Source organism: Myotis yumanensis, unplaced genomic scaffold, assembly GCF_028538775.1.
Source record: "Myotis yumanensis isolate MYYU_CA2020_CCGP unplaced genomic scaffold, mMyoYum1.0.hap1 SCAF_23, whole genome shotgun sequence".
NCBI classification, from domain to species: Eukaryota; Metazoa; Chordata; class Mammalia; order Chiroptera; family Vespertilionidae; genus Myotis; species Myotis yumanensis.
This window is the reverse complement of record NW_027223774.1, coordinates 11,475,178-11,544,946: the sequence shown is the minus strand read 5'-3', so window position 1 is coordinate 11,544,946 and position 69,769 is coordinate 11,475,178. Positions and strand designations below refer to the sequence as shown.

The 69,769-nt window shown below is 53.3% G+C and overlaps 2 protein-coding genes and 1 pseudogene across 2 annotated transcripts; 2 read left to right on the top strand and 1 right to left on the bottom strand.

Annotated features, from left to right (window-relative positions):
- The first annotated feature begins 18,637 nt into the window (after positions 1-18,637).
- On the top strand, positions 18,638-22,868 carry LOC138999921 (sorting nexin-21 pseudogene; annotated as a pseudogene).
- Positions 22,869-48,578: 25,710 nt separating this feature from the next.
- Positions 48,579-57,935, top strand: CALM3 (calmodulin 3). The gene is made up of 6 exons (XM_070401568.1): positions 48,579-48,722; positions 53,423-53,453; positions 55,534-55,677; positions 55,763-55,869; positions 56,053-56,188; positions 56,293-57,935. Exons 1-6 carry the CDS (start codon positions 48,720-48,722, stop codon positions 56,319-56,321), a joined length of 450 nt encoding a protein of 149 aa, XP_070257669.1. The 5' UTR covers positions 48,579-48,719; the 3' UTR covers positions 56,322-57,935.
- Positions 57,936-65,604: 7,669 nt separating this feature from the next.
- PTGIR (prostaglandin I2 receptor) lies at positions 65,605-68,355 on the bottom strand. Its single transcript, XM_070401531.1, has 2 exons — positions 67,088-68,355; positions 65,605-66,139 (listed from the first exon to the last, which is right to left on the bottom strand). The coding sequence occupies exons 1-2, from the start codon at positions 67,865-67,867 to the stop codon at positions 65,753-65,755; spliced, it is 1,167 nt and encodes a 388-aa protein (XP_070257632.1). The 5' UTR covers positions 67,868-68,355; the 3' UTR covers positions 65,605-65,752.
- Between the last annotated feature and the right edge of the window lie 1,414 nt (positions 68,356-69,769).

Sequence of the window (69,769 nt, the reverse complement as noted above, 5' to 3'; positions counted from 1 at the left end):
GAATTCTGCAAGAAAGCATTTCCCTCACCGGGTCCGCGACTGGGGCAGGGGAATATCATAGCCGCTTTAAATACCTCCGCTTCCCCAGCCTTTGCCTCCATCACCACCACCCCAGGCGGGCGCTGTCCTCCAGCTGTGGGGTTTCTCTCTCTCCTGCATCTCTGGCTGCAACTCTGGAAGGTTCCAGAGTGTCTCAGTGTCCTCTGTGAAATGGCCGTAACCACTAATCCTACCTCATAGGGTTCTTACGGGAGTAAGGGGTGGGGGTGAATGTATGAAGGCACTTGGAAGAGAGGGTGGCGCACAGCTGTGCTCCATCGAAGGTGGCCATGGGATGATTGATTGGGATCTTACCATTATATAAGCGTTTGTTAGATAGATAACCCAAACACTTGGAGCTTTTTTTTTTTTTTTAATGTCAGAAGAGTTTATTGCAAGGTTACCATGGCAACTGGGCCTACAGGCAAACCAAAGGCTTTCTCACTCTCCTACCAACCCCACTGCAGCTCCTGTTTCCCTGCTTCTCTCTTCTCCATTCACCCTCCTGATTCCCAAATGGATGTTACCTTCTCTGTAGAGCAACGCCCAACAGAAATAGAACGCAGCCCCAAGCACAAGCCACAGGCAGGATGTTACGTTGGCTCTGGCCGCCTTCGGTCAATACACAGACACAGGTGAGATAAATTTTAAGAATAGATTTCATGTATCCCCAGATAGACAAAATAGTATTTGTGCTTGCCATCAATATAAAACAATTACTAATGAGATAGTGAACATTCTCTTTTGAATTTTTTATTTATTGATTTTAGAGAGAGAGAGGGAAGGAGAGAGAGGGAAGCATAGATTTATTGTTCCACCATTGATGCATTTATTGGTTCCTGTATGTGCCCAGATGGGGCCTGAAACCTTGGCGTATCAGGACACGATGCTCTAACCAACTGAGCTATCCTGCCAGGGCATAATAAGCATCCTCTTTAAAAATAATAATAGCCGAGGCCGGTTTGGCTCAGTGGATAGAGCATCGGCCTGGAGACTGAAGGGTCCCAGGTTCGATTCCGGTCAAGGGCACGTACCTGGGTTGCGGGCACATCCCCAGTAGGAGATGTGCAGGAGGCAGCTGGTCGATGTTTCCCTCTCATCGATGTTTCTGACTCTCTATCTCTCTCCCTTCCTCTCTGTGAAAAATCAATAAAATATATTTAAAAATAAAAATAATAATAATAAAAATAATAATTATATATATATATATATTATTGATTTCAGAGAGGAAGGGAGAGAGACAGAGAGAGAGAAGGAGAGAAACATCAATGATGAGAAAGAATCATTGATCAGCTGCCTCCTGGATGCCGCCCACTGGAGACTGAGCCCGCAACCAGGGCATGTGCCCTTGATCGAAATGGAACCCAGGACCCTTCAGTCTACAGGCTGATGCTCTATCCACTGAGCAAAACCGGCCACGGCATGAGCATCCTCTTTTATAACAAGTCCCTCTGGAGCAGCCACATTTGAGGGCTCGGCAGCCACTCACGGCCACTGGGAATTTATTAGAGGGGTGTGTGTGTGTGGGTGTGTGTGTGTGTGTGTGTGTGTACACGCAGGTTCAGCTCTATTGCATTCACCCCTGTGCTATTTATAACCCTGGGAAACACAACAACAACAACCAGAGCTGGCATTGTTCAGGTGTGGATGACCCCGGGCGAGGTGCTGTGAGAGTCACATACCATACAATTCACCATCGAAAGTGTGACTTTGGTATGTTCATAGAGTTGTGCAGCCAGCACCACACCCAATTTTAGAACATTTCCCTCTCCCCAAAGAAACCCCACCCCCTTAGCAACCACCCTCCGACTCTTCCCCCAGCCTCTGGCAGCCACTAATCTCCTTTCTGACTCTACGGATTTGCCTGTTCTGGAGATTTCATATAAATGGGGTCATACGATGCGTGCTTGGCTCTTGCCCGGCTGCTTTCACTCTGTCTGTTTTCAAGGTTCATCCATGCTGTGCATGTGTTGGTGCTTCCTTCCTTTTTAAAAAAAAAAATATTTTTTTATTGATTTCAGAGAGGAAGGGAGAGGGAGAGAGAGATAGAAACATCAATGATGAGAGAGAATCACCGATCGGCCGCCTCCTGCACGCCCCACACTGGGGACCGAGATCACAACCCCGGGCATATGCCCTTGACCAGAATTGAACCTGGGACCCTTCAGTCCGCAGGCTGACGCTCCATCCACTGAGCCAGACCAGCTAGGGAAGTGTGTTGGAAGCCACCCATTGTCTTCACTATCAGAAATGTGTAAACAAGAAGCCCAGAATGCTGGTGAACCTTGAACCCTCGCAAGGGCCAGAGCTATGCACTGATTGTTTAGTGGAGACAACAGTAGCTCAAGCAATTTCCTGACCAAATAGTCTCAGAGTAAATCTTTACTAATATTTACTGACCTTTAAGATAGTCTGTCTGTTACCGCAATTACCTGCCTAAGGGCAATATGTGTATCCAAAATTGAATAAAAGGTTGGCAAGGCCTGGGCACCAGTGAAGTCCTTCCCCTTGCGTTGGGCTTTCCGCCTGGCCCCCAATATTTCCAAATTATTATTTCTTGTCTCATCTCTGTCATTTGCGTGTGGCCCTTCTCCAGATCCCCAACTCTGAACCACGTGGAACATGGCTCACACAGTGGTGCTTCCTTCCTTTTTATGGCTGAACAGTATTTCATTGTGTGAACAGTACTTCATGGTGTGAATAGTATTTCATGGTGTGAATAGTATTTCATGGTGTGAATAGTATTTCATTGTGTGAACAGTATTTCATTGTGTGAATAGTATTTCATTGTGTGAACAGTATTTCATGGTGTGAACAGTATTTCATGGTGTGAATAGTATTTCATTGTGTGAACAGTATTTCATGGTGTGAATAGTATTTCATTGTGTGAACAGTATTTCATTGTGTGAGTAGTATTTCAATAGTATTTCATGCCAGCGCCACACTTTCTCTATCCTCTCATCAGGGGGTGGACCCTTGGGTGGTTTCCACATGTGGCTGCTGTGAGTGCTGCTATTGTCAACGTTCATGTTTCTGTGTGAACGTGTGTTTCATTTCTCGTGGGAAATCCCTGGAGTGGAATTGCTGGGTCACACGCTCACTCTGTAACCATTTGAGGAACTGAGAGGCATCGTTACAGCAGGTGGTTCGAGCAGAGCCCTTTCTCGGCTTCCCACGAAGGCGCTGCAATGCTGCCTGGCAGCCCTGTGTCTGACCAGCAGCCACTCACCAGGCAAGTCACGTGTCTCTTCTGCCTCAGTGTCCCCACTTTATTCCGAGATGCTGAGGATTCAGGAGGCGGCGTGTGTGGGTGTTGGACCAATGTCCTGCCCTGAGTCACTGGTATAAGGTCTCATGCTCACGGGAAAGGACAGGGCGACACACTGGGCTGCAGATTGTGGTGGGGACACCCCAGGAGAGCAACTGGCACCTACAGTACAGAGGCAAGTCCCTCCCCTAAAGTTTGGCCTCTTGGGGGCTGTTGGCACCACGGGCACCAGGGGGCACTCCAGGAGTGCCAGCATGTGGGAGGCCGGGATGGTCAGGATCTGTGGCTTGTTGCACATCTTCCACGCCCCCCCTCCCCCGAACCCCCTCTAGCCCTTCACGTCTGTGAAAAAAAAATCCGTTTACAGTGATCTGAGCTCAGAACCTACTCCGCTTTGCATGCAAACACAACGCTGCTTTTTATACGTGGCTATGTGTTCTATTTTTTATTGATTTTTAGAGAGAGGAGAAGGGAAAGGGAGAGATAGAAACATCTACATGAAAACAAAACATCCATCAGCTGCTTCCTGCACGTCCCACACTGGGGAATCAAACCGGGAACTTTTTAGTGCCCGGGACGATGCACAACCCACTGAGCCACACAGCCAGGGCTTATATGTGGATTTGATTGACATGGACTATGCCAGCTTTCATTCTAGGGCCCCGCCATGCTTCCGGTGTAATTCCATCCTCTTGCTTCTCTTAGATCCATGTTTATTCGTAAAGAGCAGGTGTGACAATCTGTCCATTTCTGGCTGCCCTGCTCCCCAGAGGGAGCCCCCATTCGTTTCTCTCCTAGTGGGTGGGCGTGGGGCAGAGTGGGTGCGGGCGTGGTCCCAGAAGCTGAGAAAAGAATTAGAGACTCAGAAACTTCTGGAAGAAGGAGGCATCCAGGAAGTTGAGGGTCCCGTGGCATTGCAGAAGCGCCAGGGCAGGGGTCCGGGTCCCCTAGGGATCCCCAGGGACAAGCCCACTTTCATCATGATGCTAAGGTACTATTTGCCTCTTTCGGGCTCATTCTCTCACGAGTGTCAGTGGAATTTTCCAGAGGCTGCATGGCCAGCGATACCACAACGGACTGACACAGAGGCAGGCACGGGGATCCAGCACCTTCTGCTGAGTCAGACATGAAAGAGATTTGCAAAAAAACATAAAGCAAGGCCACTCTTCTCAGTTTGTTTTGGTTTTGAAAATTATAGCAATTGAAATATATGTGTTACTTGTGTGACATGCTTGTTGTTGCTATTTTTAAAGAGTTCATAAAAAAGCACTTTTCATTTCTCAGTTGAAATTCCTAATACAGATTGAACCCTCCTACACACACGCCCTTTGGGGCCCTGGATCATCTATAATAATAGAAGGCCAGGCGTCATGACTAGAACAACCAATGGACCAGTTGCTATGAGGTGCATTGACCACCTCTCGGTCCCTCCCCCCAGCCCACAGGCTCCCATCGCTGGATGGCCAATGGGGAACCACGGGAACCGGGCTGAGTGGCAGCATCGCGGGACTGGGGACTGGACTCGTGAGGCGGCAGCAGCATCGCGGAGGGTCGCGGAGCATCGCAGGGCGGAGGACATGGCCCTGATCACAGGCCAGACCTAGGGACTCTACACGTGCACGATTTCATGTATTGGGCCCCTAGTCCTATATAATAAAAAAGCCTAACATGCTAAGTGTCTGGTTGACCAGTCGGCCATTCAACCAATCAAAGGGTAATATGCTAATGATATGCTAAGGCAACTCAACTGCTCGCTATGACATGCACTGACCACCAGGGGGCAGACCCTCTGATCGATAGGGTCTGGCAGGTGGGGACTGAGCGAGGAGGGCCAGATACACCTTGGAGCCCTCCCCATCCCTGCCTGGCTAGCCAACCTCCCATGTCCCTCCCGGGCCCCGATTGTGCACCGGTGGGGTCCCTCAGCCTGGCCTGTGCCCTCTCGAAATCCGGGACCCCTCAAGGGAGGTAGGAGAGCCTGTTTCAGCCTGATCCCGCAGGCCAGGCCGAAGGACCCCACCGGTGCACGAATTCGTGCACAGGGCCTCTAGTTGTTAATAATATAAGAAGTCCTGCAACCTATAGTTGGAGAACTGCCATAGTAAAGATTACACAATGTTCCCAGGCCACCACCCCAAAAAGATTATTGGGAGGCTGTCCTCCAGCAGGCAGTAATTGAAAGGTGGGAGGTAAGCAAGTACACGGTGGATTGTTGGGGAACTCAGATGCCCTGAGTTGAAGGGGTGCCACCAAGAACAGGAGCTTTGTGTGGGGACAACGGCTAGAGGCCTGGGCCAGGTCGGTGGGTGTCAGCCCCTAACAGACTACAGACTGGGGACACCCCCGAGGGTGGGAGGGGCACGCCTCTCCAACTAGGAACCCAATGGGGCCCTGGGCCTCCCTCCTCCTCCCTCTCCCTCCTGCCTCCCCCCAGCCTCCCCATCCATCTTCCTACCTGGGCTCAGCCCGCTCAGCCCTTCCCATTCATCCTCTGCAAGATGTCACAAGCCTGACCTGGCCTCTCCTCTATTGCAATCCTTTCTGTGGCTCCCGGGGACCCGGGAGGAAGCAGCGACTCCTCACCTTGGCCTACTAGGCCCGCACACTGAGGCACACCCTCCTCCCGGGTACCTTTCCCGCCTAAAAGGGCCAAGCGACTCCTCTACTCAGTTAAACTCTACCCAGGAGCGTGTCCGTGTACCCTACCCCCCACCCCATCCCCGCCTGGGCTGTGAGCCCCAGGAGGGCCGGGTGGATTGTCTTGGTCACCCCTGGTCTCTAGCCAGGTGGGAGCAAGGAAGACGGCTGGGAGGGAGGGAGGGAGGGAGGGAGGGAGGAACAGAGAGAGGGAGGACCTAAGAGAGTAGCCAGAGAACATATACAGGGAGTCCCCCCAAAAATGTATGCATACTTTAACAGCTGATGGCTCAATTGATGTTTCTTTCTTTTCCGATTTAACCCACCGGAATTATTATTCAACGTGTGTATACATTTTGTGGGGACACCCATAGACACAGAGCGGTGCAGGCCAGGGGAGGGGTGCGGGCCTGGGGTGGGGAGGGGAGAATGGTGTTAACAATAGAAAGAAAATCCTCGTTCCAACCCCCACGCCCTGGGCGGAGTCCCCCTATGCCCACCAGAGGGCGCACCGACCCAGCAAGTCCCTAACGCTGTGCCTCAGCCGGCTCCGCACACAGAAAGGAATTACAATGCGGATGACACATCAGTGGCCCCTGCTTAACGGCCTACTGAGCGGCCCGGCCAGGGTAGGAGGTGACTGGGGCCCTCGGTGGAGGGGAGGACATGTCCCCGGAGGAAGCTGCAGTCAGCCCTTGAGTCGCCCCCCAGCAGCCGGGCCTGGCGCTGGCAGGTCAGCACCTGCTGCCCCAGGTGCGTCGCTCCACGGGGTGACCTGTGCATCGGCCCCCCTGCCCATCTCAGTGTTTCCCTCAGCAGCGATCTCCACTGCCCGCCCCTCCAAGCCTCCTCCTGGGCTGTGTGTGTCTGTGTCCCAGTTCCCATGCCCAGGAGGTGCCCAGCCCTTCATGCCAGCAGGGTCCTCCCCGCCCGCCTGGAGGAAGGCATGGCGCCTGGGCGTGTCCTCACAGCCCCACTGGACTGTCCCAGCCCCAAACGTGACACAGATTCAGAGCAGCGTGCAGGTGGCCCCTTGGGCTGCGGGGACCTCCCTGGGACAGACAGGCTCACTTGGGATGGGGTCAGGGTGGGCACGGAGCGGGAGAGGCGGCCTGTCCTCCCTGGGGTCCCCTGGGCTCCGGGGCCAGGCCGGGTTGAGCAGCTTCCGGAGGTGCCTGGGTTGGGAGGCCCCGTGTAACTGACTCCTCCCTGTGGTTCAGGCCCCTCTCCTGTGCACTGTCACCTGGGATCCCAGTAAAGTGAACTGAGTGTGCTGCTGGTCTCTGTGCTCTGGGCAGTGAGGAGGGGAGTGTATGAGGTTGGGCAACAGAGGCCCCTGGGACCGCCCTGTCACTGACTTACACCCAGTGTCCCAGTGACTGTGCCCCCGCCCGGCCTGCAGACCCACCCCATGGATCATCTCCCACAGCCCAGCCCCAGAAGGCCCGGAGCAGGGGATTTTGCAATTTGGAGTCTAAGAAGCCCAGAGTCACGGCTGTAGTCCACTGGGTCCCTGGTCCCTGCCCTGGTGCCGATGTCAGCCAGCACTGCTCCGATGGCTGGGTCCTGGGTGTACTCCTTTAAATGTGCTTCATGTTCCCGCTCCGGCTGTCTCCTCCAGGAGAAGTGGAATTAGCAGAAGGGGCCAGTCCCCGCCCCAACAATTTCCTGGGCAGTGAGATCCAATCGCATACGGGTTCCCCATCTGCGGGGCATGCGCACTGACACGGGGACATAACTCATGCAGAGGTCTGAAATTGGGTGGGTGCAGGGGATGGGGAGACATGAATCAACTTATTTTATTTTATTTATTTTTCATCCTCACCCAAGGATACACTTATTGATTTGAGAGGGGAAAGGAAAGAGAGAGAAACATCAATCGGTTGCCACCTGTACATGCCCCCCGAATGGGGATAGAACCTGAAACCTAGGTACGTGCCCTGACCTGGAATCGAACCCCCAACCTTTTGGGATGATGTTCCAATCAGTTGAGCAGCACCCGCCAGGGCAATCATTTCAGTTTTACTCCAGTCACTGTGCCTACATGGACCACCTAGAATCTTCCTCTCCTCAGTGGCATCCAGGACTCAGCCCAACCACATATGGTGAGAAAACAGGAGTTCGTCTCTCCTGTTTAAAGCTCTGTCCCCCTTTCTTCCCCTCCCTCGGCTCTGGCCCTGGCACTTGCCATGGGCTGGGGCACAGCCTCATTTCTGCCTCACCCCCCTCTTTCAGGTCTTGCCCCTGATCCAATGGGGAGAAGAGAGGTGCAGGGAGACACATCTCTGGCTTGTCTGGCCAGTGTTATGGTCCTGGCTTGGTTTTGTGGCTTCTTTAGCCATCACGGACCAACTGGGCATCCAGTTGCCGATGGTCTCGTGAAGTGCAGCTGTGGATTCTTGGGGAATGATGAGAGGTGAGGGGAAAAATAATTAAGCTAACAGACTGAGAATGACAGATCACCTGTTCCCCTAGGACAGCGGTTCTTAACCTGTGGGTTGCGACCCCTTTGGCGGTTGAATGACCCTTTCACAGGGGTCGCCTAAGACCATCCTGCATATCAGATACTTACATTACGATTCATAACAGTAGCAACATTACAGATATGAAGTAGCAACGAAAATAATTTTATGGTTGGGTCACAACATGAGGAATTGTATTTAATTGCTTCTAATACAGGAAATCATCTGACAGCCAAATCTGAGTATCTATCAGCCTGGAGAACACTGTTTGCTCTGCTGTGGTGATTCCCTGAGACCCTGCCCTATCCAATTTTCATCCTCAACCCAGCTGTTTGCAGTAACTTTTCCATATGGATGGCCTGTCCTAGTTCAGGCCTCAGACTTTGCTAAAATCTCTTAAACAAGCTGCAGCTGGTGACAATGTGCCTCAGACCTATCAATAAAAGGTGCAAGACCTGGCTCAGGTGACTGGGGAGTCTAAGTTACTGGGCACTACAAGATACCCACTACACAAGGCCACTCTATCAATTCCAGGAGACATAGCAGCTCTACCTAATACATAGAAACAAACACAGGGAAGCAGCTAATATGCGGAGACAAAGAAACATGTCACAAATGAAAGAAATGGAACCAAGAAAACTACTGCATAATGAGTTCAAAACTATGGTTATAAGGTTACTCAAGGATCTTCATGAGATATTCAAGGATCTTAGTGAGAATGTCAAAGACATGAAAAGGACCAGTCAGAAATTAAGCATACATCAACTGATATAAAGAATAATTAACAGGGATTCAACAGTAGAGTAGAGGATTCTGAGAATCAAATCAACATTTTGGAATATGAGGAAGCAAAAAAACCAAAAAACAAACAAAAAAACCGACAAAACACCCAAGCAAAAGAACAAAAAGAAAAAAGAATCCAAAAATATGAAGATAGTGGTCTGAGTGGTGCAAAGCCCAAAAGGCAGAGACAGAGAATTCCCTATGATCATAAAATGGTGAAGAGTAAACTAAGTCCCCGAATGGTAAGAAAGCAAGCAAAGAACATTTGTATCAAGGTTGCATTACAGACAGACAAGAACTCTCACTAGCTAAGCATTTCCGGTGGCTGATGCCTTCAGAGGAGAGCAGGGAGGGTCCCCAAGATGAAGAAGTCTCGGCAGCTGCTGGGATGTGCTCCATCTTTATTTTTTTATTTTTTAAAATATACTTTCATTGATTTCAGAGAGGAAGGGAGAGGGAGGGAGAAGTGGAAACATCAATGATGAGAGAGAATCATTTATCGGCTGCCCCCTGCACATCCCCCACTGGGGATGGAGCCCACAACCCGGGCATGTGCCCCCAACCGGAATCAAACCCAGGACCCTTCAGCCCACAGGCCGACACTATCCACTGAGCAAAACCAGCCAGGGCTGTGCTCCATCTTTAAACAAATTAAACCAAACAACAGAGGGACACAAAACAATAATCAACAGAGATACTCTTCTTTTTTTTAAATTAAATTTATTGGGTTGACATTGAGCAACATGAACATATTGGTTTCAGGTGTGGGTTTCTATGTTACAAGATCTGTATATTGCACCATGTGCTCACCTCACCACTCAAAGTCAAAGCTTCTCCTGTCACCCTATATTAGGACCCCCTCCCTCCCACCCCTTTCCTTTTTGGCAACCACCACACTACTGTTTGTGTTCACAAGTTTCAGTTTTATATCCCACACTAGAGGCCTGGTGCACGAAATTCATGCAGGGGGAGGTGTCTCTCAACCCAGCCTGCACCCTCTCCAATCCAGGAGCTCACAGGGATTGGGCCTAAACCGGCAGTCAGACATCCCTCTCACAATCTGGGACTGCTGGCTCCTCACCACTCGCCTGCCTGCCTGCCTTATTGCCCCTAACCGCTTCTGCCTGCCAGCCTGATCACCCCTAACCACACCCCTGCCAGCCTGATTGACGTCTAACTGCTCCCCTGCCGGCCCAGTTACAGAGTCACAGAACGCTCAATTCAATTTAGGTTTTAGGTGAGATGACAGGGATTGCTGAGGCTGCGGCTGGGACTCAAAACAGGAAAATTCCTGGAAATGCTGTAAATAAAGGAGTCCAGGCCTCAGCCCCAGAAATTCCCAGCCCAGGCAGCAAGCAGATCTCTGGTACTCACCCCAGAGGAGTCCCCTGCTTGTCATCCCACCAGAGTTGCCAGAAAATGAAACCAGACAACCAATGGGTCCAGGCTGCCTGTCACTACCTGAGCCAATTAAGCTGAGACAGGATTGAATCATACATGAGCATTTATTCCAATAATGCTGGCAGTATGAGGAAGTAGCGAGTCATCCCCAAAAATCTGCCCTACCTCCCCTCCCCATAAACCAGCTGCTTATATTGGGTAGAACGACAAAGATTGCATGGGGAAGTAGGAATTATTGGAGAAGTAGGCGAGGTATAATTGTTAGAGGTTGCAGGCAATTTGGGCTGAAGGGGTTGCAAAGAGCAGGTGCCTCTGGGATCAGAATGTATCAGACAAGCAGTTCTCAGGAAAGGAGGATGGACTGCATTCCAGGTCAACTCCCATGCCCTGGGGCGTACAACTCTCAGCCAGGGAAGAATGTGCTCTCTCTAATCAGAACGGAATAATCACAGTCAACAGAACATGATTAATATGTCTTATAATTATAGCTAGTTGTTGTAAATGTTTCCCTCCACGTCCCGCGTGGTTCAAGGTTCAGCATCTGGAAGAGGAGCCACACACAAATGAAAGAGAAAACACAAGAGATAATTTGGGAATATTGGAGGGCCAGGCAGGTAAGTCCAACTCAAGAGGAAGGACTTCCACCTGTGCTCAGTCCGCACCAACCTTTTATAGTCAGAGGTAAACAAGGCAGTGGTTACCATAGTTACACAGTTCTTGTGAGTTTCACCTGTTTTGACCATAGTTACACTTCCTGCACTTCCCTCAGCCCATTAGCCTCCCAGATAAGATCCAGGGAGTGTTATAAGGTCAAGCCTAATTATGCTAAGAGGACTGAGCCCTCTAAGCTGGGACTTGTTTGTGACTTTGCCAGCAGGTCAGTCTGAGGCTCAACCCTATATCGGTTCCCCACATCTTCTCCTTTTTTTATTATTAAACTACTACAATGAAAATAAAACTTAAACATCAAGAACAAAAAGCTACCATAATAAAAGTAAAACTTAAGCATCAAGAACAAAAATGTTTTTTGTGTGTTTTTTTTAATATATTTTATTGATTTTTTACAGAGAGGAAGGGAGAGAGACAGAGAGTTAGAAACATTGATGAGAGAGAAACATCAATCAGCTGCCTCCTGTACATCTCCCACTGGGGATGTGCCCGCAACCCAGGTACATGCCCTTGACCGGAATCGAACCTGGGACCTTTCAGTCCGCAGGCCGACGCTCTATCCACTGAGCCAAACCGGTTTCGGCTAGAACAAAAATGTTTAAGTCCCAATTTCGATGTCCAACAGTTCTGAGTCCAAGTTTCAATGTCCGACAGTTCCTTAGGTGTACAGGTCAGCAATGATATTTCAGTTCTGGATGGTGGACAAATTGTGACAATGCAGGTCTGACCCTCTCTGGTTTGATCCTGGGCAACCTGCAGCGACGCACAGTTGCTGACTGCTAGTATGGCAAAGCGCCGTCAGCGTCTTCCATCTCTGGATTGTTTTTCCTCTTGTCTTCATGGTTAGAGTATTCCTGATAATTCCTCTCTGTTGCAGGAATTCATATGGTCTTGGAGTTGTTTTCTGAAAATATACAAACATATTCTCAACCAAAAGTTAATAAAGGAAATTTTACTTGGGATCCTTTTTATATTTGCCCAAATGATTTTCCTTTGGCTTATTTTGACACCATGTATATTTTTCATGGGTGTCTTGCTGTTATCATTACAAATGAAAAAATTTTTCTAGATGTAAATTAGTTACAGGATATTTTTCCTTACATGGTATTTTTCCACTATCCCCCCCTTTTTTATTTAATTATTAGGAGGCTTTTGAAAAATTTTTATAGTGCAGTCTAGATAACTTTAAATTTTAAATTTTTTTTGCACAAAAATATGACTGCTTTCGGTTCATTGCATGTTAAGCAATTTTACCATGAAATGAAAATTTTGGTTAATACTACTTATTTCTATTAAACTTGTTACTGTCAAACTTAATACTGTAACAACAATCTTAGTTTAAACTGTAAATATTAATAGAAAGGATTATTTTGCCTCCTTGGGAAGGCCCTGAGCATTCCTGGTGTTAGGCCGGATTTAGATATAAGTTAGCTGCTGTCAGCCAAGTCTCTGTTTTCTGGGTACCGATCTCAGCTGGGCCAAGTCTCTCTGTTATCTTGGTCCCGATCTGAGCTGGGCATGGGAAGCGAGAAGCAGCCATGGGGGCAGGAGACCTCCCTCAGAAGGGGCGAGTGTTCAAGCCCCTGCATAAATGGGGGGGTGAGGATCTGTGCCCCACCTCTGTTGACCCCCAAGTTCTCTCCTGATGGCCCCTCTGCGACTGTGCCTGTCTTAGGTTGTTCCTCCCTGAGGAATCTTACCCGTCTCTGGCTAACCAGCCATCCTCCGGGGCCAAGCAGGGTGATGTAAGGTTCAGTTCTGTCTCCTTGGTAGCCTATGCCCCTGTGGCCTCCACGCCCAGCAACTGCCTTGGGATCCCCTCGCATGCTGGCGGGGCCCCAGCATTACACATATCTTGGGGAACCCAGGTTTCTTCTCCAGGGAGGGCCCAGCTCATGCTATTGGGCAAGAGACAGATCCATGGCACCAGCCACCACGAGGCTCCAACCTCAGCATGAACAGAGCTCAGGCAACAGCTGTGAGCAATTGGATTGTAAGAAGAGGGTCCCTCTTGGCAAAAAGGGCAAGAGAGGTCAATACAGAATACTCAAGTGCCTTCCCAGGGGGCCTTCCACACAGTGAAGAGATTAAATCCTTTCATATCCTTATTAAATTGCTGCCAAACATTCAAAGAATTAGTTTGTAAGTTTGTTTGGGATAAATGCACAATATGCTGTTGTGAAATATCAAAAATTATTAATGACATTGTAGAATAATACCATGTAAGGATATTCTTTGCTCTAGGCCATGGCAATTCAAGTTTAAACTGGAAATTACATTAATTACGTTTCTTCAATTAGTCTTTCAGTAACTTTACACTAGCTATATTCAGGAAGGCAAAAACCCAAAATATTTACCTTTCTATATTCATTAAATTTGGTTGAATTAAAAAAATCCTTTAAAAAGAGAGAATAAACTTTTGAAAACATTTCAGGGCCTATAATATGTCCCAAAGTCATTCCTTGGTTATAGTTTTGAAATCCAACTTGAAAGACCATCAAATATATATATGTATATAAGATTTAAAGATTATATTCAATTATGTCCTCTAAATTTAGTACGAGGCACACTCAGATCAATATTTCAGCATTATTTCACTTCGAAATACCTAGGTATAAGTTTTTATCATTTGATTCCGTAAGCTCCAAGGTCCCAAGTTCCCAGCGACTCTGGAAAACCACGCTTGAGGCTGGCAAACAGGCCTGGCCCAGCCCTTGACTTTAAAACGACCATAATTTTTTCTGGGGGAAGTCAAGAAACAAACTTGTAGCTACATTGTTTCCTGCCGGTTGCTTGCCGGCGAGAAATTTCAAAATTGGCCACGAGATCGCAGTCGCGGGAAAACTGTTGTCCGCTGGCGAAACAAGTTTGGTCTAACCTGGTCCATTTAAATGTCAAAGAGCTAAGCTAGTTTCCCCCTGGGCTACTGGACCTTCATAATTATTTCAATAATTTTCACTATTATTTCAATAATTCTTGAGATTTAAATCCATTTATTATTTTAAGGCATTTACTTTGGCAAATTTTCTGTAACAGACAATTTTACTGAATTTCTTTGAGGCTTTAAGATTAACTGTGGAACAGGCTTCATTAACATTTCAAAAATGGCCGAAACCGGTTTGGTTCAGTGGATAGAGCGTCGGCCTGTGGACTGAGGGGTCCCGGGTTCGATTCCGGTCAAGGGCATGTACCTTGGTTGCAGGCACATCCCCAGTGGGAGATGTGCAGGAGGCGGCTGATCGATGTTTCTCTCTCATTGATGTTTCTAGCTCTCTATCTCTCTCCCTTCCTCTCTGTAAAAAATCAATAAAATATATTTTTAAAAAAACATTTCAAAAATGACTTTCTTACAGAAAAATACCAATCTTGTTGCTAGAACCAGCCTGCATTTTTTCCCTGGGTCAAATTCGTCATTTTTCTTAGGAAATAATCAGTCTTGGGTTTTATTTTGTACATTTGCAAAGAGATTCCAGCTCAAAACTCTATCTAAATGTCCAAAAACAGGACAGTTGAGCGCATTAGTTTTAAGCCAGCTTTTCTCTTTACACGTGCACAGAAATCCCAGACGCATTTTTAAATTTTGTAAAACCTTTCAATTATGAGAAGGACTTTAAATTAGAATACCTGGGGAGGGGGCGTCCGTAGTGGATCGCCATGTGCTCCCTTCTTCCCTTCCCCCACATCCTGCTTTGGGGGAAGTTTCAGCAAATGACTCAGATGGCACGTTTTGTTTTTTTTTCCAAAGTCATACTTAATAGAAAAAGACATTGTAAATTTGTTCCTATTTCGCTTTCTGAAGCAATGGCTAGCAGCCAAGGTTATCTTAGCCAAAGTCTGGCTATCATAAGATGTTCTCCAGTAATTTTTAAATGAAGCTAGTCTTTTTGCGGGTGAGCTGATAGCTCTGCCCCCTCCTGCCACCTTTGAATCTCTCCGCACCAGAGGCGGATTCGGCAGCGGGGTTTCATTTCTTATTACAGATTTTAGATTCCAAATACAAATCAAGATTTTAATTTGGATAAGAAACCACATTAAGATGACCATGGTACTCTTTTTTTTTTTTTTTCCAGCCTGATTTAAAAGAGTACCCTTCAATATTCCAATTTCTTTATAATTTGGCCTTTTTGCACAGGTGATTCTATTCACGGAGAATTAAACACTTCAGGATTAGGACGTGGAGGGGGCCATGAAGGCCATTCCTCCCATTTTTTCTTTTCTTTCTGCTCCTCTTTAGGAGCGGAGGGTGCAAGGGGAGGCGATTTATCCTCCTTGGCCTCTCTCAAAGGCTCTAGTAAATGAAATACTGTGTTTCACAAGGGAAAACAGTTTTTGGAGGCAAATTTTTCCTGCTGCTGAGCTTTTTTCAAGTCCTGACGAATTTTTTGGCAAGCATTCAAGATCTAATGTACCTTTTTCAAGAAACCAAGGGTTATGTTCCATAACATCAAGCAAAAATTATAAGAGATTACCTTCTGAAACTTTAACTCCTTAAGTATGCAAATCAAAAGTCTATAATAAAGTTTCTTACTTTTAAAGAGTTGAATCCTGGCCCATTAGCCTGGCTAAAGAAAATGTTCCCACCCTACTTACAGATCTCGACTTCTGCAGCTGATCGTGGGCTTTGTGTGTGGTAAAATATCTCCCCACCTTTACGGTGAATTCATTTTTCCCCACCTTTATGGTGAATTAATTTTTCCCCACCTTTAAGGTGAATTAATTTTTCCCCACCTTTACGGTGAATTAATTTTTCCCCACCTTTACGGTAAATTCTTTCTTCCCCACCTTGCCGGTGAAACTTTGTTTTTTCACTCTAGGTGAAGCCTTCACTTCCAGAGTTCCCGTCGGGCGCCAGATGTTGTAAATGTTTCCCTCCACGTCCCGCGTGGTTCAGGGTTCAGCATCTGGAAGAGGAGCCGCACACAAATGAAAGAGAAAAGACAAGAGATAATTTGGGAATATTGGAGGGCCAGGCAGGTAAGTCCAACTCAAGAGGAAGGACTTCCACCCGTGCTCAGTCCGCACCAACCTTTTATAGTCTGAGGTAAACAAGGCAGTGGTTACCATAGTTACACAGTTCTTGTGAGTTTCACCTGTTTTGACCATAGTTACACTTCCTGCACTTCCCTCAGCCCATTAGCCTCCCAGATAAGATCCAGGGAGTGTTATAAGGTCAAGCCTAATTATGCTAAGAGGACTGAGTCCTCTAAGCTGGGACTTGTTTGTGACTTTGCCAGCAGGTCAGTCTGAGGCTCAACCTGCCGGAGGCCGGTCCATCCTTGCTGCTTGACGCAGTCGCTGCAGGAAAGAGGCATCTGCACAGCATATGTTTCAATGGACCTGGCGTATATAGCATACTGTTTTTAATATGTTTGCTCCCTTTAGCGCCATGTGTTTTAACCAAGGTCACCTCTCGGAGAAAGGTTGTTTCCCCAGGTGGGGATCTTTCCCTGAGGTTAGGGAGGGGATACAACCCCTTAATTAAGTGCCAGGCGGGTAATTAAGTTACGTGGTCTTTACTCCCTGGAATGGAGATGAGAAACACCTTAACCCTTGTAATAGAAATTGACGGGATTGGAATCGGCTGGTATAAATACGGATGTAATAAGACAATAAACGTCAGATCCTCATCAGTTCCTGACCAGAACTCCGACCAGAACTTTGGCTGGAGATCCTGGCTATAGGTCCTGACTAGGCTGCTGACCAAACTGAAGGCTGTCTTCGTGTCATTCCTTCTTCGCCGACTCCGTCCACACCTTTGGGGACCCCTGGACCTGCTGGGATTGGACCCCAGCATCAACCCTATATCGGTTCCCCACAGCTAGTCCCCACTATTCTATTTCTACCCCTAACAGAAGCACAGGGCCTGCAAGGGAGATGTTGTGAGGCCCTTTAAGAGGATGGAGGGTGTACCTGGGCCTTAGGCAGCGTAGCTCCGGCAGTCCTCAGCCTCAGGCTTCTCTGGGTTCTTGTGGATGACAAAGAAGCCCGTCTGCGCAGAGCAGCACCGCTGAGTGGGTCTGTGGAAGACCAGCTGGGACCCACAGCAATTTAGATCAGAGTTGCTGGCGTCCAGGGCCACCGTTCCACAGACTCGCATCGTCTGGTATACGACGGTCAGCACCGAACCTGGAAATGGGAACCCTCAGCCAGTGAGACCCCAGGGGCAGGCACTGACTCTGGACCCTCATGAGTCTTTCCTCACTCCCACTTCTTCCCTCGCTCAAATCCACACTCGTTACTGTGATCTACAAGCCTGTATGTCTAGCGTCTGCATAGCAACCCCAACTGGTGACAGAAACTGCTTTCTGTTCATTGAAATTCATCCTCTCTCCCTTCCTTAGAAATAAGATGCTCACGGCCGCCCAGTTAGAAACATCTGCCAGCCATTCCCTGGCCGGGCAGCTCAGTTGGTCGGAGCATCATTCCACACACCAAAAGGTTGCAGCTTCCATCGCAGGTCAGGGTGTGTATGGGAGGTAACCAACTGGTGCTTCTCTCTCACATCAGTGTTTCTTTCTCTCTCTCTCTCCCTTCCTCTATCTAAAATCAATAAAAGCACATCCTCGGGTGAGCATTTTAAAAAACAGAAAGCCCTGGCCGGTGTGGCTCCATGGTTAGAGTATCGACCCTCGCACTGAAGGGTGGTGGGCTCAATTCCCAGTCAAGGGCATGTACCTGGGTTGCAGGTTCGATCCCTGGCCCTGGTTGGGGCACATGTGGGAGGCAACCAATCAATGTGTCTCTCACATTGATGTTTCTTTCTCCTTTCTCTCTCTCTCTCTCTTTCTTCCCCCCTCCCTCCCTCGCTTCCACTCTCTCTAAAAAGTGGGAAAAATATTCTTGGTGAGGATTAACGAGAGAGAGAGAGAGAGAGAGAGAGAGAGAGAGAGAGAAAGAAAGAAAGAAAGAAAGAAAGAAAGAAAGAAAGAAAGAAAGAAAGAAAGAAAGAAAGAAAGAAAGAAAGAAAGAAAGAAGAGAAAGAAAGAAGAGAAAGAAAGGAAGAAAAGAAAGAAAGAAATTCCTCAGGAAGCGGCGGCGCGGCGCCCGGAGCGGCTGAGCCCAGCGGAGCCCCGCCGGCTCAGGGAGGCGCCCCAGGCGGCCCCCGGACCCCGGGGAGCGGCGCGCCCCGGAGTGCACCGCGGGGCTCAGAAGGTAGAGACGCACCAGGGGCGAGAGAGACGCGGGAAGGTCCCGGGGCCCCCGGCGACGCGGGAGCGGGGAGGACGGCGGGAGCTGAGTCTTGGGGCTCCCAGGACCCGGGCGGGCTGGGGCGGGTGCTCCGCGGCGGCCTCCTCCCCGACCGGGGCCCCGCCCCTCCGCGGGGGCCGGGCCTGACTCCCGCCGCGCGGACCCGGGCCGGCGTCGCCCGCAGGGTGCCATGGCCTCGCGGCTCCCGCTCCGGCGGCGGCACGCCCTGGCCAGCGAGGGCCCCGCGGAGGCGGCCGCCGGCCCCGAGGCCGAGCAGTTCCCGGAGAGCTCGGAGCTGGAGGACGGCGACGCCGAGGGCCTGTCCTCCCGCCTCAGCGGCACCCTGAGCTTCACCAGCGCCGAGGAGGACGAGGACGGGGAGGACGACGAGGTGGCCGGCCCCGACCCGCTGCCCCTCGGGGACCGGGCGTCGGGAGAGGACGCAGAACCCCTCTCCTGACGGGCAGCGGAGCAGTCAGCTCCTGGCACGGCAGTGGCAGGATTTTTGGAAGAAGTCCCGGAACACCCTGGTGCCCCAGCGGCTGCTCTTCGAGGTGACCAGTGCCAACGTGGTCAAGGACCCCCCTTCCAAGTACGTGACGAGCCTCAGCTCTACACCCTCGCCGTGATGGGGCCAGGGCCACCGGATCACCAGCCAGCCCACATCTCTCGCCGTTTCTCAGACTTTGAGCGGTTGCACCGAAACCTGCAGCGGCGGTTCCGGGGCCCCATGGCTGCCATCTCCTTCCCCCGGAAGCGCCTGCGCCGGAATTTCACTGCAGAGACCATTGCCCGCCGCAGCCGGGCCTTTGAGCAGTTTTTGAGCCACCTGCAGGCAGTCCCCGAGCTGCGCCATGCCCCAGACCTACAGGACTTCTTCGTGCTGCCGGAGCTGCGGAGGGCACAGAGCCTCACCTGCACTGGCCTCTACCGTGAGGCTCTGGCGCTCTGGGCCAATGCCTGGCAGCTTCAGGCCCAGCTGGGCGCCCTCTCCAGCCCAGATCGCCCTCTGCTGACCCTGGCTGGGCTGGCTGTGTGCCACCAGGAGATGGAGGACCCTGGGGAGGCCCGGGCATGCTGTGAGAGGGCCCTTCAGCTGCTGGGGGACAAGAGCCCCCATCCTTTGTTAGCACCCTTTCTGGAGGCCCATGTCCGGCTCTCTTGGCGCCTGGGCCTGGATAAACGCCAATCAGAGACGCGGCTCCAGGTCCTGCAGGAGGCAGGCCTGACCCCCACGCCACCCCCCAGTCTCAAAGAATTGCTCATCAAGGAGGTTCTGGACTAATCTTGCCTAGACTTAAGGTTACCCTGGGGAGAGGCACTGCCCCAGGATGGCAGCGGTGGGGGACCGATGAGGGATGAGGACCTGAACAGCAGCTGGGAGGCTGTAGGGGGTGCTGAGAAAGAAAGAAATTCCTGCCTCCCTTCCAGAGCCATGAGGTGTGGTTGTGTGCCTAAGTCAGGCCCTCATCAACTCAAGTGATGTGTACAACTTCTTTTAAATGAAGATGCTGGTCCTTGATTTCTTCCTTCTTCCTTTCTCCTGGCTGATGAACAATGACAACAGGAGCATACCTGAAGATAGAAGCCATGCCCGGGTGTCCTGACTCAGTGGTTGAGCATCAACCTAAGAACCAGGAGGTCATGGTTCGATTCCTGGTCAGGGCCCATGCCCAGGTTGCTGGCTTATTCTCCAGTGTGGGTCGTGCAGGAGGCAGCTGATCAATGACTCTCTTTCATCACTGCTGTTTCTATCTCTCTATCCCTCTTCCTTCCTCTCTGAAATCAATTTTTTTTAAAAAAAGAAGCCATTTGTTGAAGTTATCAACAAGGAGTGACAATTACAAAGAAGCCACAAGAATGAAGAATTGCAGCTTGATCTTTAACCATGATTTCACATAATTTCCTTTGTCTTAAACTCTAGTAAGCTGCGCTCGCCAGCCGTGAGCCCGGCTTCTGGCTGAGTGGCGCTCCCCCTGTGGGAGCGCACTGACCACCAGGGGGCAGCTCCTGCGTTAAGCATCTGCCTCCTGGTGGTCAGTGCATGTCATAGTGACTGGTTGTTCTGCTGTTCAGTCAATTTGCATATTAGGGTTTTATTATATAGAATATCTGGGAGTAAATCCCTCTCATTGATGTGTCAGCATCAAGGTTCAACTACAACAAGAGGATGTACACAGCTACGGGGGGTGGGAGGGGAGGGCACACCTGGAGTGCACAGCTTGGGTAATCTAAGAGGCTGTGCCACTGGGCCCTACAGAGGGATCCAAAGAGGCCCACACCAAGACACATCATACTCAAAATGCAAAATGTTAAAGACAAAGAGAGAGCTCTAGCCGGCTTGGCTCAGTGGATAGAGCATCGGCCTGCGGACTGAAGAGTCCCAGGTTCAATTCCAGCCAAGGGCACATGCCTGGGTTGCAGGCTCGATCCCCAGTAGGGGGTGTGCAGGAGGCAGCCAATCAATGATTCTCTCTCATCATTGATGTTTCTATCTCTCTCTCCTTCTCCCTCCCTCTCTGAAATCAATGAAGAAATATATTTTTTAAAAAAAAGACAAAGAGAGAATCTTAAAAGCAGCAAGAGAAAATCAGTTAATTACCTACATGGGAGCTCCCATATGACTGTCAGATGATTTCTCAACAGAAACTTTGCTAGCCCAAAGGCGTTGGTTGGCAAGAAATATTCAAAGTGATAAAAAGCAAGGACCTACAACCAAGATTACTCTACCTGGCAAAGCTATCATTTAGAATGAAAGGACTGCCGAAACCGGTTTGGCTCAGTGGATAGAGCGTCGGCTTGCGGATGGAAAGGTCCCAGGTTCGATTCCGGTCAAGGGCATGTACCTGGGTTGCGGGCACATCTCCAGTGGGAGATGTGCAGAAGGCAGCTGATCGATGTTTCTCTCTCATCGATGTTTCTAACTCTCTCTCTCTCTCCCTTCCTCTCTGTAAAAAATCAATAAAATATATTTAAAAAAAAAAAAAAAGAATGAAAGGACAGATAAAGAGCTTCTCGGAGAAGAAAAAGTTCATGGAGTTCATCACCACCAAATGAATATTATATGAAATTTTAAGAAGAAGAAGCAGGGGGGAAAATAAAAATATGAACAATACAATGGCAATAAATACATTATCAGCAACTGAATCTAAAAAACAAAATCAGGGGACAAGCAGAACAGAAACAGACTCATAGATACAGAGAACATCTTGACAGTTGCCAGATGAGAGGGATTTTGGGGGGACGGGTGAAAAAGGTAGAGATTAAGAGGTACAAATTGGCCCTAGCCAGTTTGGCCCAGTGGATAGAGTGTCAGTCTGCGGACTGAAGGGTCCCAGGCTCGATCCTGCCCAAGGGCATTGATTCCAGTCAAGGGCAGGTACCTTGGTTGCAGATTTGATCCCTGGCCCTGGTTGGGTCTTGTGTGGGAGGCAACCAATTGATGTTCCTCTCCCTGTGTGTCTCTCCCTCTCCCTTCCACTCTCTAAACGTCAATGGAAAAATATCCTCATGTGAGGATTAACAAAAACAGAAGAGGTAAAAATTAGTTGTTACTGAAGAGTCATGGGGATGTAAAGTACAGCTTAGAGAATATAGCCAAACATATTCTGATAATTATGTATGGTGGATACAAGGTATTTCGGGATGATCATTTGTAAGTGATATAATGTCTAATCACTGGGGTATACACCTGAAAATAATATATTGTATGTCACTGTAATTGAAAAGTAAAAAATGATTTTAAAAATTAAAAAATATATATCCTAAAGGCAGAAAAAAATTACCTAGAAAAAAATACAGTTCTGTATCCTACTTACCCATCTTATTTCACCATCATTTCCCATTGACTGTATAAATCTTAGTCTCTCATATCCCCTTTGCATCAGCTTATCATCATTCTCAATCCTTCATGAATAAGTTCAATGAAATGTTAAATGGACTCATGATTCATTTGCATAATAAATATGCTCCCCCTCCCCCCCCCCCCCCACACACACACTTTTTAAAATTGATTTTAGAGAGAGAGGGAGAGAAACACTGGTTTTGTTGCCCCACTCATGGACGCATTCATTGGTTGTTTCTTGTATGTGCCCTCACCAGGGAACCCACAAACTTGGCATATCCGGACGATGCTCTAACCAGCTGAGCTCCCCAGTCAGGACCTTAGAACTATGCTTTTTAACAATTTGAAGATTATGCTTGGAAAGCCATGGAGGTGGATGAGTTTGCATAGGGAAGAGGGTAGATAATACCAGAGACTCAAGGACCGCGCTCAGAAACCACCCACATCAGGTGAGGCAAGTGGGGTGTGGGAGCTCAAGAACGTGAGAAAACAGGATTATTTTTTTAAAAATCCAACAGACTGAACGGGGACAGATCCAAAGACAGAGAAACAGCGATCAGACTATTAATCGCCAGAAGGAAAGTAGGGGAGGGTGGGGGTAAGGGGGAGAGATCAACCAAAGGACTTGTATGTATGCATATAAGCCAAACCAATGGACATGGACAACAGGGGGATGAGAGCATGAGTGGGGGGGGGGGGGGTGGGAATGGGGGTTAATGGGGGGGAATGAGGACACATTTGTAATTCCTTAACTAATAAAGAATTTAAAGATTTAAAAAAAATCCAACAGACATCAAGTGCCTAGAAACTAGAAAAATCATGAGAAAAGAGCAAAATCCCTATCCTCATAGAGTTACATCCCAGTGGATTATGAAAATCTCTCACTCAACTTTCACAGCCCCCGGATCTTCACTCAACTCTTTGCCACCCATCATCCATCACCGCAGAAAACCACCAGTACCTTACCTGTCTCCTTCTGGCTCTGGGAGTAGACGTGAATTCGCCCAGAGAGTGGGGAAAACAGGAGGCAGAAGCCAACTGGAGGAGAGAAAGATGAAGACCTGAAGTCTGAGGCTGGGGTGAGGACAGGACAAAAGAAGAGCAAGTTAAGGACACGTCAGGGTCTGAGAATCGGGTTAGTGATGGGGATGAGCTGGGGATGGAGAAGGAGAAAGAGAGGGATGGGATGCTAAGTTGCGGATGGGGTTGGAGATACAGTTGGGTTGGCAATGGGGCTGGGTTTGGGGTTTGCGTTAGGGATGGGGTTGGAAGAATAGATGAGCTGGGTCGGCGGAGATGGAGTAGAATGGGAGTTGTAAATGGGTTTAGGTTTAGGGTTTAGTGGTAGGTGCTGGGCCCGGGATGGGGAAGATTGGAACACGGACTACTTACCAAGAAGGGGCAGAACTTGGGCCATGAGCTGTGAGCTGGGATTGTGCAGAGCCTGGGTTTCTTGAGAGTCTGGCTGTGGTAAGCACAGATCAGTATCCTTTAATACTATTCAGAAATGACTCACCATGAAACAATTAATCAATGAGTCACTACATAATCACAACCAGATGGTCGAAGTTCTCTTTGTGTGAAAATAAAGAGAGCCCTAACCGATTTGGCACAGTGGATAGCGTGTGGACGAAAATGTTCGAGGTTCAATTCTGGTCAAGGGCATGTAGCGGGTGTGCAGGAGGCAGCCGATCGATGTTTCTAACTGTCTATCCCTCTCCCTCCTTTCTGTAAAAAATCAATAAAATTTATTTTTTTGAAAATAAAGAGAAAATAATTTTATGTAAACAAGGCTGGCCCTCCCTCCACAGGAAAGAATACGTTTAGCATTCTTCATTCTTGGCCAGAGTGTCCCCAACCTGGGTATAATGGGCTGAATAGTGTTCCCCCAAAATGCATGCCTACCTGGAATCCAATAATGTGATCTGGTTTGGAAACAAGGTGTTTAAAGATATAACTGGGTCCTGGTCAGGTAGCTCAGTTGTTTAGAGCATCATCCTGATACCCCAAGGTTGCGGGGTTGATCCCCAGTCAGGGCTTATACAAGAATCAACCAATGGATGCATAAATACGTGGAACAACAAATCAATGTGTGTCTCTCTCTCTCAAATTAATTTATATTTTTTAAAATAAAGATGTAACTAGTTAAAACTCTCAAGATGAAGTATTTCTAGACTTAGGGTAGACCCAAACCCAATGGAGATTTGAAAGTACATATGATCAAGACCCTTTTTTACTCAAAAAAATTATTGCATAGCCAAAGCCGGTTTGGCTCAGTGGATAGAGCGTCGGCCTGCGGACTGAAGGGTCCCAGGTTCGATTCCGGTCAAGGGCATGTACCTGGGTTGCGGGCACAACCCCAGTGGGAGATGTGCAGGAGGCAGCTGATCGATGTTTCTCTCTCATCGATGTTTCTAACTCTCTATCTCTCTCCCTTCCTCTCTGTAAAAAATCAATAAAATATATTTTTTTTTAAAATTATTGCGTAACCCCTAAAACCTTTGCTTATGTGCATTATACTTATGTTCTTCTTTACATTTACCTATATACAAATATTTTATTTACATATTTGTTTGTCATATGTTTACCATAATAGAAATTAAAACTGAGAAATTAGAAAAATATGATAATTCTCTTAAATGACAATGATAAATCCACTATATATTTAACACAGATTAGCGATTTTCTTTTTCTTTTTCTTTTTCAGGCTTATGAATGCTTGTTTCACAACTAAATGATACGGATTATAATAATGGTCATGATGAAGGTGATGTGGGGGCAACAGTGTAAGGATGGCAAGAAATTAACTGTTGTTTGGAAGAAACTGCCTCTGGAATCTCTTCTTCCTTCAACTCAGGCACCTTTACTCTTTCCAAATTCCATTCCAAGGTTAGATTCCAGAAGTCCAATCCTGCATTTCTGGTTTTGGCAGGTTTTTCAGATATAGTATGATTCTTAGTGCCACTGCTTGAGGGCCCAGACTGTTCCTCTGGAGGCTTCTTATTCTCTTTCTAACTTTTCCTCCTCCTGATAGGATTTAGACTCAGGCTCAGACTCCCCTACAGGCTCGTTCTGTATCTATCTTCTTCATCCACACTTCCTCTATATTATGTGTCTTCCTTCTCTTCAACTCCTTTATTTTGAAGGTGCTCTTGCACCTTTTTAAAGGTTTACAACAATTTATCAAAACCTTTTTTAAAAGCCAATTTCAATCCAGGAAAGGATCCATATCAATTGCAGTATCAATGAAGACTTAGGCAGAGTGTAAGACAGTATTCAATTTCCTTAGGTTCATCTTTACCTCTAATTCCGGAGACTTGTCTTCTTCCTTATCTATACTCTTATCACCAAAACTTGAAACTAGAGTGACTTACTAATTTCATTTTCATCGGTATTGATGAATTTAAAGCCCATCCATTTTTGCGGACTCTGATTTTTCGCCCCCAATGTCTTCTAGGGAAACATGCATAATCATTCACAACATCATCCCAAAGCTGCCACCGGATTTTCGTAAGAGCAGCTGGTTTTATATCATCCATTGCCTCTTTCATCACCACCAAAGTATCAGCAATGTTGTACTTGTTGCCATGTTTCTTTCAAATCAAGGTGTGTGTTTTTTTTCAATACAGTCAACAAAGTGGTCAAACATATGCTTGGTGTAATAATTCCTGAATGCTTCAATTATTCCCTGATCCAAGGCCTGATGATAGCCAGTGCCTCCCAGAGGGAGAAACATGCAGTATCATACTAGGATAAGCAAAAAATAATAAGTCTGGGTTATTGGGACCTCTGCCCAAAATTTGCAACACTCTGAATTCAAGAATTCTGGGCTTAATGGGTAAAAATTATGAAACTAATTCAAAAAGAGGCAGCAGTTACTCATAGTCCGGTGACTGCCAGGAAACAGGAAGAGTTTCTGTTGTTTTTTCATCTTTTTCCAAAAGACAAGTGGGCCCTCTCTGTTCTCAAAACTGCCTGGTACTGACACAAGAACAGACGTATAGATCAATGGAATAGAATAGAGAGCCCAGAAATCGTCCCGAACCAATATGCTCAATTAATATTTGACAAAGGAGGCAAGAACATACAATGGAGTCAAGATAGTCTCTTCAATAAATGGTGTTGGGAAAATTGGACAGATACATGCAAGAAAATGAAACCAGACCACCAACTTACACCACACACAAAAATAAACTCAAAATGGTTAAAGGACTTAAATGTATGACGGGAAACCATAAAAAATTCTAGAAGAATCCAAACGCAACAAAATCTCAGACATAGGCCGAAGCAATTTCTTCACTGATACAGCTCCTAGGGCAATGGAAACTAAAGAGAAAATAAACAAATGGGACTACATCAAAATAAAAAGCTTCTGCACAGCAAAAGAAGCCATCAACAAAACAACAAGAAAACCCACTGCATGGGAGAACATATTGGCCAATGTTATCCCCAATAAGGGTTTAATCTCCAACATTTATAGGGAACTCATACAACTTAACAAAAGGAAGATAAACAATTCAATCAAAAAATGGGCAAAGGACCTAAATAGACACTTTTCAAAAGAGGACACTCAGAAAGCCAAGAGACATATGAAAACATGCTCAAAGTCACTAATCACCTGAGAAATGCAAATCAAAACAACAATGAGGTACCATCTCACACCTGTCAGAATGGCTATCATCAACAAACGACAAGTGCTGGAGAGAATGTGGAGAAAAAGGAACACTCGTGCACTGCTGGTGGGAATGCAGACTGGTGCAGCCACTATGGAAGACAGTATGGAGTTTCCTCAAAAAACTAAAATGGAACTCCCATTTGACCCTGTGATCCCACTTCTAGGAATATATCCCAAGAAAACAGATACACCAATCAGAAAGGATATGTGCACCCATATGTTCATAGCAGCACAATTCACCATAGCTAAGATCTGGAAACAGCCCAAGTGCCCATCAGCAGATGAATGGATTAGAAAACCGTGGTACAGCTACACGATGGAATACTATGGTGCTGTAAAAAAGAAGGAATTCTTACCATTTGCAACAGCATGGATGGAACTGGAGAGCATTATGCTAAGTGAAATAAGCCAGTCAATGAAGGAAAAATACCACATGATCTCACTCATTCATGGATAATAAAGACCATTATAAACAAAAATAGATACAGAGACAGAGCAGCCTCGAACAGACTGTCAAACTACAGCAGGAAGGCCAGGGAGGGTTGAGGGGCGGAAGGGGGATGGTAAGAGATCAACCAAAGGACTTGTATGCATGCATATAAGCATAATCAATGGACATAAGACACTGGGGGTAGGGGAGGCCAGAGGATTGTTAAGGGCGGGGGGAAAAGGAGACATATGTAATATTCTTTGTAATACTTTAAGCAATAAAACAATTTAAAAAATAAAAAAAATTTTAAAAAGACAAGTTGGCCCTAACCGGTTTGACTCAGTGGATAGAGCCTCAGCCTGAGAACTGAAGGGTCCCAGGTTCGATTCCGGTTAAGGGCATGTTCCCTGGTTGCCGGCACATCCCCAGTAGGGGGTGTGCAGGAGGCAGCTGGTTGATGTTTCTCTCTATCCTTCTCCCTTCTTCTCCATAAAAAATCAATAAAATATATATTTTTAAAAAAGACAAGTGGGATTACCGTCTTTATAAAGCAGCAGTTATTTTATCTTTTTGGTCACTTGCAGCATTGGCACAAAATGAGGAAAATCCTGTTCTTAACTTCCTCTAAGACTTCTAGATTGCATTTCCCCCCTAAAAGTACACTAGGGGTGCACTTCCAAAATGAGCTCCTGCCCTTGGCACGGAAGAGCCGGTGAGGCACACAGGTTCTGGCTCTAATCAATTTCTGGAGTTGCCTGCAGTACTTAGGTGCCCATTGGGCATTTAATTTCGCAAACGGTACAGATGTCCCAAGCCATCCCTTTTCCCCATGAAATTTATCTGGGTTTCCCTTCCGAGTGGTTTCCACTAGGTGTTTGTAATGCATTTGGGATGGTGACAGATGGCCTTCAGCTTCGGAACTGTCTCTCTCCTTCCCCTCTCCCTCTCCCCCATCCCGTTCCCACCCTCTACCATCTGATCCCGTCCTTGACCTACAAGGTTAACTCGGTCTCTATCTTCTTGATGTTTACACCCTGGGGAGTGCAGTAGAGAAGAGGGGCGAAACACTCCGTGATGGCCTTCTTGTTTTTCTCAATAGTGAGTGAGCATCGTTGACTCATTGACGCCCAAAAAGCGCCCCACGTCGGCGTTACGCCTTCTTTCACCCAGTCCCGATTGGCCAGACCCCAGCTTCAAGCTAACCTACTGGTTGGAGCATCTGCCCCCTGGTGGTCAGTGCTCATCATAGCGACTGGTGGAACAGTCGAATGAATGGTTGAATGAATGGTCACTTTATTATATAGGACTAGAGGCCCAGTGCACAAAAATTTGTGCACTCGGGTGGGGGGCGGGGTCCCTCTGCCCGGCCTGTGCCCTCTCACAGTCTGGGACCCCTCGGGGGATGACCACCTGCTGGCTTAGGCCTGCTCCCCGGGGGGATTGGGCCTATGCTGGCAGTCAGACATCACTCTGGCAGCCTGGGAGCCCTCGGGGGATGTCCACTTGCCAACAGGGAGCAGGCCTAAGCTGCAGTCGGACATCCTTAGTGCTGCTGAGGAGGTGGGAGAGGCTCCCATCACCGCCCCTGTGCTGGCAGCTGGCAGCCTGGCTTGTGGCTGAGCAGAGCTCCCCCTGTGGGAGCACACTGACCACCAGGGGGCAGCTCCTGCATTGAGCATCTGCCCCCTGGTGGTCAGAGTGTGTCATAGTGACCAGTCATTCCCAGTCGTTCTGCTGTTAGGGTCAGTTTACATATTACCCTTTTATTATATAGGATAGAGGCCTGGTGCATGGGTGGGGGCCAGCTGGTTTGCCCTGAAGGGTGTCCCAGATCAGGATGGGGGTCCCGCTGGGGTGCTTGGCCAGCCTGGGTGAGGGGCTGATGGCTGTTTGCAGGCTGGTCACACCCCCTTCAGGGTGGGGGTCCCCACTGGGGTGCCTGGCCAGCCTGGTTGAGGGGCTGATGGCTGTTTGCAGGCTGGTCACACCCCCTTCAGGGTGGGGGTCCCCACTGGGGTGCCTGGCCAGCCTGGGTGAGGGGTTAATGGCTGTTTGCAGGCTGGTCAAGCCCCCCCCCCCCCGTGGGGACCCTCACCCCATGGAGGTTTGGCCAGCCTGGGTGAGGGGCTGATGGTGTTTTCAGGCTTGCAACACCCCCTTTAGGGTGAGGGGTCCCCACTGGGGTGCCTGGCCAGTCTGGATGAGGGGCTGAGGGCCATTTTCAGGCTGGCCAAGCCTCCCCGGCGACGAAAGCTCCCAGCCTCTCCTTTTTTTCTTTTTTTTTAATTCTGGGATTTATTTACCTTCTATAATTGAAACTTCGTTGCTTTGAGTGGAGCTCATAGCCAACCGCAGCAGGCGGGAGGGAAGCCTCCTGCTCGCTCCAGCTCCATGGCCATGGCCGGCTGAAAGCAGGTATCTGGGGTTTATTTACCTTCTATAATTAAAACTTTGTTGCTTTGAGTGGAGCTCAGAGCTGGCCGCTTCAGGCAGGAAGTTGGCTTCCTCCATCATTGGGGCAACCAAGCCTCCTGCTTGCTCCAGCTCCGTGGCTGCCAGCCACCATCTTGGTTGGGTTAATTTGCATATAGTTGCTCTGATTGGCTGGTGGGAGTGGCTTAAGGTGTAGCAAAGGTACGGTCAATTTGAATATTTGTGTTTTATTAGTGTAGATGGTTTTGAGATATGAATTTAAAAGTCCTTCTCATTTCAAAGGCAAAAATATTTTCTCATATTTCTTCTATTTCTTTCAGTGTATTGCCTGTTACATTGGTCTTTAATGTATTAAGAGTTACCTCTGAAGATGTCAGGGAGGGAGCCACCTCTCTCATCTCTTACTAGAGGCCAGTGTTTCACTTTAGGATTGTGGTGCATTTCCTTGCTGTATAAAATCCCCGCGTAGCCGAGACCGGTTTGACTCAGTGGATAGAGCGTCGGTCTGTGGACCGAAGGGTCCCGGGTTCGATTCCGGTCAAGGGCATGTACCTTGGTTACAGGCAACATCCCCAGTGGGGGGTGTGCAGGAGGCAGCTGATCAATGTTTCTCTCTCATTGATGTTTCTGACTCTCTATCTCTCTCCCTTCCTCTCTGTAAAAAATCAATAAAATATATTTTTTTAAAAATCCCCGTGTACACACAGATCTGTCCCTGAGAGCATTTTCCCAACAATTGCAATAGCAACATGATTTTTCCTCTTTACTAATGTGAGGAATTATACTGCCAGGTGTTCTGATGTGAGGCCATTCTGGCATTTTCTATCATAACCCAGCTGGATCCTAATACGGCTCTTCTGGTTGATAAACCTTTAGGCTCCATCGCCTAACGCTTTCCTTTGGACACTTGCATCGCTGGTGTGATGGCTCATGTTATGTGCCACGTCGGCTAAGTTACGGTGCCCAGTTGTCTGGTCAAACCCCAGGCTAGTATGTGTGACTCCATGCTAGTGGGGCTGGGAAGCATCACGCAGGGGATGGGGGGGCAGAAGCCACAGCTTTCAGCTCCGCGGTGCTGCTGGGGGCTGGTCCCGCCTCCTTCCCTGAGGGGCAGCTGCAGGCCCACAGCTTCTCCAACTCCTGAGCCAGGAGCACAGTTAACCTCAACGCCAAGGCCCGGCGCTTCCCCTGCAGGACGCTCTCTCTTCTGAGAAGGAGTCCACTCTCTTCCAAGAAGGAGTCCCGGAGGCCAGCAGCTGCCGAGCAGGGCCCAGGCTTCCTTCCCGGGGCAGCCGGTCCTCACGGATCTCAGTCCGTCCTGCCTCAGGTCCTTCTTCCCTCCCGACAGCCTGCCTCACTGATTCGGGCTCTACCAGCAGGTTCAGGGGAGCCTCACCGGGACTGTCCGCTGGCTCTTGCAACCGGGAGGGTCAGACCCCCACAACATGGACTGTTCCCCCAGCTCCTGCAACCTGGGGGCCAGGCCCCCACAATGAACCCTTAGGAAAGTGGTAGTATGCTTATGTGTCAATTGGCTAGATGCTAGTCCCAAGTTCAACCTCCCACTGCTCTAGGCATCTCTGTGAAGTGGTTTTGTTGCTGTTGCTTTTTAATCCTCACTGAGCATATTTTTTCCATTGATTTGTAGGTAGAGTGGCAGAGAGAGGGAAAGACAGAGAGAAACATCGATGTGAGAAAAGCACATCGGTTGGTTGCCTCCTGCACGTGCCCTGGGCCAGGGAGGAGCCTGCAACCCAGGTACGTGCCCTTGACCAGAATCGAACCCAGGACCCTTTGGTCTGCAGGCTGATGCTCTATCCACTGAGCCAAACCGGCCAGGGCTCTTTGAGGTGGTCTGAGACATGATTAACATCTGCAATCCGCTGACTCTAAGTAAAGAAGGTTTTCCTAAAGAAAACCGTGCCTTTGCTACGCCAGGGAGAACTGACCCCATCATCTGAGAGGCCTCAAGAGCAGCAGAACTGAGGTGTCCCCGAGAAAGAAGAAACTGGGCCCTTGAACCACAGCCTCAGCTCCTGCCTGGGAGTTTCCAGTTGGCTCTGTGGGCTTGGGACGTGCCGGCCAGCCCCCGCATGGCAGCAGCCAACGCTTTGTGATAAATAAATACACACACATACACGCATACGTATGTACATGCATGTTTGTGTGTGTGTGTGTGCGTGTGCGTGTGTGCGTGTGTCCTACGGGCTCTGCTCCCTGGTGTGTCCCTGGCTGAGCAGATCTCTCGCTCCTGGCTGCCTGGTGGCCCTGACTGAGGTGGACGGGCCTCCGGGAAACTGAAATGCAACAAAGCCAGTGGCCTCCCCAGAAAGCCAGGGCGATGAGCACAGCTTTTCCAGGAGGAGCGGACGCTGTCTGTGCGCAGAACTGAAACCAAACCAGATGCGGCTCCTGTCACAGTGAAAACCCCGCTTGTGAGGCAGATGCTGGCATCGGGGGAAGACGGGGGCCTGTCCCAGTCCTCCATCCCCACCCCCGTTTCAGTGCAGGCAGAGGTCTGCGTGAGGAGGGAGGGGAAGCAGAACGGAACGGAGAGATGGGGGAGGGGGGCTGTGGACATGCAGTGTCCTTGCTGAGCCGGGTATGGATTTTCATGGTCAGTGTCCTTGAGTGGGCCATCTGGTTTTCTGTATATTTGTTTTTTATCTTTTTTTTTTTCAGAGAGGAAAGGAGAGAGAGAGAGAGAGAGAGAGAGAGAGAGAGAGAGAGAGAAACCTCAATGATGAGATAGAACCATTGATTATAGCGATCAAGCCCCCAACCTGGGCTTGTGCCCTGACCAGGAATCGAACCGTGACCTCTTGACTCATAGGTCGACGCTCAACCACTGAGCCTCGCTGGCCGGGCCATCTGTGCGGGGTTTTTTAATCAGCAAATTCCTGTGTCTGGGTGGTTGGCATTAGCCAGGGCCTAGAGGTCAGGCTGTGCCTTGGGTTCCCACAGAGCCTGAAAGTGCTGGTCTGTGAAGTGTACTTAAGTACTTTCCCTGGCCCGTGTGGCTCAGATGGTAGAACATCGTCCCAGGCACCTAAAGGTCGCCGGTTCGATTCCTGATCAGGGCACACACCCAGGTAGCAAGTTGGATACCTGGTTGGGGTGCATACAGGAGGCAGCTGATCCATGTTTCTCTCTCATGTCAACGTTTCTCTCCCTCTCCCTTCCTCTCTCTCTAAAATCAATAAAAACATATTTTTTAAAAACCTTTAACACGTAAGCTCTAGTTTTCAGAGAAAAATCAGGTTAGAGTAACGAGCTGAGTTTAACATTTGCTAAGATTAATGTGAGGAGCTTCGTGTAGAGCATATTCATTCCCCGTTACAGAACCAGGGGACTTTATTTGCCAATAAATTATTTCCCACGTGCTCATGAGTGTCTAGCACAGCGGTTCTCAACCTGTGGGTCATGACCCCTTTGGGGGTCGAACGACCCTTTCACAGGGGTCGCCTAAGACCATCGAAAAAACATATATAATTACATATTGTTTTTGTGATAAATCACTATGCTTTAATTATGTTCAATTTGTAACAGTGAAATTGGGGGTCACCACAACATGAGGAGCTGCATTAAAGGGTCGCGGCATTAGGAAGGTTGAGAACCACTGGATACGAGAATTAACGAGTGCCGTCCTTCACCCCTTCGTTGTTCCACACGCTCCTGAGCGCCCCGCCCCGCGGGCCCTTGCTGGGCTGTGTCTGAGGACACGGAGGTGACACGACTGAGCTGTCCCTGCCCTCACAGCCGTCCTAGGCCAGTGTGGGGGGAGGAGACGTTAAACACGTGTATTGGTTACCTACTGCCACGTAACAAATGACCCCAAAGCCTAGCAGCAGCACAGAACAACCAACACGGATTATTCTCCATCGCCAGCGTCAGCAGTCGCACGTCCCAGCTGGGGGCCCTGGCTCTGCGTCCCCCGGGGGCTGCCGTCAGGGGGGCGCTGGCTGGGCTGCGGTCTTCTCAAGGCGGCAGATCCGCTTCCAAACCCACTCTGCTCGCTGTGGACAGGCGGCTGGCTGTGGGCGGGACACCAGTCCTTGGTTGTGGCCTCTCCGTCCAGCAGCTCACAACACAGAGCGAGGAGGGAGCGAGGGCGGGCAGGGGAGACACAGAGCCTTTTGTAACCTCATCCTAGAAGCAAGCCCTCAACCCTTTGGCTGTCCTTTATTTGTTCTAAGCCCGTCACTATGTCCCAGGTCCCCAAAGGCTGTGACTACCAGGAGGGGTCCCTGGAGGCCTGGCTGGAGGAGGCCTATAGGAGCCCACGAGAGGAAGTGATGATGAATGTGACCACGGCTCCCTCTGGTGGCAAACAATGGAGAGTGTGACACGGTGGGAGTTTGCCTTGTAATCGTGTTTTTTAATATATTTTTACTGATTTCAGAGAGGAAGGGAGGGAGAGAGAGAGAAAAAACACATAATGATGAGAGAGAATCATTGATTGGCTGCCTCCTGCAAGCCCCACTCTGGGGATCGAGCCCCAAACCCCTTGACAGAGATGCCACTCCGCTGGCTCTGCAGATGAAGGGGAGCGCACAGCCCCGGAAGGCAGGCGGCCCCTGGGAGCTGGAAAAGGTTGGGAAACGCATTAGCCCCATGGGACCAGGCAGACTCCTTGCTCCAGAACTGGGAGATCATACACACCTGTTATTTTTTAAAATATGTTTTTATTGATTTCAGAGAGGAAGGGAGAGAGAGAGAGAGAGAGAGAAACATCAATGATGAGAGAGAATCATTGATCAACCACCTCCTGCACGCCCCACCCTGGGGATGGAGCCCGCAACCAGGGCCTGTGCCCTGACCAGAAACCAAACCATGACCTCCTGGTTCATAAGTCGATGCTCAACCACTGAGCCACGCCGGCTGAGCCACACGTGTTAATTTAAGCCACTGAACCTGTGGCGATTTGTTCCAGCAGCAACCGGAAATGAACACATTGGGCTGAGGACAAAAGTGCAGACAAGGAGGGGAAGGAATCAGAGACAGAAGCGTGGAAGGAATGCGATGCGGGCGGAAGGGTGATGATGTCATCAGGGCCGGGGCCCAGGGCAGCTGCGCGCCATGCGCAGACCGTGAGAGAGGAGGTCCTAGGGGAGGCTGGGAAGAAGCAATCAGAGAGATGACAGGAGCTGACAGCTGTCACTCATGCAGGCAGTGTGGCGCCCCCACTTCCCAGGGAAGGTCCCAGTGTCACCTCTGTGCTGATGGCTCCCCCTGCCCCGTGTGGCTGTCCTGCCCTGACTCCAGAGTCCCATTTGGCCTTGATTGCAATTCTGTGAGGATCATAGGCTGCAACTTGCAAAGGTATAAATGCGGAGCTTGCTGGGAGACCGGGGACAGTGTCTCCCAGGGAGGTGTGCAGGGTGGGCTGGCTCAGTTGTAAAAACGGAGGCGAATACCTCCCTTTCCTGCAGCTACACACAGCGATACTGTTTTGCACACTCAAGCCCATCTAAACAACCGACCCATCACAGACAGAACGTGGTCAAGAACCCCATCGTGTTTTCCTGGGCGGCTCGAGACCCTGTCACCAACCTGCTCTGTCCGTGTCCGACGGCGCTTGGCAGGATAATTTGAACAGAAGAGCCCTGTGAGAGCGCCCCCCCGCCCCGAAACTGTCGCCATAACTTGAGAAAAATAACCTTCCGGAGAAGCCTGCCATTCTGATTGGTTGTCTTTCTGGATCCATGTGTTGCCATGGTGATAACAGCATCTCTCTCCTATTAAAAGGAATGAATGCTTGTCGGTTTTCTCGCCCTCTCTTAATCGGAAGAGGATCGTTGGCAATCTTCTCCCACAAACATAATCGAAATAAAAGCCTGTGGCTGCTAGGTTTCTTATTTTAACAAGGACACGCAAAGTCCTGTCTCATTTAAATGAACCAAAACGCTCAGCTGGGCGGACGGGATGGTCACTGTAATGACGGTGATGTGCCATCTTAACTCCACCGGGGCGCCCTCTGGTGGGAAAGGGGAGAACAGCAGGCCTGTAGCACCACCACCACCCGCCCGGCTAGGCTTGCGGCGGAGCCAGGACGGAGATCCCCAGAGATTCTGCAGAGGGTGGGGGAGTACACCCTCCCTCTCTCAGCACACGCTGTGGACACCTACTGTGTGCCGGGCACTGGGTGCTATGCCCTCTACACTGTCCACCCTCACTGCAGCCTCTTACAGAGGGACTTATGCCTTCTCCCACTTCCTGCAGATTAAGACTCCAAAACAGAGAGGTTAAGGCTCTTTCCCCAGGCCACACAGCCAGAAACTGGAGGAGCCGTGAATTATTTTTTTAATATAATTTTATTGATTTCAGAGAGGAAGAGAGAGGGAGAGAGATAGAAACATCAATGATGAGAGAGAATCGTTGATCCGTTGCCTCCTGCTCGCCCCTCACTGGGGCTCAAGCCCACAACTGGGCATGTGCCCTGACCGGGAATTGAACTGTGACTTCCTGGTTCATACGTCGATGCTCAATCACTGAGCCACGCCGGCCTGGCAAGCCATGAATTATTTAAACCCAGACCTCTCTGACTCCAGGCAGAGAACCACTTCAGCTTAGAAGTGTGTCAGGACCCCAAAGGCTCCCAACCTACCCTCAAGAGAGACTATCCAGCCCTGGCCGGTGTGGCTCAGGGCCTGTGGTTGGAGCTTGGGCCTGTGCACCCAAGGGTCCAGGTTCAATTCCCTGTCAAGGGTGTGGGAGGCAACCAATCAATGTTTCTCTCTCCCCCCTCCCTCCCTCCCACTCTCTCTAAAAAAATCAATGGAAAAAATATCCTCACATGAGGATTAACAACAACAAAATCCTATATAATAAAAGGCTAATATGCAAATCGACTGAACGACGGGTCACTATGACACACACTGACCACCAGGGGGCAGACGCTCAACACAGGAGCTGCCCCCTGGTGGTCAGTGTGCTCCCACAGGGGGAGCGCCACTCAGCCAGAAGCTGGGCTCATGGCTGGCGAGCTCAGCGGCAGTGGTGGGAGCCTCTCCTGCCTCCACAGCAGCGCTAAGGGTGTCCGACTGCGGACTGCGAGAGGGTGCAGGCTGGGCTGCGGGACCCCCAAGTGCATGACTTTCATGCACCAGGCCTCTAGTAATAATAATAATAAATAAGTGTAGCCGGCAAAGCTCAGTGATTGAGCATCGACCTATGAACCAGGAGGTCACAGTTCAATTCCGGGTTGCGGGCTTGATCCCCAGTAGGGGGCGTGCAGGAGGCAGCTGATCAATGATTCTCTCTCATCATTGATGTTTCTCTCTCTCACTCTCTCCCTCTCCCTTCCTCTCTGAAATCAATAAAAACATATTTAAAAATAAATAAATCAGAGACTATCCAGTACCAGTTGGGTTTGTCAGCCAGGGGCTCACCAAAGTCCTGGTGAATCTGAGCTCTCGTTATGTGTTATGTTCTTGGGTAAGCACTTCGGACGTATAAGTTCACTAGGTTTTCCTGGAGAACACTTATTCTTTTGCCTCTTTCACAGAGGAAGAGACTGTGGCTCGGAGAGCCCGTTAAATTCCCCAAGGCCACACAGCTGGCAAGTCCTGGGACCAGGCTTATACACTCACACCTGCCTGGCTCCAAGCTTCACTCTTCTCCAGCACACTGCTCAGGACAAAAGACAGGCTTTGGATGCGAGTGTGGGCCTGATTCTGTACAGAATGAGCTTTCTGGGCCCAGATAACAGCCAATCGGCAGCTGATGGATGTTTCTCTCTCATCGATGTTTCTAACTCTCTATCCCTCTCCCTTCCTCTCTGTAAAAATATCAACAAAATATATTTTTTAAAAATTCTTTCTCTTGCTCACAAATCCACACCATGGAGAAGGCTCCGCGTCGTGCCCGCTGGACGGCATCCGATTCCGCTTGCAGGACGGCCACCCCGCAGGCTGCCTTCCCCCGAGCTCAGCTGGCGCTGCGGGCCTGAGGCCTCACGTCCTCTCCACGCCGGCCTTTCCTCCGGCTGCTTGACCTTCCTCACGGCTGGCGGCTGGCTTCTCAGAGCCAGCGTCCCGGGAGAGCAGCACAGAAGTGGGTGGCATTTTTCACGTCCGCTCCGTCCACCGAGGCTGTCACCAGGGCCCACTCCGGTTCCGGAGAAGGGGACACAGACCCCACCCGGGATGCAGGAGCGGCGAGGCTCTGGAAGGCCATGTGGGGTGCGAGACAGTGTGTGGCCTGTGGGGAAGTGAAACCTGCGGTCCTCCTACAGGCAGAGGAGGGTGGAGTGGGATGTCGCTCTGGGCCCGTCTCTCCCGGCCCGCTCTCTGGGAGGAGGGGGTGTCCCTGGGGGACGACGGGAGGCGGAAGACCCTGCATAGCCTTGGCCTGGCAGCTGTAAGAAGCCAAGGATCTAAGAATTGTTTTGGAGACAAAAAGTGTCATTTGGGCAAAGCGTCTCTCTTTGGGGGGACGTTTAAGGACTCAGGGGGTGTGGATCTGCGTTTTGTTGAATGATTTAACCAAATCCCCCCCCCCACCCATAACTCAGTGGGTGATTCTGCAGGCAAATAGCGGCAAGGTCAAGACCCCCGCCTGTGGGGCCAGCAGGGAGGTGCCGAGTGCCAGCTCACCCACTCTGTGCACCCCTGTCCATTGCAACCTCAGTTTCCTCATTTGTTTTGTTTTGTTTGTTTGTTAACATATTTGTATTGATTTCAGAGAGAAAGGGAGAGGGAGAGAGAGATAGAAACATCAGTGATGCAGAGAATCATGGATCGGGTGCCTCCTGCACGCCCTCTCCTGGGGATGGAGCCCACAACCTGGGCATGTGCCCTTGACCAGAATCGAACCGTGACCTCCTGGTTCATAGGTCGACGCTCAACCACTGAGCCACCACAGCTGTTTCCTCATTTGTAAAACGGGAATCAGTGGGGATCAGGTGAGGCCTGAGGCGCCAGGTGTTGCCAGAGCAGGATCCGGAGCAAGAACCAGCACCAGTGTTGCTGGCGGGCGCCTCGGACCGCTGTGGCTGGCGCCCATTTCCCTCCGCGAGGAGCTCCCACCTGCCCCTGTGGGGACACGAGCCGCTAATGGCTCAGACTGGCTCACAGTCCCTGTCCCCATCAGCGCCATCCACAAGCAGGGATGTCACCAGGCGAGTGGAATAACCCACATCAGCGCACCCCAGCACGGCACCCGCAAGGAGCCCACTGAGCACAAAGCCACCCCCTCTGGGGGGCTGGCTCCGGGACCCCCTTTCCAGAAGCAGCAGCAGAAACCTGTGCAGAGCCCCATGCACCGCGGCCTCATGGCCACCGACGCGAATGGAGACCCACGGAAGCGTCTTCGCTAAATGTGGTCCCTGCCCTTGCTGTGGGGGGACAGGGCCAGTGACAGGATTGAGATTAGGCTGTCCTCCATTTCCGGGGGAAAGATAAGATGAGGGTTATGATTTGTATAAAGACAGAAAGGCACTGGGACAGCCCCCTCCTCTGAAGAGTCTGTGCCCCTGCCCGGCCGGCGTGGCTCGGTGGGTGAGCATCAGCCTGTGATGCAGGAGGTCACGGTTCGGTTCCGGTCAGGGCACAGGCCCGGGTTGCGGGCTCGATCCCCATGAGGGGGCGTGCAGGAGACGGCAGAGCAATGCTTCTCTCTCATCATTGCTGTTTCTATCTCTCTCCCCCTCTCCCTTCCTCTCTGAAATCAATAAATATATATATATTTTAAAAACACAAATCTGCTCATTTAAAAAAAAGAGAGAGAGAGTTCCGTGCCTCTGACGACACCGGAGGGTTCTGGCGGCAATCTGTGCGAAAATGAAGTCACCCGAAGCAAGTGGGCAAAGGTCTGGTGAGAACTGACCTGGTGCTGGAGTGTCTTCCCACCGATGACTTATTGTCACAAAATGAAAAAGAGTCATTTCACAGCGCGAAGCCCACCATCGCCAGGAATGGGACAAACGGCATGTCTGCCTTCTGAGGAGACGCAGGAAGACACAGGATTCTTGCTGTGGCATCACCTTTTTTTTTTTTAATATATATTTTATTGATTTTTTACAGAGAGGAAGGGAGAGGAATAGAGAGGTAGAAACATCGACGAGAGAGGAACATCGATCAGCTGCCTCCTGCACATCTCCCATTGGGGATGTGCCCGCAACCCAGGTACATGCCCTTGACCGGAATCGAACCTGGGACCTTTCAGTCCACAGGCCGACGCTCTATCCACTGAGCCAAACGGGTTTCGGCCAGCCTTTTTAAAGTTAAAAAGGTATCACCCGAACCTAGTCACGAGAAAACGTCAGACAAACCCAACTTGACAGACATTGTACAAATAACCGACGTGAAATTTCCCAAAATGTCCATGTGGCCGACAGAAGAAAGGCGGAACTAACGCAATAGGACCACGAAAATGTGAGCCCGGCTGGGTGGCCAAACAAACATAAAACTCTTTTTTAAAAAAATATATTTTATTAATTTTTTACAGAGAGGAAGGGAGAGGGATAGAGAGCTAGAAACATCGATGAGAGAGAAGCATCGATCAGCTGCCTCCTGCACACCCTCCACTGGGGATGTGCCCGCAACCAAGGTACATGCCCTTGACCGGAATTGAACCTGGGACCCTTCAGTCCCCAGGCCGATGCTCTATCCAGTGAGCCAAACCTTCCAGGGCAAACATAAAACTCTTTTGCTGTTGTTCGCCGTAAAGGACATGATTGGGACAATGGGCAAACTTTGATGACGTCCATAGATTAAATAATTGTATCAGCACTGAATGTCCTGATGGTGATCATTGTCCTGTGGTTTCCTAGGTGAGCACCTTTGTTCTAGAAAATTCACATTGAAGTCTAGAGGTGAAGTGGCATGTGGTCTGCGGCTGATTCTCAAGAGGTTCAGAAAAGAATTATATATAAACACTAGAGGCCTGGTGCACGAAATTTGTACACTCAGGGGGGTCCCTCAGCCCGGCCTGCACTCTCTTGCAGTCCAGGAGCCTCCGGGGGATGTCCAACTGCTGGCTTAGGCCCGCTCCCCACGGAGCCCAGCTTCTGGCTGAGCATCTGCGTTGAGCATCTGCCCCCTTGTGGTCAGTGCGTGTCATAGCAACCGGTCATTCTGCTGTTCAGTCGATTTGCATATTAGCCTTTTATTATATCGGATATGGGAGGTAATGCATAGTCAGTCTGTTCTCAGCTCCTCCTTGCAGCGTGTCTGAACGCAGACTTCCTCTTCGACCACTGCTGGGCAACCCGGACGTGCCATTGGCTGGCCAAGTACTTCAAGATGTGCGCAGCGGGTGACGACGGCTCGGAAGAAAATCCTGGAGACAGAAACAGAGCACCTTTAAGAAATGCTGCATCGTGACAGCACGAAGAATGATATCTTGAAAAGCAACAACTCAGCCTGGCCACGTGGCTCAGCTGGTTGGCTCATCGTCCTATACACCAAGGTGGCGGGTTCAATCTCCGGTTGGAGGCAACGAGTCAATGTTTCTCTCTCACATCATTGCTTCTCTCTCTCTCGCTCTCTCTCTCTCTCCCCCTCCCTCTCTCTAAATAGCAATTTTAAATGTTTTAATAAAATAAAGGTACATAGAACAATTACTAAAATACTAGTATAATGCAAAGTAGAGTTAAAAAATCAGTTATCAATAGCAATGAGCACACTCGGAGCCCAGGGCTTCATTTCTTAAAAAAAAAAAAAAATACTTTTATTGATTTCACAGAGGAAGGGAGAGGGAGAGAGAGATAGAAACATCCATGATGAGAGAGGGTCATTTGATCGACTGCCTCCTGCACGCCCCCTCCTGGGGATCAAGCCCGCAACCCGGGCATGTGCCCTTGACCAGAATCAAACCTGGGACCCTTCAGTCCGCAGGCCGACGGTCTATCCACTGAGCCAAACCAGCTGGGCCCAGTGCTTCGTTTCTAACATCCTTCCCCAATGAATGGAGCCAGGGCTCCTTGGAGAAATGACTGATTCTAGGAACGGAGCAGGAAATACACAAGATGTGTCTGGAACGTCTTATAGTGCTGGAAAAATAAGAAAGCGCTAAACCACACACACACACACACACACACACACACACAGGATGAGGGTGTGTCCAATGATACAGGAGCCAACCGAAAGAGTATCCCACGGTCAAAGCCGGAACAATTTGAGCAACAAAATAAACACTGTGCCCTGGATTATAACCCATAGCGTAAAATAAACATCCACAAGCCCACACTGATTTAAAAAAAAATTGGAGTGATTGAATAAGTAAACAAATGGGGGAGAACAGACAGATTTCCTGTGCCGAGGATTTCCAAATAATTGATACAGACAGCACTCTCTCAAGGAGAGGAAGCCCAATGCTCCACTTTAAAGCGTGGACTGTGCGGAGTAGTACAGTGGGGGGGAGTGGTACAGTGGGGGGAGTGGTACAGTGGGGGGAGTGGTACAGTGGGGGGAAGAGTGCAGTGAGGGAGTGGTACAGTGGGGGGAGTGGTACAGTGGGGGGGAGTGGTACAGTGGGGGGAGTGGTACAGTGGGGGGGGAGTGGTACAGTGGGGGGAGTGGTACAGTGGGGGGAAGAGTGCAGTGAGGGAGTGGTACAGTGGGGGGAGTGGTACAGTGGGGGGAGTGGTACAGTGGGGGGGAGTGGTACAGTGGGGGGAGTGGTACAGTGGGGGGAAGAGTGCAGTGAGGGAGTGGTACAGTGGGGGAGTGGTACAGTGGGGGGAGTGGTACAGTGGGGGAGTGGTACAGTGGGGGGAGTGGTACAGTGGGGGAGTGGTACAGTGGGAGGAGTGGTACAGTGGGGGGAGTGGTACAGTGGGGGGAAGAGTGCAGTGGGGGAGTGGTACAGTGGGGGGGGTGGAACAGTGGGGGAGTGGTACAGTGGGGGAGTGGTACAGTGGGAGAGTGGTACAGTGGGGGAGTAGTACAGTGGGAGAGTGGTACAGTGAGAAGAGTAGTACAGTGGGGGGAGTAGTACTGTGGGGGGAGTGGTACAGTGGGGGAGTGGTACAGTGGGGGGAGTGGTACAGTGGGGGAGTGGTACAGTGGGGGAGTAGTACAGTGGGAGAGTGGTACAGTGAGAAGAGTAGTACAGTGGGGGGAGTAGTACTGTGGGGGGAGTGGTACAGTGGGGGGAATAGCACAGTGGGGGGAGTAGTACTGTGGGGGGAGTGGTACAGTGGGGGAGTGGTACAGTGGGGGGAGTGGTACAGTGGGGGAGTGGTACAGTGGGGCGAGTGGTACAGTGAGAAGAGTAGTACAGTGGGGGGAGTGGTACAGTGAGAAGAGTAGTACAGTGGGGGGAGTGGTACAGTGGGGGAGTGGTACAGTGGGGGGAGTGGTACAGTGGGGGAGTGGTACAGTGGGGGGAGTGGTACAGTGGGAGAGTGGTACAGTGGGGAAGTAGTACAGTGGGAGAGTGGTACAGTGGGGGAGTGGTACAGTGGGGGGAGTAGTACTGTGGGGGGAGTAGCACAGTGGGGGGAGTGCTACAGTGGGGGGAGTAGCACTGTGGGGGGAGTGCTACAGTGGGGGGAGTAGTACTGTGGGGGGAGTGGTACAGTGGGGGGAGTGGTACAGTGGGGGGAGTGGTACAGTGGGGGGAGTAGTACAGTGGGAGAGTGGTACAGTGGGGGAGTGGTACAGTGGGGGGAGTGGTACTGTGGGGGGAGTGGTACAGTGGGGGGAGTGGTACAGTGGGGGGAGTAGTACTGTGGGGGGAGTGGTACAGTGGGGGGAGTGGTACAGTGGGGGGAGTGGTACAGTGGGGGGAGTAGTACTGTGGGGGGAGTAGTACAGTGGGAGAGTGGTACAGTGGGAGAGTGGTACAGTGGGGGAGTAGTATAGTGGGGGGAGTGGTACAGTGGGGGGAGTGGTACAGTGGGAGAGTGGTACAGTGGGGGAGTGGTACAGTGGGGGGAGTGGTACAGTGGGGGGAGTGGTACAGTGGGAGGAGTGGTACAGTGGGAGAGTGGTACAGTGGGGGAGTGGTACAGTGGGGGGAGTGGTACAGTGGGGGGAGTGGTACAGTGGGGGGAGTAGTACAGTGGGGGAGTGGTACAGTGGGGGAGTGGTACAGTGGGGGAGTAGTACAGTGGGGGGAGTGGTACAGTGGGGGGAGTGGTACAGTGGGAGAGTGGTACAGTGGGGGAGTGGTACAGTGGGGGGAGTGGTACAGTGGGGGGAGTGGTACAGTGGGGGGAGTAGTACAGTGGGAGAGTGGTACAGTGGGGGAGTGGTACAGTGGGGGAGTAGTATAGTGGGGGGAGTGGTACAGTGGGGGGAGTGGTACAGTGGGAGAGTGGTACAGTGGGGGAGTGGTACAGTGGGGGAGTAGTATAGTGGGGGGAGTGGTACAGTGGGGGGAGTGGTACAGTGGGGGGAGTAGTACAGTGGGAGAGTGGTACAGTGGGGGAGTGGTACAGTGGGGGAGTAGTGTAGTGGGGGGAGTGGTACAGTGGGGGGAGTGGTACAGTGAGAAGAGTAGTACAGTGGGGGGAGTAGTACTGTGAGGGGAGTGGTACAGTGGGGGGAGTAGTACAGTGGGGGGAGTAGTACTGTGGGTGGAGTAGTACAGTGGTGGGAGTAGCACAGTGGGGGGAGTAGTACAGTGGGGGGAGTGGTACAGTGGGGGGAGTAGTACTGTGGGTGGAGTAGTACAGTGGTGGGAGTAGCACAGTGGGCGGAGTAGTACAGTGGGGGGAGTGGTACAGTGGGGGGAGTAGTACTGTGGGTGGAGTAGTACAGTGGTGGGAGTAGCACAGTGGGGGGAGTAGTACAGTGGTGGGAGTAGTACAGTGGGTGGAGTAGTACAGTGGTGGGAGTAGCACAGTGGGGGGAGTAGCACAGTGGAGGGAGTGGTACAGTGGGGGGAGTTGTACTGTGGGTGGAGTAGTACAGTGGTGGGAGTAGCACAGTGGGGGGAGTAGTACAGTGGTGGGAGTAGCACAGTGGGGGGAGTAGTACAGTGGGGGGAGTGGTACAGTGGGGGGAGTAGTACAGTGAAAGAGTGGTACAGTGGGGGGAGTAGTACAGTGGGGGGAGTGGTACAGTGGGGGAGTGGTACAGTGGGGGGAGTGGTACAGTGTGGGGAAGAGTGCAGTGGGGGAGTGGTACAGTGGGGGGAGTGGTACAGTGGGGGGAGTAGCACAGTGGGGGGAGTAGTACAGTGGGGGGAGTAGTACAGTGGGGGGAGTAGTACTGTGGGGGGAGTAGTTCAGTGAGGGGCGGAGTAACCTTACACTGAAGAAGTCTGATAAATACAATGATCAAGGTGAACACTACGGGGATAAGTCACGTTGATGGGATGTACCCTTCATATCCCAATGAGAACGACACTTTATCTCTGTCTTCCCCTGAAAACCATAATCCCAGTCTAATCAGTAGAAAAACATCAGACAGACACCACATGGGAGACATTCTACAACACGTGTGTCAAACTCAAAGGCTAACACGGGCCAAATGAACCAGGTGTAAGTGTATGTGGGGCCGCAAAAAAACAGAAGCTTCAATCTTCATGGAAACATAGGTTTATTTCGATAGAGACGTGCTGAAGACAAAGGGCTGAAACAAATGAGTCATCGTTAACATAAAATGTTGTAATAAAAATTAATATTTTTTCTTGAACATGAACTTACCAGACACTGAATCACTGCACAAATTAATAGGTGTCATGCAAATAAACCTATTTCTCTTGTTCTCCGAAAGCGAAATATTTCCTGCTGCGCACACCGAACAGGTCAGCCCAAGACGAACAACATGGCCATCCGCTGCTAGAATATTCGCTGCTGGTATTAGTGAGAGAAATGGTGCGCCTGCGCATAAGGCGCATAAGGGAAATGAATGCAACGCGATTGGAGTCATCAGTCATTAGCAAACGTCGTTCGCTATTAATAATTATGTATAACAGGATATTGTAAAAATGAAGTTACGAAATTTTTATGAAAACGTTTCTTACCGTTTTGTTGGCTGGGCCGCAAAAATATTCGTTGTGGGCGGAGAGTTTGACACGCTGGCTCCACAAAGCACTTGACCAGCTCTCCTCAGAACCACCAAGGTCAGAAGCCTGAGAGACGGTCAGAGTCCACGGGCCACCAAGGTGACCTGGTAACGAAGTGTCAGGTGACATCCCGGATGTAACCCTGGAACAGAAAAAGGACGTTGGACAAAAACTAAAAAACGGGTGTCGGTTAACAATAATGCCTCAATCACTGGTGGTAACAAATGTACCGTATTCATGTAAAACATCAAGAACAGAGGAAGCCGGGTGTGGGGTATGTGGAAATGCTCTGTTCTATGTTTGCGACTGTTCTGAAACCTAAAGCTATTCTCAAATACGAAGCTTATTTTTAAATCCAGAGGAAAATGGAATACTAAGAACAACACTCACAGGCAATTCAAAAGAAGACGCCGTTTGAACAAAGGCTTGAGGCGAAGGAGGGAAAGGCCAGGTGGCTGTTATGGAGAGAGGATCCAAGAAGAGGAGGTAAGACAAAGGCCCGAGGCCCTAGCCGGCTTGGCTCAGTGGATAGAGCGTCGGCCTGCGGACTGAAGGTTCGCGGGTTTGATTCCTGTCAAGGGCATATGCCTGGGTTGCGGGCTCGATCCCCAGTAGGGGGCGTGCAGGACGCAGCTGATCAATGATTCTCTCTCATCATTGATGTTTCTCTCTCTCTCTCTCTCTCTCTCTCTCTCTCTCTCTCTCCCTTCCTCTCTGAAATCAATAAAAATATATTTTAAAAAAAAAAGACAAAGGCCCGAGGCAGGAACCAGCCACAGGGGCCAAGGAGCAGCAAAGAGGCGGGTGTGGCCGGAACAGAGAGAGCAGGGGGGGGGGGAAAGCGTTAGGAGGTCAGGTTAGAGGAGTAGCGCCCTCGCCAGACGGTGGGGTCTCAACAGGTCGGAGTGTTGGCAATGGTGTCGGTCCAGCTGATAGATAAGAAATGGTATGTTGTCGTTTTAACTGGAACTTCCCTGATGACCACGGGGTTGAGCATGCGTTTACGGGTCATTCCTAAAGCTCAGAAGACCTGAAGTCACTACCAAGACTTTTGCTGGGCTGCAGCCTGGGACAACCCGAGGCCCAGGGAGTCCCCTGTAAGGTCACTGAGATCATCTTCCCACTCGGAAAAGAAGGGTCTTTGGGACGAGCGTCACCGGATTGAGCAGATTGAAATACAGGACTTCAGTTAAATTTGAAATTCAGATGAACAGCAAAAATACGTCTTTCAGGATCAGTGTGTCTTATGCAACTTTTTAAAAAATATTTTTTATTGATTTTTTTACAGAGAGGAAGGGAGAGGGATTGAGAGTTAGAAACATCAATGAGAGAGAAACATCGATCAGCCGCCTCCTGCACACCTCCCACTGGGGATGTGCCCGCAACCAAGGTACATGCCCTTGACCGGAATCGAACCTGGGACCTTTCAGTCCGCAGGCCGACGCTCTATCCACTGAGCCAAACCGGCCAGGGCACGCCATTCCTTCTTTGCTTCTCCCCGGGTCCGCTTCATGCCCCCCTCCGGGGTGAGACCATGGCCACAGAGAGCTCTGGACTGGTCCCTCCGCAGCCTGGCCACCAGCCACAAGCAAAAGGACTCCTGCGCCCAAATTCCAGATGCAAACACTGAGGGAAAGGCTCTCGCGGACTCGAGTGGGACATATGATTGGCCCCGCCTGACTCACTTGCACACCCCTCAGCCAATCACGGCGAGGAGAGGAGGGGCACGTAAGCGAATGGCAGCTCCGGTTCTAAATAAGGAGGGTGGTGTTTCTGAGCTCCTATAAACGAATGGTCTTGGCTAACGTTATCATTAGTTATTTTTCCTCTTATTGCTGGAACCTTGGGACCAGAAATGAGAGATGCAGGTTGGTCTAGACGACAGGAAAGTGGTTGGAAAGTGTGGTCTCCAAAGCCCAGCTAAGCGCAAGCCCCTGCATACAGCAGGCGCCCAATTCATGCTTATTGCATGATCGGCTGAATTAATCTCCTGTTTCTAAAGGCTGTTCTGGGACGGCCCCAGTTTCATAAATCAGGAGCGAAGCGGGGAAAGGGGTCCCACACACCCGTGGAGGGAATCTCGGGGCGCAGACACCTGCCCGCGGAGTGGGACGGGGAGGGGCAGACAAAACCTCGAAGCCCCCTGCACCTCCCAGGGCCCAGTTGGGGGCGGGGTTTAAGGCCACAGCATTTTGGATTGCACCATCTCCCACCTGCTAGAGGGGGGATCCGAGAAGGTCTCAGCACCTTCCACCGGTCGTTTACCACTCTAGCCACAAAGACGATGTATTTGCCTCCCTAGCAGCCACGCAGCTTCACCCTTCACCTCTTTCCGCCTCACCCGCTCCACGCGGCCACACATTGCAGGTTCCACCACCCCCCCCGCCACCACGCAGTGGCTCTTCCCAGTTTGACGCATTGCAGGGAAGGTCGGACCAATCGCCGCTACGCTCTCATTTCCGCCGTGGCCCGGGCCCAATAGCGGCGCGGCTCTCACAGGGACGCCTAACGCGCAGCCCACCGTGCCCCTCCGCCGGGAAGGCGTGGGGAGGGGAACAGGGGGCGGGGCGCGCGGCGACGGAAAGTAGTCCCACGGCGAGTGCGCGCGCGCGCGCGCGGCCGACGGCAAACCCTGGGCCTGTGAGGGGCAGAAGCGGGAGATTCGCGGGGACCCGCGGCGCGGAGCGGAGCGGGGCGCGGAGGGATCTGCGGGAGTCGCAGTGCGGCAGCACGTGGGCCGGGCGGGGCGGGGCCGGGCGAGGCGGGGCGCGCGCGGCGGCCGTTGGGGGACCGTTGGGGCGGGCGGCGGCGCGCGCTGCGGGCAGTGAGTGTGGAGGCGCGGACGCGCGGTGGAGCTCGAGCTGCTGCAGCTGCCGCCGCCGCCGGAGGAACCTTGATCCCCGCGCTCCGGACACCCGGGCCTCGCCATGGTGAGTGAGGAGGGGGCGCTGCGCAGGCAGGGGGCTCTGAGGCGACACCCTCGGAGCAGGACCCCCGAGGAGGACGACTCGACCCGGAATGAGGGACCCCCCGGGCCCCGCGGTCGCCTCCGATCCGCTTTCTGCCTCCCCACCGGGGGCGCCGGAACCCAGAGCGGTATGTTGGGGTTGTCGAGACCCCAAGATGGGCACCTGAGCCCCCCGTCGGAGCATTTGAACCCCGGATGGACCGTTTGGACCCCCCCAAAGGGCTTTTGAGCCCAGGATGAGGCGTTTGGCCTCTGAGATGGGGGAGTTGGACCCCAGGGGGTCGCGATAAGAATCACTGTCCGGGAAGGAGGTTAGGGGGGCCCGGAGAGGGTGCAGGGAGAGGCTGGGCGCCTGGGGAGCTCCCCCAGAAGGCGCGGGGGGAAGGCCGGGCCTGGGTGGGGATGGGGGTGACTTCAGCAGATCAAACCCTGGAGGACGGAGTGGGGGTTCTCCGAGGACCGCCTTGCGGAGGATGGAGGAGGGGGTACAGCTTAGGGGAGGCAGGGCCTGGGGTGGGTGGCAGTGGAGGCTGAAAGATGCTCTTGGGCCCGCGGGGACCGAAAGGGATTGCGGTTGGGGGGAGGGGGGTGATTAAAGGGGGGTGATGGCAAGACCTGCTTGCAGGGCTGGGGCGGCGGGGGGCGGCCAGAAAGGGTCCTGGGGTTACTAGTGGGTTGAGGCTGTTGATCTAGGAAGGGGGGGTCGGGGGTGGGGAGGGAAGGCGTTGGGCTTGGGTCCCAGGAGTCGGAGCTTTCCACGTGAGGGGGGGGGCGGGGGGGCGCGGTGGGAGGAGGAGGAGGAGATGCATGACAGCCCAGGTGGGTCTGGGTTTGCAGGCAGATGTGGCGGCTCCCGGAAGTCTCCCGGGAAAAGCTGGGACAAAGGCGATTGGGTTCTGGGTGGGGAGTGGGCTGCACGGTCGGTGGGGAGGGGGGACCGCAGAGCCCCTCCCCCTCCCCAGGAAGTGGGGGCTGGCGACGGCCCCCATTGCGCACTGAAGCCACATGGAGTGGGGCGGGGGGGGGGGGGGTCAGAGTTGAGGGTGCATCACGTGAACCAGCTTCGGAAGCCAGGGACCTCGCCCCTCGCTCGCCGCCCCTTGCAGACCCGGGGAGCTGCTTGTCCCCGCAGGAGGCTGGTTTCTCGGCTCCAGCTCCGCACCCCTCGCTGGTACCAAATGGCAGTGCAGTGCAGTGCAGTGCGGGTCGCCCGTTCCTGGAGCCCGCGGGCCGGGGGGGCGGGGCGGGGGGGGACCTGCAGAGGCGCCCCTTCCTCCGCCCGCGGCCCCCACGGGGCGCTTCTGTTCATTCACACAGCTGGGCCCCGAGAGAGCCAGCAGGCTGGTTCTCCCCGCTCCCTGCCACCCCCAGCACCCAGCCTCCCCCGGCTCAGCCTCGCACCGGGCAGACCTCCTCCCTGGCCAGGCCCGGAGGCCGGCAGCCGGCCCTGTATCAGGTCTCACAGTTGCTGACACAGACTGGACGGCTCCTGTGGCTGCTCCCCACTTTCCCCAGCAGAACCTGCCGAAGGGGCGCTGAAGCCCTGGCAGGTGCCAAGAGGCCCCCCACCTCCCAAGCTTTGGCCCCAACGAGTTTCTCTTTCCCTTTGTAATCAGCAAGGTTTGGGTGGGACGGTCACCTCCCTGGCCTGGGGCGGACTTTGGCCTGAGAGCGGTGGCTCCTCCTGGGCCGGGTGAGGGGCCCTGGCCTGGTTTCTGATCTCATCTAACCTGCCCTCCGGCACTGCCTGGGGGCTGGGCCAGGCAGCGAGGCCTTACCCTCTTCCCTCCCCCGCCCCACGGTTTTTTCTTGTCCAGCCTCTTGCTGGAGCCCAAGCTGAGGAATAAGGAAGCAGCGACCAGCTGGGTTATTTTGGAGGCAGTTTTGGTAAAAGCTTGAAATCTTCAGTTCTGGGAAGGGAAGCAGCCCCGAGAACGGTGTCCCCCCCCCCCCCCCCCCCCCGGCGACGGTCACTTCTCAGGTGATCGGTTTTCTGGGCAGTAGCCAGGCCTCGTGGTCCGGAGCTCTGACCTGGGACCCTTCCTGCACCCGGCAGGGGAGAGGTCTCCTGGCCTGGAGGGAGCGGCCTGACAGCCACCAGGCAGAGCCACGCCTATTTGCAGCAACCCCGGAGCAGGGTGGCAGTGCCTCCTCTGTGGTGGGGAGTGGCAGGCGCCGGCCTTCGCCTTCTATAACCTGCCCCAGCCCCAGCCCCTGACAGCACTTCCCAGAGAGGGGGAAACTGGAGTTGGGCTGGCTATCCCATCCAGGCCAGGGGAGAGGATGGAAGCAGGTGGCATGGCGGCCTCTTCCCCAGGCTGCCGGTCTTCCTCTCCCCCTCCCCCGGCATTGCCCGGCCTTGGTAACCAGAGCCCATCCTCCCTTCTCACTTTCCCCAGCAGCTTCCTCAGGTGTCAGGATCTAGGGGATCAGCCGGGCTTCTTTCCCCTTCGGAGCCAGGGGAAGAGGGTAGAGCAAGGGGCCCGTGGGCCGGGGCAGTTGAGAACCCAGCAGCCTGAGTCTTTTTTGTTAATCCTCACCTGAGGGTATTTTTTCCATTGCTCTTTCAGAGAGAGTGAAGGGGAGAGAGAGAAAGAAACATCCATGTGAGAGCCCCATCGACTGGTTGCCTCCCTCATGTGCCCCAACTGGGAGTGGGGAGCGAACCCACAGCCCAGGTATGTGCCCTTGACAGGAACTGAACCCGAGACCCTTTGGTCCAAGGGCTGACGCTCTAACCACTAAGCGACCCTAGCCAGGGCCCAAGTTTTTATATGTATTTGGGGGGTTAATCCTCACCCAAAGAGATTTTCCCAGTGATTTTTAGGGAGAGTGGAAGAGAGAGGGAAAGACAGAGAAACATCGGTGTGAGAGAAACACATCGATTGGTTGCCTCCTGCACGAACTCCAACCAGGGCCGAGGCGAGGAGGAACCTGCAACTGAGGTACATGCCCCTGACCAGAATTGAACCTGGGACCCTTTGGTCCGCAGGCCAACACTCTATCCACTGAGCCAAACCAGCTAAGGCAAGTGTCTTTTTTAAGGCAATGCAGAAGTGTCTCCATTTGGCCTCTGAACCTTCCGTTTAGACTTTGGACTTTTCTCGAATGTGCATGTGTGGTACTTTTCCTTCTTCCCCCTCCCTTAGCCATCTTTCCTCTGTCACCATCTCTTTGATTTCCTCTCCTATTCTGTCTATTTGGAGCTTGGCCTCAAATCCTCTTCCCTTAGATTAAAAAAAAAAAAAAAAAGAACATTTAGATGAGTTTAATGGGACCATTTCTTAATATTTAGGATGGGGTCGGGGTTTGGGGGTAGTTTCTAGCTTCCATGGAAGTCTGGAACCTCTCTGTAGCATAATGCAAATGCAATAGTTTGCATCGGTTTGGGGGACCCTCCTGAGAGCCCTGCTGTAGACGTGGAGCCACTTTCTCCTAATGGTGAACGGAAGCCCCGGAGGGGAGCAGTCGGTCTGGACCCCCAGTGGTCTGGGGAAGGTGGTGCCTTCTTGGCACCATTCACAGAAGCCAAGGAAAATGTATCTTTTTGCAAAATGCCTGAATAAAGCTAAATGCTGGGATCAGCCCCCCACCTGAGTCCTCCCACAGCATCGCTGTGCCTGGCTGGCTCCCAGCACACCAGCGCAGGCAGAGCTGTCTTGGCCTCTCCTCTACCCCGCCCCCAACCCCGCATGCAGCAGGAGCTGCCTGCCACCCACTGGCCGCTTCCCAGAGCAGCCAGGCCTGGGAAGGGTTAAAAACTGCAGCGCAGCTGGGGAAGCTGACCTGAGTCTTGCAGCCTCTGCTGCTGCCTGCTGCCTGCTGCAGTCCCCCTCCTCCCCAAAAGGAACAGGGCAGCGTGATGCCCGGTGCCATCCCTGTGTGCCAGGGAGCGGAGCAGCTGCCTCCAGCCTGACCAGGGTTCTTGCAGGCGCTCAGAGCCCCGGTTAGGAGAATGTCTGCCAGTTGGGTGCACTGTGCTTGACTTAGCACCTCCGATCGCTGACACAGAAACCAGCAGAGCCCCACACACTGTCCCGCTGCCCTGCCCAGGGACTGGCCTGTTTCAGTTTGGAGCCTTTAGTTGATTAAGCCTCTAGGGCCGTGGTCGGCAAACTGCGGCTCGAGAACCACATGCGGCTCTTTGGCCCCTTGAGTGTGGCTCTTCCTAAGCCTTAGGAGCACCCTAATTAAGTTAATAACAATGTACCTACCTATATAGTTTAAGTTTAAAAAATTTGGCTCTCAAAAGAAATTTCAATCGTTGTACTGTTGATATTTGGCTCTGTTGACTAATGAGTTTGCCGACCACTGGCCTAGGGCAACTGCTCCCTTCACTCAGCTGGGGCTCCCAGGGCGGCGTTGACACTGAGACGCAGACCTGTGCTGTGCCAGTGAGGAGCGGCGCTTCTCCCGCCCACTGGGTCACAATCCGAAACCCTTGGATCTGGCATCTTATCGGACCTTGGGTTGGGCCAGCCTGGGTGTCCTGCCCACCTGAATCCCCAGGCCCTGGCTCTGCCTCAGCCCCTAACTCTGACGTGCCCCTCCCGTGCCCAGGTGCTCCCATGCCACATAGAGCTGGCCTCACGGGGCGGGGGGCGGGGGGGAACTGTGATGGCCACCAGCCCAGCAGCTGACTTTCTCCTCCTGCTTTTCCAGGCTGACCAGCTGACTGAGGAGCAGATCGCAGGTGAGCGTGCCCCCCACCCCGCATCCTGCCTCAGGAAGGCCTCTGCGTCCCCAGCCACATCTTCCTCCGCCAGGAGTGTCCCCTCCATCACCTGGTGCCATGCCTTGTGCTTGCAGCGTTGCTAACTGGTGTAGAAGACCCCACCCCCACCCCCCATGTGCCAGTAACACCATACCCCACGGTCCTGAGACGGGCACTAACCAGACAACAAAAGCTGCGCCCCCTCCTGGCTGCGAGTCATCCGGGCCTTTTAATCAGTGGCTGCAGGGTGGGCCCAGCTGTCTGTCCCGGCTCCTGCAGGTGGGCTCCCTACCTCCCTGTCCCACGTCAGGACCGCCCAGGAGCTGGCCTGTCCCTCCCACCTCTGCACTCCCCTGCACGCAGCGCTCCCCAGAAACGCGGTCCCCAGTTCTCTGCCTGGGCAGCAGCTTCTCCTCCATCTCCGGTCTCCGTTCACAAGTCACCTTGGAAACAGCCTTCCTTTCCTCCTGTCATGTCACTGGCTACTTCCCTCGTAGCCTCTCCCATTGTCGCACATTATTTTATGATGCTCTTACCTGCTGTGCCTCCGTCGCTGGGTGTGCGTTCCTGGAGCTGGGCTTTGTTCCTATTGGTCCCTGTGGGACCTTCAGTGCCTAGAACCTAGCAGGTGCTCCGTACGTTTTTGTAGGCTAAACAAATGAGCAAAGGCCCGTCACATATCTCCCAGTAACCAAAGAAATCCCTGGGTCCCACCTAATGTTTTTGTATGTGTTCCACCCCCACCCCCCGCCCAAAAGGCCAGAAAAGTCACAGCTGCAGGAACTGTGGTGTGACTGAGTGGGTTTCCGGGTCCTGCTCTACCCGGGCTGAGCTGCCTGAGGACAGAGACCAGCTCCCAGCTTATCTCCGTAGCCACGGGCCAGCACAAAGGCAGGAGAGGGTTCAGAGACTGGGCCCTCGGACTGCAGCTCCCCAACCGCAGCCCGCTGTCCGGCTCACTGGGCTGTGACAAGTACTGGATGCCCTGCTTCTGAGGTGGGAGAAGTGCACTCCTACCCCTTCCCCAGCTTCTTTCTACACTTCAGCCCCAGTGGCTGCCAGAGAACTGCCTTGTTTAGTGATCATGAGTTTGGGGTGCACACCGACCCACTCGAACACGAGGGAGGTGCAGCATCCCCAAGGAGACTTACCGGCTCCCCAGGGCCCAGAGGCTCCCACTGCACCTGACACCCACGCCCCAACTCTCTGACCTTGAGCAGCACAAACACCCCACTCCGCACCCTGTTCCCATTAGCACACTGTCCCCCGCCTCACCCCAGCCCACACCCTCTGGGAATAGGCTGCTGGGCATCTGCTCTCTGCGGGTTTGGGGGTAGAGAGTGCCAGGTGCCAAAACGGGCCCAGTGGGAGGGCCGGCGCCACGTGCTCTCCCGCTCCTGACGCGTCCCCAGCTGTGGCCTTCCCACTCGGTGCCACTCGCTCCTCATCCTCCTGACTTGGCAGCCGTCCCCTTCCTTCCATCCCCCCACCCCCCCACGCACCGTCCGTCAGCTGAGCTCTGCTGCCGGGCACCCCGCACTCCAGCACGCAGCCGCTCACTCGCTCCCCCGGAAGCTGGTAGCACCGGCCCCAGGGAACAGGCTGCCAGTACCAGGCGAGGGACACAGTGCCAACCAAAGGCGTTCTGCAGCTTCCCCTCCCCTGCTGCCCCCTCCCTTTCCCAGCCCGTTGACCTTGGCTGGCAGACTTTAGATGGAGGCTTCTCCTGGCTCTCATCTGCTCCATGACATTGGTCCATCTCATCATTTGAGGGAGGGGCCGAATCCAGGGGCCATGAAGAAATGTGGAATCATCTGAGGACAGTGAGCCCTCTTCCCTCTGTCCTCGCTGGGCTAGGTTGGCACAGAGATCCCTGTGCCTGCGGCGGGCAGGGGCTCAGTAAGAGTTGGCGGAAGGAAGGGGGGGGCTTGGACTGGAACTGAAGTCCGGTTCTGGTGTCTTTCGGAGGGACGCAACCTCAGCCTCCAGGGAGTCAGCATCCCAACGTCAGGGTTCCCCGTGGCCCTCCCGCTCTGACGCGTTTCCTTTCGTCCCCCAGAGTTCAAGGAGGCCTTCTCCCTTTTTGACAAGGATGGAGATGGCACTATCACCACCAAGGAGCTGGGGACCGTGATGAGGTCCCTGGGACAGAACCCCACCGAAGCGGAGCTACAGGACATGATCAACGAGGTGGACGCGGATGGTGAGCCCCACTCCTGACCGCCCGCCCTCCCCCCGAGCACAGGGCCCAGGCCAAGGGTGTTCCCAACGCCTTTCCCGTCTTCCAGGGAACGGGACCATTGACTTCCCGGAGTTCCTGACCATGATGGCCAGAAAGATGAAGGATACCGACAGCGAGGAGGAGATCCGAGAGGCCTTCCGAGTCTTTGACAAGGTGAGAGTGGCCCCGGGACGCGGGCTGAGGGGCAGAGCAGGCGGGGCCACGAGCTGCACAGCACAAGTCCCGCCCCTGCTATACACACACACACACACACACACCCCACCCCACCCCCCACCCCCACCCCGAAGACCTGGTGCCGGCCTCGCGCTCAAAGCCTTTACCTGTGCCCAACGCCAGGACGGCAATGGCTACATTAGTGCGGCAGAACTGCGTCACGTGATGACGAACCTGGGTGAGAAGCTGACCGATGAGGAAGTGGATGAGATGATCAGAGAGGCTGACATCGACGGAGACGGCCAGGTCAATTATGAAGGTGAGCTGGCGCTGGGCTCGGTCTCCGGGGTCCCTCCTGTCAGGGAGGGCCACTCGGCTTGTCCCCACTCCCCTGCTGACCTCTCCCTCCCGCTTTCCTTGCAGAGTTTGTACAGATGATGACCGCAAAGTGAAGGCCCGGGCAGCTGGCAATGCCCGTTCTCTTGATCTCTCTTCTCGCGCTCTCTCTTCAACACTCCCCTGCGTTCCAGTTCTAGCAAACACCAACCGATTGACTGAGAATCTGATAAAGCAACAAAAGATTTGTCCCAAGCTGCATGACTGCTCTTTCTCCTTCCTCCCTGAGTCTCCTTCCCTGCCCCTCATCTCTTCCTTTGCCCTCCCTCTTCCATCGACCTCTGCCAGGGCCTGATGCATTTATAAGATGAACTCCCCGTCCTCCTGGGGAGCCTCCGCCCTCCTCCTCCAGCCCGGGTGGCTCTCCTCTGTTTGGGTTTGTTTCCTTCTGTTTGTCATCTTATTTTGGGTGCTGGGGTGGCTTCCAGTCCTGTCCTGGGACCTGCTAGGGAGGGGACGAGGCCCTCACCCAGGCAGAAGAGCACGCCTTTGTCTGTTGCATGCAACCAGCCCTGTGATCCGTGTGCAAATCCCAGCAGCCTTTGGGACAGTGGTGCTGAGAGAGGCGTCCAGGAGGACTGAGAGGTTGTGGTGTGGATGTGGCTCCGGAGCAGGTTGAGAGGCAAGGGAGACTTGGACGCTGGCATTCTTTACCACTTGAGGGGCCAACTCAGAGACAGGGACGGACCGAGGGGACAGCACTCAGACCCACTGGCTGGTATTCCGAAACCATCTGATTGGCTTTCTGGCACTGGACTGGGTGGGACCGCTCAATTGGCCACTCTGCAAACCGTACCTGCCCAGACCTGCCCGTGTTCCCAACGCGATCGCCAGCTGCTCTGTAAATACCTGGTGCTAACACCCCACGCCCTCCCTCCTGCCGCACCCGCCCGCCCGCATTGAGGTCCCCTCGTGGGAACCGAGGTGGGGATGGTCGCTTTGTAATGTGCTGGTTATACTGTTGTTCTTTTCTTTATACCCCTGAAAACTTTAAATTTTGTCAGAAACCATGCCGGGCTAGCTGAAGGGTGGGGAGAGGGAAGATGCACCCCACCACGCTCTCGAGAAAAAATACCTGCAATAAACAAACCTGTGGGCCAGCTGCCGGGAGGACCAGCAGCCCAGCCAGGGCTCTGCTTCCTGGTCCGCGGCCCCTCCCGCTTCTCCGTGGTGACGTGGCTGCTCCCTCACATGCGCTGCCTCTGCCCTTTCCTGCCTCCCCTGCCCACCCGCCTGCCCCCACACGCCCCAGCGGAGAGCATGATCCGTGACCTCGCTTCTGACTTTCGCCTCTGGGACAAGTAAGTCAATGTGGGCAGTTAGGTCGTCTGGGTTGTTTTTGTTTTGTTTTCCCTTTTTCTGTTCGTTTCATCTGCCCCTGCCCCCAGGTCGATCACGTGGCTTTTTCTGGGACCTGCCCAGCTTTGAGAATCTTCTCACCCACCCTCTGACACCCAGCCTCGGGGGGACGGGAGGGGAGGGACGGGGATAGCGGGAGACCCGGCCAAGAGCTGAGGGAAAGGGCAGGTAGGCGTGAAGCTGTGGACATTTCGGAGTGTTTGGGTTTTGGTTTTGTTTTGTTTTTTTAAACCGGGCAATATTGTGTTCAGTTCAAGCTGTGAAGAAAAATATATATCAATGTTTTCCAATAAAATACAGTGACTACCTGATTGGCTCTGGCCCTCATCTTGGTTTCTGGGCCTGGGGCCCCGCACCCCTGGCCTGGTCCCTGCAGCCACGGAGGGACCTCCGAGTCGGAGTTCGGATCCCAGCTAGGTCGATGGCAGCCTTGAGTGATGGCCACAGGCCAGCACAAGGTGGACACCTGGGCCAGAGGCCAGCCCCACCCTTGGGGCGGGGGACATGGGACATCAGGCTGCAAGACAAGAACTGAGGAGTGTCAGACCCAGACGGGCGGTTCTCTGGTCCTCCGGGGAAGGGGTGGCGTTCACTGAGGGCGCCGATGGCGGGCAGGAGCCTGAGTGTGCTCAGTGGTCCTGAGCTGGAGAGGACACAGAGCAACGGCAAACTACAGACAGCTCAGCATCCCTGAGGGAAGCAGGACGGAGAAAGAGCTGCGCCCCAGCCAGTGTGGCTCAGTGCGTAGGGCGGACTAAAGGGTCCCAGGTTCGATTCCTGGTCAGGGCACATGCCCAGGTTGCGAGCTCAATCCCCAGTGGTGGGCATGCAGGAGGCAGCCGATCAATGATTCTCTCATCATCGATGTTTTCATCTTCCTTTCTCTCTGAAATCAAAAATATTTTTTACCCAAAAAAAGGCCTGCAGTCCAGCCATGCTCTCCGGGAGGGATGTAACAGATTCTCCGGGGCTTTTCCTAAATACATGCACCCTGCCTCCTGCAAATCCTGCCGCTCCTGCTCACACTAGACCACAGGCTGGGCAGGAGGCAAGCGGAGGTGGAGTTGAGTGGTTAAGGGACTCCCTTCTGCTCATCTCCGCCTGGCCTTGGGAGAATGGGGAAGCCTGCAGGGCCCAACCTCAAGGGCTTCCTGGTGTGGGCCAGTCACCAGGGCCCCAGCTGCTTAAACCCTTTTTAAGTGTTTTTTAATATATTTTTATTCATTTCAGAGAGGAAGGGAGAGAGATAGAAACATCAATGAGAGAATTATTGATCAGCCACCTGCACGCCCCATGCTGGGGATCGAGCCCACAACCCGTGCATGTGCCCTGATCAGGAACGGAACCCTGACCTCCTGGTTCATAGGCTGATGTTCAAACACTGAACCACACTGGCTGGGCAGCCAGCCGGTTTTCGAGTAAATGGTCATTTAAAACAAAGATGGCTTCGGGCAGGCCAGCGACAGCCAGTGGGAAGGGTGGGGTCACCGTGTGGGTCTGAGATGGGAGCTGCCTTCTTAGCAGCCAGACCTGTGGGAAAGTCTGGCCTAGCCGTTGAGGGAAGGTAGGCTTTGGTGACCCACAGAACTGGGCTCGAGGCCCGTGAGTGCATGCTCACTAGCCGTGGGCCACTTCTGCCACCTCCTACCTGATAACCTTGGAGCAGTGACTTCACTTCTCTGGCCTCAGTTTACAAAATGAAGAATAGCCCTGGCTGGTTTGGCTCAGTGGATAGAGCATCAGCCTGCGGACTGAGGGGTCCTGGGTTCAATTCTGGTCAAAGGTATGTGACCGGGTTGTGGGTTCAATCCCCAGTAGGGGGTGTGCAGGAGGCAACCAATCAATGATTCTCACTAATGTTTCTCTCTCTCTCTCCCTCTCCCTTCCTCTCTGAAATCAATACAAATATATTTTTTAAATAGCCACCTAAAAAAACACAAAAATCCACCTCAGGCCTAGACAGTTTGGCTCAGTGGATAGAGTCAGCCCTCAGACTGAGGGATTGGGTTCGATTGTGCTCAAGGGCACGTACCTTGGTTGCAGGCTCGATTCCTTTCCGTGGTTGGGGCTCGTGTGGGAGGCAACCAATCAATGTGTCTTTCACCACATCAGTGTTTCTCTGTCTCTCCCCCTCCTACTTTCTAAAAGTCAGTGGGAAAATATACTCTGCTGAGGATTAACAAAATTTTATATATATATATATATATACACACACACACACACACACACACCACAGAGGGTTGTGCAAACACTTTATAGATATCTCATTTCTCACCCAGGCCAGATTGAATCCCAATAAAACAATGCGGTGGGCATATAGGCCTGAGGTAGTCATGGAGATCTGGCAGTGAGGAGTGAGGGCCCAGGCAGGTGAAGGCTCTTGCACCGCACTTCTTGGAAATGGCTGAGCTGGGTCTCAAAACCCCAGATCCTTCAGATCCCAATGCCCACGCTCCCACCCGCCGCCTCCCGATGCCCACACGTCTCTACTGCCTATCATTTCCCCCCTTGGGTCCTGTGTTTTGAGAAACTTTTACTTCCAGGCAGGCCATGCTATTAAATAATCATGACTTCCTTCTCCCATTCTTTATTAATCAAAGGCAGACGGCACTCGGAGCTTCTAATGGGCTCAGGGAGCTGACTCGAGCCCAAAGCAGAGATGCAAGGGGAACCGTTCCCAGTTCAGGCCCACAGACCTGTGGGACCAGCCCACAGCCTGTCCTGACAATGTCACTAGATGAGGGGACACAAGGAGAGGCCTAACCAGTGCCCACGTGAGGGAAGGCAGGTTTCGCTCACCCTGAGGGTAGTGGCTCTGGGGCCACTTCTAAATGTCATTCCCAGTGTGACCAGCAGGTGGGGCAGTGACTGCAGAGTCCCCCTGAGCTGCAACTCCGGCAGGCAGGGGCCAGGGTGTGTTGCGTGTTGTGCTTAAGTCCCATCACTGGGGCCCCGTCTGTGGGCTAAGAACACAATGAGTAAAGAAATGACCTTAAAAGTGAATGAAGTCCCCAAGGGAGAGGGTTCTATTCCTGGTGTGTCACTTCCTGACCTCCCAGCCCAGACGAGGCACCTCGAGTATGTTCTCAGGGATCCACGCACTGTGCTCTCTCAGCACATGTCTCAGCTTGTACTTTTGTATTTTTGCTGCTTGTGAGTATTAAATGGTCATCCCACTGATCATGAGCGAGGGAGGACCAAGGCCGTGTCAGCCACTGCTACACTCCCAGCAAGCACATGCAGCCTCGGGCCCAGAGCAGGCTCAAGGGAATTTCTATAGAGTCAGTGGATGAATGGAGGCATTAGCCCGCCAATGTGGCTCAGTGGGCTGGCACTGCTCCATGAACCAAGAGATCACTGCTTTGATTCCCAGTCAGGGTACATGATCAGGTTCCAGGCTTGATTCCCAGTAGGGGGCTTGCAAGAAGCAGTCAATCCATGTTTCTATCTCCCTCTCCCTTCATCTCTCTAAAAAAAATCATTAAAACATTTTTTTAAAAAAGAAGGAAGGCCAATGTCAGAGCTGTGATCACAACAGAAACCCTCCTCTCAGCTCACTTTCTTCCAATCCTCGTGTGTCCACTCAGCCATCCCCTCCGAGAAGCCCTCCCTGATGTCCCCCAGGAGGGCAGGGCAGGGCAGGGCTGTCTATCACTGCCATGTCCCCAGCATCAGGGAAGAGACCTCCACGAGAGCCTGCTGAGTGAGCAAGTGTCTGGCCAGGCAGGCTGCAGCGAGAGCCACCCTGGAGCCCGAAAGTGCCTGAGAGCCGTGGTGAAGTCTTCAAGGAGGAGGGAGGAGTGTAAGCAGGACCTTGAAGGGCCTGGTGCTTTCAACGGATGGGGAAGGGGAAACACTGTTCCAGGAAGGATGAGCTCAATAAGCAAAGAGCTGGAGGCCTGAAAGGTCACGGGCTCTTCGGGGAAACCTCGGCTGTCTGCTGTGGCTGAGCAGAGTGAGTGGGAGTTGGCCCTTGGCCTCCAGGCCGTGGGAGCCCTTGAACCTGGCAAGTAAGGGAGTGACCGCTCAGACACAGAACCTTCTGGACGGGCCTTGGCAGCTAGCAGAGGCTCCGTGGACAGTGCGGTCAGGACGCCAGCTGAGGGACAAACCATCCCTGAGGGCCAGCAGTGGCCGGGGTGGGAGTTGTTTGAAACCCCTGACCTGGCAGACAGTGTAAGCATCCAGTGTAGACATCTAGGCCAGAGGTGGTGGGTGGTGTCGAGGAGGGGAGGACTCTGATGTTAGGCCGGTGATAAGAGCCAGCAGGAAATTGCCTTCAATGCCTCATCCTCCCCTCTCCTCAAACCGCATCTGAAAACTGGGCGTGGTAATAGCATCGCATCAGGCCAGGAGGCTGTGGGTCCCATGCCCAGCCCTACTCTGGCCTTTATTTTTATTAAATGTACTAGAGGCCTGATGGGGAAGTTTGTGCATGGGTAGGGTTCCTGGGCCTGGCCGGCGATCAGGGCCAATCTGTGGGGCTACCAGCTCCCCACTGGCACCCGCCTTGGCTGGCCTGGGGCCTGCAGGCTGGGGCAGCTTCTGCATTGAGCATCTGCCCCCTGGTGATCAGTTCATGTCATAGCGACTGGTCATTCCACCCATCATTCTGCCGTTCGGTCGATTTGCATATTAGGCTTTTATTATATAGGACTAGGGGCCCAGTGCACAAATTCGTGCACCTTGAAAGGAACTATGGGCTGCGAGGCTGCAGTGGGCACAGGGGCGGGTCTAGGCCCATCCTCCGCACCCCCGCCCGGCCCCTCCCACCACGACCCTGGTCCCCTGTCTGCCAGCAGCCCTACTCCTGCCTCCACCGATCCTACACGCTCAGGCACTGGCCCCAATCCCTGGGCACCATCAATGGATGCAAGTGGGGCTGGCGCCCTCAGTGGGTGCGAGCGGCGGCTGCTGCCCTGATCACCCCTCAGGAGCAGGGGTAGGTGGAGAAGCCCTCAGGGCAATCGGGGCCTGCAGCCACTGCTTGCACCCGCTGATGGTGCCGCACAATCAGGACTGGCACCAGGTACTGGCAGCAGGTGCAAGCAGCGGCTCCAGTGCCAGCTGCAGGTTCAAGCACTGGCTGCTAGCCCTGATCACCCCTCAGGAGCAGGGAGAGGTGGAGAAGCCCTGAGGGGCGATTGGGGCTGGCAGCTGCCGACAGCGCCAAGTGATTGGGGCCGGTGCCAGGCACCAGCAGCGGGTGCAAGCGCCAGGCAGGATCACGGTGCATGGGAGCAAAGAATTTTCAGTAACCACCAGAGGCTCACCCCAATGACAGTGACGGGCACCCCGCCTTGGTCTGGCGCCCTCGCTCACCTGCTCCACCATCCCACCGTGGCCAATGCCCGCCATGTTCCGTGCACACCCCCGGTGGTCAGCACACATCATAGCAACTGGTTGTTCGGTTATTCAGTTGTTCCGCTGTTCATTCTATTTGCATATTAGTCTCTTATTATATAGGATTTTATTTGATTTCAGACAGGGAGGGAGAGAGAGATAGAAGCATCAATGATGAGAGAGAATCAATGATGAGAGAGAATCATGGATCGGCTGCCTCCTGCACACCCCACACTAGGGATCAAACCTGCAATCTGGGCATGTGCCCTGACCAGGAATTGAACTGACCTCCAGGTTCATAGGTCGATGCTCAACCACTGAGCCACACCAGCCACCCTAAGGACGGATGGAAAGCACTGACCCACCTTCAGGGTGGCACACAGACTGGAGGGACCCAGGATGGCAGGCCCCTCTCTCCACTCCCGCCCTCTTCAGCCCCTCCACCCTACCCCTTCTCCACCCTCCAGGGGTCCCTATGGGTCAGTCCCCACTGAGTCTGAGCCATGGTTGGTGACAAAGACTGGACCGCACCAGAAGTTTCTTCACCTGTTTTTTGTACAATTCAACTTTATTATGAAACTCAACATCCTATATAATAAAAGGCTAATATGCAAATTGACTGAACAGCAGAACGACCGGTTGCTATTATGTGCACTGACCACCAGGGGGCAGATACTCAACTCAGGATCTGCCCCCTGGTGGTCAGTGTGCCCCCACAGGGGGAGTGCCGCTCAGCCAGAAGCTGGGCTCATGGCTGGCAAGTTCAGCAGGGGTGGTGGGAGCCTCTCCTGCCTCCGTGGCAGCGCTAAGGATGTCCAACTGCCGGCTTAGGCCCGCTCCCCACGCCTGGGGATCGGACATCCCCTGAGGGCTTCCAGACTGCGAGAGGGCACAGGCCGGGCTGAAGGACCACCCCCCAAGTGCACAAATTTTGTGCACCAGGCCTCTAGCATATTATATATATTACTTTGTCGAGACTGCAATAAAAATTCTACACACTCAATTTTTTCATTACATGGTTTTTTTTTATTGTGGTAAAGTATTCATAACGTAAAACTTATCATTTTTACCATTTTAAAGTGTACAGTTCAGAGATATTGGTACATTCACCATGTTATGCAACCACAACTCTCTAGTTCCAGAACATTTTCGTCACCCCAAAAGGAAACCCCAAACCCGTAAAGCAGCCATCGTGACCTATGTTTAACTCTCCCAGACACCCTTGTTCTTCAATATGATTAGAAACACAGTGACGGAAGAGAAATGTCAAAACAAGGGAGCAAGCATTGCTTTGCTGTCAAACCACATTTGCCCAGAGAGCCAAAGCCCACACCCACAATGCCAACAGCAACAACAGGAACGCTTCCTGTCGCTCCATTACAGGCCCTGTGCGCACTGCTTCTCAAGGGGGGACCGATTCGTCCTCAGCACAACCCTTAAGCGAAGTACTGGGTTATGGTCACCTACGCAAAAGGAAGCCAAGGTACCCAGAGGCAAAGTCACCGCCCGACCAGGGAGCTGGGCTCCAGAGATAGACCAGCTCCGCCGCCGCCGGCTGGGCTTCTTCTTGCTGTGTGGCCTGCGGCTGCTTAACTGCCCCCTCTGGGCCTGGATTCTGGTCCCTGTGAAAGGCTCTAATAGCGGGCGGGAGTGAAAGCGTACGGCTCACACGGAGGAGGACTCGCTGAGGTTAGCTGCTATCGAAGGCTCTTGCCTTGCCTACCCCACCCTTCCCCAGGTTCGGAGCAAGAGAGAAAGGGGGACGGAAGGGGGCCGGGATCCGGGAGTGGGGAGGCGCTTTCCCATTAACCCCACCACCACCCTAAGCACACGTCCTTTCAACTTTTCAGCCCACTGGCTCACTCCCGGCCACCCATGATTCTGGGCCGCTCTGAGGGCAGGCGTTGGCAACAAGAAAGGGCAGGGGTGGGAGTCTGGAGATCTCCCAGCAGAGTCCAGGGTGGGGCAGAGCCTGTCCGTGTCCCCAGCACCCGGCAGAGTCAGGGCCCAGTATTTGTTGAATGAAGAATGAATGAAGAATGAATGAATGAATGAATGACATTTTTGTGAGGCTCTAAGGACACGTCAGGCTATGTCTGGAGGCAGCTATTTAGTTGGGGGCAGGCACGGGACTTAGGTCTGCGTTCTTGGGCCGTCCATCCCTGGGATTCACACCCCACACCCATGCCCCCACAGTCCAAGTCTTATAACTACTAAGCCACACCAAGGTTCCCAGGCACGCGCCCAGCAGCGTCACCCACATCAGCATCTCCCCTTCCTCCTGCCTCTCCTGGGGGATGGCGGAGCTCCGAGTTAGGTGGGGAATGAGAATCAGAAGTGAGGGGAGGCAGAGAGGGCGTGGCTCTGGGTGGGAGAGGGCAGGACCACCCCCGGGGCTGGGGGCACCCCGAATGAATGGGGATCGGCAGGAACACTGACCCTAACAGACTCGGTGCACAGGAGCGCTGGGAACTTTTCTAAATATTTAAACAGTGAGATGGATGGGCGGCCGGGACCAAACCCGGCCAGCCAATCGGTCATTTTGAGAGAACTGCTCTTGTGCTCCCTGTCTCCCTCCCTCTCCTCCCAGAGCTGGTGCGGCCACCCTGGAGGAGCATAGCAGCTGATCGCCCCCCCCCCCTCCCGTTTCAGGGGTCAAGGCCCTGGCAGGCTAGGGCTCCAGGGTTCATCGCTCTGCTTGTCCACTGGCAGCCGCGGGCCTTCCCCTGATTGTCCGGCTCCTGTCCCAGGAGACGGGGCAGGAGATCACCGGATGCCCGAGATGTCAGCAGAGCGAGCAGGCTGCCGTGGACTCCACTTTGGACAGCGTTCCCACGGCGCTGCCCGGCCGCTGGCCCGGAGGCAGGCGTGCCCCCTGCACCTCGCCCCAGGCTGGCAAAGGCACCCAGTTCCCCTCCTTCCCCCCAAGAGTGGCGGAGGCCCTGGGGTCCTTCCCCCTGGAGGCCGGCTGAGAGAGGGGGTGCTGGGAGTGGCCGCGGGCAGGCCAGGGGCAGAGGCAGCAGAGCCAGAGCTTGAGACGCTGGAAGACGGCCTTGCGGAACAGGATGAAGACCCAGGGGTCCAGGATGGGGTTGAAGGCATTGAAACGGAAGGCGAGGAGGTCCCCCATCTCGCTGCTGTCCGGGGCGATGGCCTGAGTGAAGCCGCGGATCTGAGGGCGGGCGAGGGTATCAGAAAGTACCCACCTGCCACCCAGCCAGCCTCACCCGCCTCCACCCACTCGCTCGCCCAGGGAGTAGGAGGGAGGAGTGGCCTGGCAGAGGGGAAGGAAATAAGATAAAAACTAAGAAATGGACGCATCCGGGGAGCCGAGAGATAGAGAGCCCCAGGAAACAGCCAGCAGAGGCCTAGAGGGAGAGAGATGGGCTGTGTGGGCGGCCCGGCTGCGCCTGTGTGTGTGTGTGTGTGTGTGTGTCCCTGCGTCATTCCGTAAACCCCCTAAAGTTTTGATGATTCTCCAATTTAGCTCAGCCTTGAATTCTACAGAAAGAGCAGGAGGCCCAGAGTACAGATGGGGTGACCAGGTGCCACAGACGGGGTCTGTCCTGCTTCCACCCGGGAGAGGCTGAGCGGGCATGGAGGAAGGGGGGCGAGTTTACGGCAGATAGAGGGTGGCAGGGGGGGGGGGGGCGGGGAGGGGGGCGGGAGCCTAGGTGTCTGGCGCCTAGGTGTCTCACACTCTGGAACCAAAGGAGCCTGAGGTCCAGACCCGACCGTGCCACCGTGGGCGAGAGCCATTGCCCCTCCCGTGTAAAATGGTGACAAGCAGGAACTCAGGCCTGTTTCGTGTAAATGCTTGTGGAGTTGTCAACCCCAGAGCAATGCTCCATGAATGGGGGCCTTATCTTCACTAGGGCCGGGGGAGGTCGGGGGGCCTCTGATGTGTGGGGACAGGAGAACTGGAAAGGGGGGGCGGTCCCAGGGGTCAGGAGGAGGCCAGTGGAGCAGCAGCCGGCGGGAGAGACTTCTCCAGGGAGCCGGGAGTTGTTTGACAGATGCCCAAGTGTCCCCCTCCGCGAAATGGGCACAAACAACGGAGGCCAGAGCTGGGCGCCGCCGCCCCCCACCCCGCACCCGCCCCGGCTGCCCAGGGACTCACCGTGAGAGGCAGGGAGCACACGGCCATGATGCCCGTCATGAGGCCCAGCAGGATCAGGTGGTCCACCTCGTCCTCGCGGGCCCGCGCCCCCGGGCCCGGGGCCAGCGCGCCCTGGTGGCGCCTCTGCTGGCGGTACATGCGGCAGAGGCTGAGGGTGACCGAGCCGTTGCACAGGACGATGGCGGCCACCAGCAGGGCCACGAGGCTGGCGTAGGCCAGGGAGTAGGCGCAGCCGCCCAGCTCGGGGGCGCGCAGGCGGATGAAGCACCAGCTGCCCGGGCAGTACTGCTGGTGCTGGCCCAGGCCCAGCAGGGGCAGCGAGCAGAAGAGGGTGCAGAAGGCGTAGACGGCGGGCAGCGCCAGGCGGGCGCAGCGGGCCCCGTCCAGCTGGGCGTACAGGTAGGGGTGGCTGAGCGCCAGGCAGCGCTCCACGGCCATGGCGCAGAGGATGAGCGTGGAGGCCAGGCCGAAGAAGGTCATGGCGAAGGCGAAGGCGTCGCACAGCACCGGCTGGCCGCGGGCCAGGCCCAGCAGCGAGCTGTTGCGGGCGTAGGCCACGAACACCGCGGGGCTCAGGAAACACGTGCCCAGCAGGTCGGTGACGGCCAGCCCGGTGACCAGCACGGCGAAGGCCGAGGGGCGTGACCGTGACCGCCGCCGCACCCCCAAGATGCCCAGCGCCAGCCCGTTGCCCACCACGCCGGCCACGAACATGAGGGTGCTGGTGGCCGGGCCCACCGAGTCCCGCACATACGTGAGGTTCCGGCAGGAGTCTGCCATCCTGGCCAGCGCCGGCCGCCTGGGCTGCAGGCCCCCGAGGGAGGGAGGGAGGCGGGAGCCGGAGCAGCCACTCAGCAACCCTCGGCCTGCCTCCCCATGGGCGTCCCCGCAGCGGGGTCTCCCAGGCACCCCCAGTCTTCCTTGTGGGTCCGGCTGTCTTTGCTCTATCTTCTCAGTCCCCCTCTCTCTCTCTGTCTCTCTGTATCTCTCTCTCCCCCCCTCTCCTGTCTCTTTCCTTCTCTATCTCTGTTTCCTCTTTTCCTCCCCTCTTTCCCTCTGTCTCTCTGTCCCTCTGTGTCTTACTGTCTGTCTCTGTCCCCTCCCTTACCCACACCCTCTGCCTCTCCTTCCGTCTCTCTCTACCCCCCACTGCTCTCTACCCCCTTCTCTGCATTTCTGCTCTCGCCGCCCCTCCTCACCGCACCTCTGCCGGCTCTCTCTGTCCCTCTGTCCCCTCACTCGGGCCTGGGATCGCTGTCCGTGAGGTCTCCGTGTGTCAGCTTCTCCCTACTGCCCTCCCTCCCCTCTCCCTCCCTCCTCGTGGTGCCTGCTCGCCCCAGCTTTTTTCATTTCCTCTCGCTGCCCCGCCTTCCCTCCCCCTGCTTTCTCCAGAGGCCCCCTGGGCTCCCTCCCTCCCGCCCTGGCTTGCTCCCTCTGTCCCATCTGCCCAGCACATCCATCTCCCGCCCTGCCCCCCTCCCCGGGTCCTCTCCTGGTCCCATCGCCGAGCCACCTGCCACCGCTGCCCCAGGTCGCTGCCCTCCTCCCTTCCCCAGCACCTCCCAGGGACCTGGGCGGGAATCCCTGAGTCGTGACACATGCAGTTTGGACTCACCCGGGACCAGGACGGGCCCTGAGGGGCACAGCTGGCCAGTGCACAAGGCTGACTGGGGTGGCCCCTGGGATCTATTCTGGGCTCCGGGGTTAGGACACTGCCCAGGATTGAGAAATGACCAGGAAATTCCTCCCCGATGCAGTGTTTTCCAGGCACTTCTGAGATCTCTGTTCCCTGGACACAACTCATTCGCTCCCTCCAGAAGGAGCCGAGAAAAAACGCAGGTCCGCGGAGCTGGTCCTCAGGCTGGGCTCCCGCTCCCGCCCGGAGCCCCGGGAAGTGGAGATGGGATGCCTCCTGCCCTCCTTCCAGCTTCTCACCCGAGCGCTGCCGGGCCCCAGGCCGAGCTCTGGCGACCTTGACCTCCAGGGACAACATTTCGGCCACAGACAGCCGCCCAAGGCTCCAACTTGCTGTCACACTGATCGCTCCGCCCCTCCACAAACTCAGCCCAGCTGCTGCCACCGGGTCCAGGTGCTCCCCTTCCTGTGTCCCAGCAGCTCAGCAGCCACCTGTCCTGCTCCCACTGAGCTGGCGCTCCCAGGCCGCCTCCCGCCCACAGGGCCAGACGGGACCTGGGAGACCCTCTCAGACACCCCTCATCCTTCAGGGGGCAGTTTCAGGACAGAGATTACTAACTCGGGGTCTCACTCCATTTGTCTTGAGTTTCTGTCCCAATGTGACCACCTCCGTGCTTTGTGATGGTCTGGGGCAAGGATGGGAGCCGGTGTACCTCAGTTTCCCCATCTGTACAATGGGTGACAGCAGCTTCTTGGCCTGGTGGCCCACCTGGGCCCATCCCAGAGCCTCTGTAACAAGGAGGGAGCCTGTGCGGTGTGTCCATCCCAGGCCAGGAGACGCCCCTGGCTTCGGGGCTGCAGGCTTCCCCTCTGGTCCATTGTCCCCCGATAACCGTGCTCCCTATCGCCGTGCCCAGCTGGCACCCCCAGCTTCCTGCAGGATGGCTGCCCCAACCCCAGCCACACCAGGGCCTGCAGGAGCCACCACACAGCTCTGCCCTTGGGGTGCCTGTGTGTGCGGAATCAGACCTCCCGGCCATGTGGTCC

What these genes read in the sequence shown, in the direction of transcription:
- CALM3 (XM_070401568.1), top strand. An exon ending in GACTGAGGAGCAGATCGCAG is followed by an intron (nt 53,454 to 55,533) that starts GTGAGCGTGCCC and finishes TTCGTCCCCCAG; the next exon opens with AGTTCAAGGAGGCCTTCTCC. An exon ending in CCTTCCGAGTCTTTGACAAG is followed by an intron (nt 55,870 to 56,052) that starts GTGAGAGTGGCC and finishes GCCCAACGCCAG; the next exon opens with GACGGCAATGGCTACATTAG.
- PTGIR (XM_070401531.1), bottom strand. Translation starts at nt 67,867, where the DNA reads ATGGCAGACTCCTGCCGGAACCTCACGTATGTGCGGGACTCGGTGGGC. An exon ending in TGTGCTCCCTGCCTCTCACG is followed by an intron (nt 66,140 to 67,087) that starts GTGAGTCCCTGG and finishes GCCCGCCCTCAG; the next exon opens with ATCCGCGGCTTCACTCAGGC.